This window comes from Pinus tabuliformis, chromosome 1_2 (assembly GCF_031772625.1).
Source record: "Pinus tabuliformis cultivar Carrire ecotype Pingquan chromosome 1_2, CPIR1, whole genome shotgun sequence".
NCBI classification, from domain to species: Eukaryota; Viridiplantae; Streptophyta; class Pinopsida; order Pinales; family Pinaceae; genus Pinus; species Pinus tabuliformis.
The window spans coordinates 733,008,314-733,080,402 of record NC_142298.1 but is presented as its reverse complement, the minus strand read 5'-3'; the positions used below and the strand labels follow the sequence as shown (position 1 = coordinate 733,080,402).

Below are 72,089 nucleotides of genomic sequence, written 5' to 3'. Positions count from 1 at the left end.
AATATAATAAGTGGGTTGTACTAATAACAATAAGGGGTTACACTAGTAGTATAGGGGCCTAACACGGCACCTACGTACTGGTAACCAAATCAGCTAGTACAAGAGCTAGGGGGTTGTAGCTCCCTTCCAGGAGAAGCTGGAGAATGAGAAAAGGTTGTAGCCTTCCGCAGGTAGAAGCCTGCATACTGGTATAAGACTGCACCAATACAAAAATTGTAAAAAGAAGTTTTTTATTATTAAAAAGAAGATAGAGACGATTGCAGCAGGTGGTTTCACCCACATTGGGTTTCCACCTTATATCTTGTGTTCATGTGTGTGATTGTTTGTTATGTTTTTACTACACCTGGTTATTGTTTATATGGTTCTAATGCACTGATTAAATATCAACATATGATGAATTAACTAAATCATAAGTTTGCACGATATACGCTAGTTGCCTTAAACACATTTGTGTATACACGCGAGTTCCATTAACTGAAGTAGCGTATATGAATCTGATTATGGAAATGAAAAATTGTTGACTTAATAATATTGATTCACCCCACCACCCCCCCCCCCCCCCCCCCACCCTCTCAGTATTATTTCCAACAGCTAGCAATGGATATTGTGTGTGATTTCTAGGTGGTTCCACAGCCATGGCTTGGGCAACCTGACTAAGGCCCAAGTCTTTTAGAGTAAAATATTGACACACACAGGTGGAGCATTAAGATCCATGGGTCCTCTAGCTATAGCAGAGCATCACACATATCCATGGGCACCTCTAACACCAACATCGTTCCAACACTTCACCCTACATTGATGAATTTTATGGGATGATGTTCTTGTACCCAACATACCCCCAGTCGGCTTAACACTTCATGAGGTATTTGCAACTAGTCCATGACCCATAGGAGGATAGTTTCACACCTTGAGATATTGGATGACTAGCACCACCTTGAGATATTCGATGACTAGCACCACCTTGAGAGACCCCGGCGTTGGAGCATAGACAGGCATTTTGACCACGTGGAGACCCATGAGACCACTTTTGTGCCCCAATGTCAAAACTGGGTTCCACAGAGGGAGATTGACAAAGACATAGAGGCCAACTCCTAGGAGATGATTTTAGAGGGCCTCTACACACATCATGTCACCCTAACCCCTCAATGCTTACCGTGAGCAAGCCTATGCACGGATGACATCAATTTTGTCTCTCCTATGACTCACACATGTGGGCTAGTTTGTGTTTTATTCATTGGTTACTAGGTCAACTTGTGAGCTAACTTGTTGTTAGCACATTATTTTATTGTTTTAGGGGCTAGTAGGCTAAAATAGGAACTCGAACTCCTCATATAAGTAGAGAAGGAATCATTTGAACTCATCATCATCACACTTGGGATTTTCAGCCTCTTAGCAGAATGGGGCCTTGTTTCTGGGGAATTTAGGATCTATGAATGCATTTTGACATTTGGAGAAAATCGTTTATCTTTGGAGCTATTTTCTTTGGATCAATGGATGGGATGTTTTGCATGTTAACTTGTAGATGTACCTATTATTGAATATTTTTCACTATTGTGCCCAATTTATTGAAAGTATGTTGAAGGATATATAGATGATTTATTGCATGTATTAATCATACATAACATGTGAATGAATGTCCTAATGGTAAACTTTAATAGCTCTCCCATAAAACTCCATGACCCATTGCATAGGTAATTGTTAGGGTTTTTTTGCTATGGCATCAATAATTTGGCTTCCTTTGAAAATTTTTAGTCAATAAATCTAACCATAAACTCCATTCTCCCAAGGATATAAGCATTGGCCTTCCTTGTTGATGATCAAATCCATATTTTTTTTCTCTTTTTTCTTGCCCTAATTCAACCCCTTTAAGGACAAGCTTGCTATCCAGGGCTTGGTGTGAATCCCTAGGCAAGGAGTATTTGTGGGTTGGAGAACCTAAACATCAAGAGGAGGGAATTTTACACAAAATCGCTTCTTTTGGTGGGCATCCACTTCAATCTTGTCGATAAATTTATTTTTCCTAGTTATTTTCCCTAAAGTAAAACTCGAGTCTAGTTTACCTTCAACTTAGGGGCTTATTGAGGGTTTCATGTGCCTTGTCCTAATTGAAAATCATTGTTGGAAACCTTTTCTCCATGCCTTGACCTTTGGCCACCCCAAAACTCAACTTACCAATGAATCCCCGAGTCTTGTACCTAATTTACAAGTCTCTACAAAGAAATTGAATTGCCTTTTATTAGAGCCCTGAGCCTAAATTGTGCCCTTCTTGTAGAAAGTGTCATTGTGTCACCTATTACCCTAACTTTAAAATATCCTTTAGCTAACCTTCTCACATATCGAGACTCCTACAATCAATGAAAATCCATAAAGAGCGGGGGTTTTGGCTGTGGTGACAGTGGGTCATCACCCCATTATTGTCTTTTGGTCTAATATTAGCCTTGTAGGGTACTCTTCTCCAAGGCCTGCTAGATTTTGCGGCAACATCACTCATAAGGAACATGTCATCTTTGTCAATTTGGAACATGATAGAGATTTCCAAAAACAATCATTTATCACTTATTTATTGTAGTCATTTTTCGAAGGAAACAAATAAAGATATCAATATATCAATCAACCTGATGTCTTGCCAATAATTGCTTTCTTATTTCAATTCCTTTTCATATATGCACATGTAAATAACCAAAATGATGTTACAACTATGTCTAATATGTAATCAAATCTGAGAGCCAATACGTTTGTATTTCCTATGGGGACCTCGCCTACTTAATATTTTTCATTATATTAGATTTTTAAATAGTTGAAAATAATGGAGAAATTATGTAATATTGGAGAAAGTTTGTTTCACAGTTGTGCGTGTCCTAGATTAGGATTAGTTTCTATTTTCTAGGAGATAGTTTTGATCTCCCTGAATTGATGTAAACCTATATATTTTGATTCCATGATTAATGAATGTGTGTGGTACTGCCTAAGAAGTCTCTAGGTGCAGCTTGCTCACCTATGATATGCTAGTTTCAGTGATTCAATCTTGTCTTCCATTTTTAACATGGTATGAGAGCCAGTGAGCCTTGGTGGCTGATTTAAGTACCTTAGTGGCAGAGTTGAGCCTTGGTGGTTGGATTGAGTTCCTTGGTGGCAAATTGAAATCCTGGTGGCCGATTCATTTGATAGCCTTGGTGGTTGGTTCATTCGAGAGCCTCGGTGGTTGGTCAATTCGTGAGACTGGATAGCCTTGGTGGCTAGACAATTAAGAAGCCTTGGTGGCTGAAGTGTGAGTGCCTTGGTGGCTGGAGAGAGGCATTATGTGAGAGCCTTTGTGGCAAAGGTGAAACTGCAAATATATATATATATATATATATTGTGTAAAGTTGGAACAACGTGGCATTGACCCCTAATCTACACGCCAGTAAATAGAAAACAACGCGGCATTTACTCTCGTTCTCGCATTGATGCCCCTTTACTTAGAGCAATTACGTCCAGCGCGGGAAAAAAGCGCGGACCCAATCCCCTTTTTATGCACTGGTGCATTTTTTGAGTTTTTTCATGGCACGAGGCCAGAAGAAAGTTGTGCTCTTAAGATCACATGGTCGTCCTGTAATTTGTCCACTGTTGCTTTGACTGTGATGGCCACCTACCCTGGTGCCTCCATGCAGGAGGCTGAGATCGCGAGTTCTGCTAGGGGAAAGAACCAGATCCCTTGGCATCACACCGAGATCCCTTGGCTACACCTCGAGTTCGCTGGTAGATCTGTCAGTCTCAAATCAAGAGCCGAGAGATCGTCGGTGTGATCATTTTTTGATGTTTTGGATCACAGCCCTCTAAGATCGTTGTGTTGATGCCGGATGCGCTCAAGATTGTTTGGAGGATTCTGATTCTTTCTGTGATCCTATATGTGTGAGGTCTTTTTTAAGGCAGAGGAAGTGTGTGGTGTGTAGATTGGATCAGTCCACAGTGTTGCGTGGTGTGCAGCAGTCGACCTGCAGTGTTTGATCATCATTCAAACAGCGTCACCCAGCAAAGGCAGCAATGTTGTGCCTGAATCTGACGGGCTTGTGTATTTTCTAAGGATTCTGGAGCTTGCGTGCATGTTGCAGCGGTGTTGGATCAGTGATAAGCGTGCATTCTGCGAGTCGAGTTATTCTGCAGTAGAGTGCAGTGGTTTTTTTTACAATCCCTTCTTTGGTTGAGATCTGATGCTTTGAGGCCGAGTCGCTCCAATAAGCCAGAGATCGCCCCTTTGGGTACGTTTTTTTTTTATTTTATTTTATGAGGTTGAGATCGACGATGTTGGTGTAGTTTTGTTGTTGACCAAATCGATTGCTGGAGATTGAGGATCTTGAGGTAGATCCATAAATCGATCCTGCACAATGAATAATCACATGGCATAAGCATATCTGAATGAGAGCAATAATCTCGATGGGTCAAATTACACAAATTGGAAGTTCAAATTGCAAACACTACTCGAGGGTTCGAGTGCGTGGGAAATTACAAATGGGGACTAAGCAAAGCTTACTACAGCCGGAGGAGGAATAGCTGCAGCTATTCAAGATTGGGAGAAGAGGGAAAACAAAGTGAAGGTGTTGTTGAAAATGTCAGTGAAAGACAGCATCATCCCTCACATCAAAGAGTGCAAAACTGCCAATGATATTTGGGTGACTCTCAAGGATCTGTATGAGATAAAGAATACAAATCGCTTGTTGTTTCTGAAGAGTAAGATTCTCTCCATCATAATGGAGGAGAATGAATCAGTTGTTGCATTCATCTCTCGGATCAAAGAGCTGAGAGACAAGGTTGGCGACATAGGGGAGAAAGTGTCCAACACTGATCTCGTCTCGATTACCTTAAATGGTATGGCTGATGATTATCAGATGTTTATTACATGGCTAATAGCGAGGGAGAAAGATCCCACCTTTGAAGAGATGACAAGGATATTGATGCAGGAAGAAGAGAGGTGGATGAATCTGAAGCCTCAGAATGCAGATCTCGCATTGATGGCGAAGAAAAAGCCTTTCTTCAAAGGGAAACCAGGAGCAGGACAGAAAGGCGGTGGTACACCCCAGAAAAATCCATTCCAAGGTATGCCATCACTTAGAAATGATTCAGGAAACAAGTGTTTTTACTGTGTTAAAACTAGTCATATTGTTAGAAATGGTTATAAAAAGAAGACTGATGAAGCCAGACACATACATAAGAAGCATACAGGGCACTTTGCTGACGAAAATAAGAATCATGACCTCAAATTGTTTGTGTCTGATTCTTCTCTCTTTGCTAAGACTGAAGAAGTCGAAACTTGGTTTGTGGATTCTGGAGCATCCACTCAAATGATAGCTAATAAGCACTAGTTTGAAAGTTTTAAAGAGACCAATAGTGATGCTAACCTCTACCTTGGTGATGACAAAGCATACCAAATTAAAGGGTGTGGAGATATTCTTGTGATATTGCCTGATGGTAATATCAGGCGCATCCATAATGTCATGTATGTATTGGGCATTAAAAAGAATTTGATCTCTGTCTCCATGATTGCATATCATAACTTGAAGGTAGAATTTTTCAAAACCTATTGTGTCATAAAGGATTTGTTGGATCATCAGAAGTCGGTTGCATTTGGAATACGAGTTGGAGGCCTGTATAAGTTGAATGTTACAAGCGTGCCACATCAAGCTTTAACTTCAACAACGATGACAACAGAGAATCTTTGGCATCAAATATTTGGACACATCAATCTTCATGACCTATTGCTGCTACAGAAACAAGGTATGGTTAATGGACTTCCTGTTTTAAGAAATGCACATGTTGATTGTGAAGGATGTGCACTTGGAAAAATGCATAGGGATGAATTTCCCTCAAATTTAAATAGGAGAAAGAGAGATATACTCGAACTTGTGCACACTGATATATGTGGACCGATGCAGACAAGGTCCTTAGGAGGAGCTTACTATTTTTTGTTATTTGTTGATGATTGCACAAGATATACCTGGGTATATTTTCTCAAAAAGAAAAGTCATACTTTTGAATATTTTAAAGAATTTAGAAGTATGGTTGAAAAGAAAACAGGGAAGGTCATCAAAATTCTTCGCTCAGATCAAGGGGGAGAATACAAGCTTGGAAACTTCATCAAATATTGTAGGGATCATGGAATAATTCAACAGTTTACAATACCCCACACTCCACAACATAACGGGGTTGCAAAGAGAAAGAACAAAACTCTAGTGGAGTGTGCACACAGCATGTTGAAAGGTAAGAACCTATCTAATGGCTTTTGGGCAGAAGCTATTAATATTGCAGTCTATTTAAAGAATAGAATTCCAACTAAGAGTCTTGATCTCAAGACTCCATTCGAGGCTTTATATGGTTTTAATTCTAGAGTCAGTCATTTAAGAGTATTTGGTTCGAAAGATTTTGCACATATTCCTAAGGAGGATAGGAAGAAATTGGATGCTAAGGCCATAAAATGCATATTTGTAGGGTATTGTTTTGAGTTCAAAGCATATAAATTGTTTAATCCATCTACTCACAAGGTATTTGCGAGTAGAGATGTTATCTTCCATGAACAGGTTGATGAAGGGAACAGAGACAAAAGCTATGAGGAGTGGCACATGCCTTTACTGATTGATGATAGCAATGATGAAGCCAAAGACATCCATGTGCAGTAGCAGCAACAAAAAGAAGAATCTAGTGATGCGGGTACAGTCAGCAATCCAAGTCCATTCAGGGGTGAGCAAGATAGATTTGAGGCAAGTCTGCTACCAAGGAGATTAGGTAGGCAGACTCACTTACCAGCAAGGTATAAAGACTATGCTCTTATGACTAGTATTTTAAATGTTGTTGAGCCCATGAATTATAATGAAGAAAATCAGTATGATGAATGGAGGTCAGCTATGAAAGAAGAATATGATTCAATAATTAAAAACAAAACCTGGGAATTCGGTGAACTGCCAGAAGGGAAACAACCCATAGGTTGTAAATGGTTATGTAAACCCAAGTTCAAAGCAGAAAGTAGTGCAAACAAATATAAAGCTAGGTTGGTGGCTAAAGGGTACTCACAAAAATAAGGGATTGATTATGAGGAGACCTTTGCTCCTGTAGCTAAGTTAAATACTATTAGAATGTTAATAGCTTTAGCTACAAAGCATCATTGGAGTTTACACCAGCTAGATGTGAAATATGCTTTTCTAAATGGAGAATTGAAGGAAGAGGTATATTTAACACAACCTGAAGGGTTTATTAAATAGGGGCATGAACATTTGGTCTGTAAATTAAAGAAGGCATTGTATGGATTGAACAGGCACCCAGATCTTAGTATGAAAAAATAGACTCTTTCTTCTTGCAGCATGGTTATAAGAGAAGTAAAAATGACCCAAATTACCGTATTTGAACAATGTAAACTTTGAAACGGGAACTATAAACTCAAAACAGGAACTCTGGCCAAAAAATCTCGAAAAAACATCAAAAACAGTGTTAAAAACGAAAAGTGTTGATGCTGAAATAACACCTTTTTTTTTCTTGGGTAAATTTTCAACATGTTTTAAAAATGGCGGTGAAAATCAATTTTTTGCGCAAAAATTGTCCAAAAAACACCCTCAAAACGAAAAGTGTAACGCTGGAAAAATAAATAAATAAAAATTCAAAAGTAAAATTTCAACATTTCGAAATAATAACGTAAAATATTTTATCATGACCCCGAAAAACATTAAAATTTAAAAAAAAAAAAAATGAAAACATAAAATAAGATTAAAAAAAAAAAATTAAAACAATAAAAAAACGCAAATCAAAAAAAAAGATTAAAAAAAAATAACAAAACATAAAAATAAAATAAAAAATAATAATAATAATAAATATTTAAAAAAAAAAATCAATCATAAAAATGTAAAAACTAAAAAACAAAATTAATGATAAGAATTAAAAAACTAAAAAAAAATAAACATTATAAACAAATAAATAAAAAAATATTTAAAATCTATATATATATATATATATATATTAACTTGTAAACCATAAAACAAAAACCAAAAAGAAAAAGGAGGAAAAGAAAAGAAAGAAAGAAAGAAAGGGAAAAAATAAATAAATAAAATTAAAATAAACTAAAAATTAAGTAGGTAAAAAAAAAATTAAAAACAAATTAGATTTAAAAAAAAAAACAAAAAACAAAACACTACTAAAATTAAGATTAAAATGTTGATTATTAAAAAAAATAATAAAATAAAATAAAATCTCATTATAAAAAAAAAAAAAAATATATATATATATATATATATATATAAGTAAAAATAGAGGAAAAAAAAAATGTTAGCAAAAACTAGAAGAAGAAGAAAAAAAAAACTAAAACTAGTTTTAAAATAATAATAATTAATAAAAAAATTTAAAAACCAGTAAAATTAATATTAAAAATAAACTCAAATTATAAATATATATATATATATATGAAAATTATTTAAAAAAATATTAAAAATACAAAAAAAAAAAATTAAAATTTAAAATTTTTTTAAAACAATTTTTTTTTTATTAAAAAAAATTATTATTATTAACCTTTTTCTTAAAACAATTTTTTTCTTAAAAAAAAAAAAAATGGACATGGCCCGCCTACTCCCCCGCCGCCCGTGGTGGCGCGGCCGTGGGCGGAGGGGCCTGCACGTAGGCCCTCTGCCCACAGCGAAGCCACCAGGAGCAGCCCGAGGGAATCACCCGCCCGCACCCCGGCCACCGGTGGGCGGAGGGGCATGTGGGCAAGCCCTCCGCCCACGGCCGCACCACCACGGAATCTCCCCCCGGCCACCCATGGTGGCGCAGCTGTGAGCAGAGGGGCTTGCGTAGAGGCCCTCCGCCCACGGTTGCGCCACCACGAGCGGCGGGGGAGCAGGCAGGCCATGCCGATTAAAAAAAAAATTAAAAATTTTTAAATTTTTTTTAAATAATTTTTTAAAATTTTTAAATTTTAAATTAAAAAATTTAATTCTTTAAAAAAAGATTAAAAAAATTTTAATGATTTAAAAAAATAAAAAAAAATGAATAATGATAATAATAATAATAATAATAATTTTAAAATAATATAATAATAATAATTTTTTTAATAAAAAAAATTGTTAAAATAAAAAAATAAAATAAAATAAAAATTAATTATTTTTTTTTTTATATTTTCATATTTCTTTCGTTTTTTAAATAATTTTCATATTTTCTTGATTTTTTTTTTTAATTTGAGTTTATTTTTGTTTTTCTAAATATTAATTTTACTAGTTTTTTAATATTTTTTCGCTATTTTATTTTAACTAGTTTTTTTTTTTTTTCCCTAGTTTTTGCTAATGTTTTTTTTTAATTTCTCTATATTTACTTAATTATATATATATATATATTTTTTATTTGTTTTTTTCCCAAATTCTTTTATGGTTTATGAGATAAAAAAATTTCAACATTTTTTATTTTTTATTTTTGACTTTTTTTATATGTTTTTTAGAGACAATTATTTCATGTGGATTGAAAATTTAATTAATGATGTATAAATATTTAGAATATCGAAAATGCAAAATATCGACCTTCTTCTTTAAATATGCAAAACAATGAAAACCCCACTACAAAAAAAAATATATATATGAAGAAGGAGACCACTTCCAAAATTATTAAATTTACAAAATAATTATTTACATTTCATACATTATAAATTAAAAGTGAAAAAAAAAAAAAAAAAAACAAAACAAAACAAAACAAAAAAACAAAACAAAACAAAACAAAACAAAAAACAAAAAACAAAAAAACACACACATCAAAATCACTACCATTCTAAAACGCAATGTACATAAAAAAAATCTATAGTGCCAAAAACTATGCTCTTAAAAAAACATGTGTGTTCTGCATCACCCATTTTCAAAATCGGGTCACTTTTTTACTATCTCTACAAAACGGGTAACAGTGTCAGTTCTCGTTTCAAAGTTTACGTTGTTTTTTATTCAAAGGGGCAGATTGTGTTGATTTCTTTATATGTTGATGATCTAATTCTTACTGGAAATGTTGATGAATTGATTAAAGAAATCAAAGTGCAAATGTCACAGGTTTTTGAAATGAAGGACCTCGGAGAATTACATTATTGTTTGGGTCTTGAAGTGTGGAGGGATTCCATCCGTACTTTTCTCACTCATGGAAAGTATGTCAGAGGATTATTGAAGAAATTCAGAATGGATCAATGTAAAGCTGCCTCAGTTCCTATACAGCAGAATGTTAAACTTTGGAATGATGATGGTTCTAAAGAGGTGGATGCTACATTGTACAGACAGCTAGTTGGAAGTATGCTTTATTTGACTACAATTAGACCTGACTTAACACTTTCGGTCAGCCTGTTGAGTCAGTTTATGTCAAAACCTCTTGAGAATCATTGGGTGGCAACAAAAGGTGTTTTAACGTATCTTCAAGAAACCATCAATTTTAGCATTAAATAGACTAATTCTTTTGATGTTAAACTAACAGGTTATTCAGATTTAGACTGGGCTGGAAATCTGAATGATAGAAGATCCATAACAGGTTATGCTTTCAATATTGGGTCTGGGGTCATTTCTTGGAGCAGTAAGAAGTAGAGTATTGTATCTTTATCTTTAGCATAAGCAGAGTATCACGTTGTATGTGCAACTACTTGTGAAGCAATTTGGTTGAGGAGACTTCTTCATGATGTTGGAGAGGAACAAAAAAATGCTACAGTGATTAAATGCGACAACCAAAGTTCAATAAAGCTGGCAAATAACCCTATGTTTCATAAAAACACAAAACATATTGATACTCAATTTCACTTTGTTAGAGAAAAGGTTCAGTCTAAAGAAATTTTTATTGAATAATGTAACACCTATGATAATGCAACAAATATCTTCACCAAGCCCCTTGGGAAGATTAAATTTGAATTGTTTAGGGAGATATTAGGTGTGCAAGTGAACCCTTTCTCCATTAAGGGGGAGAGTTGAAAATAATGGGGAAATTATGTAATATTGGAGAAACTATATTTCACAGTTGTGTGTGTGTCCTAGATTAGGATTAGTTTCTATTTTCTAGGAGATAGTTTTGATCTCCCTGAATTGATGTAAACCTATATATTTTGATTCCATGATTAATGAATGTGTGCAGTACTGCCCAAGCAGTCTCCATGTGTAGCTTGCTCACCTATGCGCTGTTAGTTTCGGTGTTTCAATCTTGTCTTCCATTTTTAACACCTAGTACCCTAACTTTAGAGTATCCTTTAGGTAACCTTCTCACATATTGAGACTCCTACCATCAATGAAAATCCATAAAGAGAAGGGTTTTTGGCTGTGGTGACAGTGGATCATCACCCCATTGTTGTCTTTTCGTCTAATATTAGCCTAGTAGGGTACTCTTCTCCAAGGCTTGCTAGATTTTGCAGGAACACCACTCATAAGGAACATGTCACCTATGTCAATTTGGAACATGATAGAGATTTTCCAAAACAATCATTTATCACGTATTTATTGTAGTCATTTTTCGAAGGAAACAAACAAAGAGATCAATATATCAATCAACATGGTTTCTTACCAATAATTACTTTCTTATTTCAATTATTTTTCATATATGCACATGTAAATAACCAAAATGATGTTACAACTATGTCTAATATGTAATCAAATCTTGTTGAAGGAAATGTAACTAGGTTCGGTCTTCATAAATGTACTTTTGATATTTGTACTTATTCAAAAAATAAATATTATTTTTATAATATATGTCAATGAGTTTCTTGCTCATTGAAATAGGTCTAGCACATGTTAAGTGCTATAGGTGAATCAAATGGTCAAAATAAAATTTTAGAGACCTTAAGGACATGTTACACTATGTATACATTTGTATAAGAGTCAAAGGATATCTCTCCAAGCAAATTCAAAGTCCTCTCCATGCAACGACATCATCAAAGAAGCAATTCTGATGCAAAAGAAGTAAAGTCGGCCTACTATCCTCAAGTCAGCCTAAAGGAGGGACAGTCCTCTACATATAGAGGTTGTCCACTCCTCCAATGTAAAGTACTCATACCTCTTAAATCAGCGAGCAAGAGAAGCCGAGAAAAGGTGAAAAAGAAGTCGAGAAAAGGAGCCTCTAGTGCAGTGAAGAAGGAAGAGATAAAACCGAGTAATAAAGGGTTGTTCTAAGTGTGAATTACAGTCACACGTGCGAGAAAAGGAAGGGTAATCTGTGATCATTACAGCAGCCACATCACAGTTACACATCTCTCTTGTTTGGGGCTAGAAACTTAGGCCTATAAGGCCTCCTACCCAAGCGAAGAAGAGACTCTAATAAGCGAAGGAGAAAGGAGTCAAAACCTAAGGAAAACCTCCCACACATGCGAAAAACTAGGGTTGCAATGTTGTCACATCAAGTCTGCAATCTCACATCAAGAGAAGGATCTCAGTTGGTTAAGAGAAGGAAGGCATCATCTTATGTGAAAGAGTTCACCAAAGATCAAGGAGAAATATCTCTTCTAGAACTAAGCATAATAAGGTATATCACCAATTTCCGAAGGAAGTAGGAGGACGAAGTGCCGGAGAACTGATCCAAATGGATCCGAGAATGCTCTCTAAGTCTTCTTAAACTCTTAAAAAAATGTGCCAAATATCAAAATCTTTTAAAAAGATCAAAGTTATCGCAAGAGAAATACCCTTAGCAAGGCAGAGAAACACTATCAGGAGGCCCAAAACCCGTGAAAACAGAGAAAATGGAGCTATCGAAGGTGGAGCAGTGAAATACACAGTAGTTGTCGGATCTGGCCGATCAACGATCCGGTTTGAGAGGCCACCACTGAAGGCTGGACTAGGAGATGTAGCCCAGGAGTATTGGGTGAACTCCTTATTAAATCTTGTTGTGTCATGTGTTGCCAATTATTTTTTATGTTTACTACTTCATTGTCTGTGCATTTCGCAATCTTATCAATCCATTGCATAAAATAACATAGACTAATCCATGCACATAAGTCTGTAATACCTTATTATTGTCTTAGATATCATTATCAGATCAAGAACAAAGTGTCAGAAGTAGGACAAAGTGCCGGAAAACAAAGTGCAGGAAGAAGGAAGGAATTGACTTGTGCTTGGAGGATTTTCTTGTCAAGGTTCTAGGGTTTGGCATTGATCAAAAGGAACCTTCAATAAGAGAAACTTACTAAATGATTTTCCTCTCAAGAGAAGAGAGGTTTTGGCCATAGTAGAGAGCCAACATCTTGTGTTTTTGTTTTATGTTTTGATAGCAATTTGATGAAGCACACGCACATGCATTAATAAGGAAAGAAGAAGATTAAGCTAAAAAAGACAAATTGTAAAAAGACTTCACAAATTGTTATCTTGTCATGAAGAATCACTCTACACCTAACTGCCCTAGATTCTTCAACATGGTATCAGAGCTAAGGTTACACATCAAGGAAAGGACATCTCAAGAACACTCAACAAGGAAGGACATCTACAAGAGTGAAGCATCAAGCCAAGAAGTCTCAATCACTTCAAGGACAAGAAGGTCTACAATCCATCATTCATCAAGGAAGTCTACAAAGCTACAAGAAGAGCCTTATATAAAGGCACCTATAAAGAAGAGCAAGTCAAAGAGGTACCTACATCAAGACACAAATCATCAAACAAGTCTCATCATCAAGCAAGCCCACTTGGAGAAGACATCTTAAGGAACATCAAAGCAAACCATCACTACTTCAAGGAGAAAAGAAGTCAACTACATTTCAAAATCTATTAAGTAAGTATATATCCCCTTCTGAACATACATCAATGTCTTTTTTGCAAGGAAAGCAACAAATTGGTAGGTACCAATAACTTTCTTGCATGGAAGAAGAGGATTGATTTACTTCTCAAGGAAAATGAACTTCTAAAACATGTCAAAGGGAATATCACTATCCCTGCTAAGGAATAAACTCAAGACTTAGCCAAGTATAATAAGGATGTGAAAAGAGCTCAAAGGATTCTAATAGAATCCCATCAAAGACTCTCTCATTCCTTATGTCTCCAAATTTGAGACATCAAAAGAAATTTATGATAAGCTAGTAGAGCTATTCTCGGTATCCACAGCGAGAGAAGTGATATCTCTAAGGAATGAATTGTACAAGATGAAGATATCAAAGGAATGAATAGCTCCCTACTTCATGAAGATCTCTGAGATGAGAGATCAACTTCAAGAGCTTGGGGAAGTCATGTCTCACAGAGAAATGACAATTGTAATACTCAATGCTCTACCGGAGGATTGGGGCAACTTCACATCTAGCATATATGCTAAGAAGGAAACAACCACACTCAGTGAAATGTGGTCTCTATGCAAGACAGAAGAAACCAGACTTAAAGCAAAGGAAGATGTGGGATCAAAGGAGCAAGCATTTGCTACCATGGCCAAGAGAAACGATAAATTCGGAAAATTTGGTCCACGAAAAACAAACAACAAAGACATGTCCAAAATCGAATGCTATGGATGTCAAGAATATGGACACTACAAAAGGAATTGTCCTAAGCTTAAGAAGGACTACAACAACAAAAGAAAGAGGGAAGAAGCTTGCATGACTCAAGAGATGAAAGAAGAAGAAAAACAACAAAAGAAGAAAGATCCTCTGGATCTCCACTATGACTAAGTCAAACTCTTTACTTCAAGTCTTCTTTCAAGGTTTTGAGTAGGATAGGAGCATGTAGAAATTGCATGGCTAGAAACATCTTCTAGAATCTAGAAGCATGAAGTACATAGAGTTCTAGATACTCATGAAGAATTAGCATTTATAATGAGAACAAAATGCATGGTTAGAAATATCTTCTAGAATATAGGAGCATGGTAGATATAGCTCAAGTTATTCATGTAGAAGGAGCATACCTAGTATAGGACCTCATCCACGATGAAAGAAAATTGATCATAATTAAGAATCTTAGAAGACCTCCATCATCAAAAGAAAAAAAGCATTTGCAAGGCAAGGGTCTTTAAGCTCTTATGATGGAATCTTCAAAAGAAGGTTCATGAACCAAAACAGATGTCTCATCGGGAATTGACAACCAAATGAAGCTATGATAATCAAAGGAGAATCAAGATGAGGTATGTATGCATCAAAGTTTAGTCATGTTATCACGTGTATATTATTGAGTCATGGGAATAGTTCTATAACATGATCAAGTATGAAAGAACCTCTTTCACCAAGGACATGCTCAAGGCATGTACTACAATGCGATGAAAGTCAACAAAAGAATATGCTCACATAAGGAGTATAAGATTGCGGACTAAGAAGCAAGAAGGAACGCTGACTAGTCCAGGAAGCAAGCAATGAAGAAGTGCTCTCAAGAAGCATAAGGTGGTTGACCAATTTATCCAAAGAGAAGAAAATGAAGAAAGAGATCAAGCATGTGAAGAAAACCATGATCATCGACAATCACTATCTGACAAAAATACTTTGGAGATATCTCCCGAAAGAAGGAAGGACAAATCTGACTAAGGATGGAAGGACCCTTGACACCTATGAAGGCCTTGGAGATATGAAAGATGCAGATAATTGATTCTACTCTACAAAGATGTCTTGATGAAGAAGCCATCCAGCAAAAGAAAAAACAATGTTGAAGCAATATCGGGATAAAGTCATGATGGGCTACTAGCTCGAAGCATGTAAACAAGAAAGTACGATGAAGCATCCATGAGAAGTGTATTCTGAAGCATGGACAGATGACAAAGGAGTATCCAAATGACAAGAAAACCTGATGTATGACAAGAAATCCACTTTCCATGAAGGAAGCAATGACATGACAAACCAAGATGGAAAGTGATCGATGGATGGTACCCTGCCTAGAAGAAATTCAAACAAAGACTTCATGACATCAAAGAAAGGAAGGAGATCAAGCAGTTGAAGGACCCATGAAGAAGAAGTTGTTGATGAATGAAAGAGTCCCTAGTTAAGAGGGAGCTCTGACAAGTCCCTGATCAAGAGGGAGTTTTGGATCACCCCTGATTACAAAGGAGTGACAATTGTGTTTTTCCATTTCATGGGTCATGCACTAGACCAGGACTAATAGCCGTAAGTCTAGATGAAGGCCATGAATGGAAATGTAGACACAAGATAGACACAACATTCTTGTCTTCACTTAGGAAGAAAGAATGGGAGGATTGGGTAATCATCTGGCATCCGATACTCTTTGAGGATGTGTAGGGCATCTAAGACAAGAGTAGGCAAGAGGACCGATATTCTTTGAGGGCTGGGAACCCAAGACAAGAATAGTCCTAGAAGGTCATACTCAGTGAACACCCAGGTGGGTATGTACCTTGAGAGACAATGACTAAGGTGTCTATAAGTCATTGGTCTCGCCAAAATTGTGCTCTGATCTATTGAGAGATAGAGCTATCAGTCAAGGCCTTGTTGTGGAAACAATGTTGGTTATTATGATGCTATAACAGATGGATTGCAAATCCGGTTTGTCTTATGTGAAATCTTCAAGATTGAAACATAGCCAAACACCTTGTAATGTTGTATGAATACCTCCCTAGTTAAGAGGGAGTGTTGAAGGAAATGTATCTAGGTTCAGTCTTCATAGGTATACTTTTCATATTTGTACTTATTCAAGAAAAAGAAATATTATTTTTATAATATATGTAAATGAGTTTCTTGCTCATTGAAATAGGTCTGGCACATGTTAAGTGCTATAGGTGAATTAAATGGTCAAAAGAAAATGTTAAAGACCTTAAGGACATGTTACACCATGTATACATTTGTATAAGAGTCAAAGGATATCTCTCCAAGCAAAGTCAAAGTCGTCTCCATGCAATGACATCATCAAAGAAGCAATTCTGATGCAAAAGAAGTCGGCCTACTATCCTCAAGTCGGCCTAAAGGAGGGACAGTCCTCTATATATAGAGGATGTCCAGTCCTCCAACGTAAAGTATTCATACCTCTGAAATCAACGAGCAAGAGAAGCCGAGAAAAGGTGAAAAATAAGTCAAGAAAAGGAGCCTCTAGTGCAGCGAAGAAGGAAGAGATAAAATCGAGTAATAAAGGGATGTTCTAAGTGTGAATTATAGTCACACGTGCGAGAAAAGAAGGGTAATTTGCAGTGATTACAGCAGCCACATCACAGTTACATATCTCTCTTGTTTGGGCTAAAAACTTAGGCCTATAAGGCCTCCTACCCAAGCAAAGAAGAGACTCTCATAAGCAAAGGACAAAGGAGTCAAAACCTAAGGCAAACCTCCCACATGCGAAAAACAAGGGTTGCAGTGTTGTCACATCAAGTCTGCAATCTCACATCAAGAAGGAGCTCAATTGGTTAAGAGAAGCAAGGCATCATCTTATGTGAAAGAGTTCACCAAAGATCAAGGATCTCTTCTAGAACTAAGCATAAGAAGGTCTATCACCAATTGTCGAAGGAAGTAGAAGGACGAAGTGTCAAGGAACGAAGTGCCGGAAGTAGGACAAAGTGTCGGAAAACAAAGTGCAGGAAGAAGGAAGGAATTGACTTGTGCTTGGAGGATATTCTTGTCAAGGGTCTAGGGTTTGGCATTGATCAAAAGGAAGCTTCAATAAGAGAAACTTACTTAAGGGTTTTCCTCTCAAGAGAAGAGAGGTTTTGGCCCTCGCAAAGAGCCAACATCTTGTGTTCTTGTTTTATGTTTTGATAGCAATTTGATGAAGCACACACACATGCATTAATAAGCAAAGAAGAAGATTAAGCTAACAAAGACAAATTGTAAAAAGACTTCACAAATTGTTATCTTGTCACGAAGAATCACTCTACACCTAATTGCCCTAGATTCTTCAACAAAACTGAGAACCAATACATTTGTATTTCCTATGGGGACCCCGCCTACTTAATATTTTTCAATATATTATATTTTTATAGGAGAGTCAAATTGCAATAGCTTGCATGGGTTTCTTAGTAGGGATGAGTCATTCATGAGTCAACAGTGCCTCAAGGTATCCCACCCCATACATATAAGTTAATAATTTGGGGATCAAACTAAGCTCACCAAATATCAAGTTCAACATCAACATAGTGAATACATTGAGCTACATATGTGCTTCATCTAAAAGCTCATCTATGATCATGTTATTGAAGTGTGTTTTCCCCCTACAATCGATCAAGTTGCAGACATTTTCAGACTCTCTTACAAAAGTGAAGTTTTATAAACCTTGATCTATGTTAGGAGTTCAAAAAGTTGTCATTAACAAGGGATAAGCTCTAATGCCTCTTTCCTTCTCCTATTTAATCACATTTGTAAAACCTTCAACCCTATCCCAAGTTGTTCTTAAGGGGGGGTGTTATGATATTTAGACACTTAGGAATTAGTTAAGCTCAACTTGGTCTAATGTGTCTATTAAGTAAAATATGTTTCTTAGTGTGTTTCTTTACAATGCATTAGTTGCATTGTAATCCAACAGTCATTATATGTTCTAGACATAGAGTGATCCAACAATTTGTTGGAAATGTAACTAGTTTCAGTCTTCATAATTATTGTTGTACTCATGTCAATATGTATCTTATGTAACAAACAAAAGAAGAAAAGAAAAAGTTATTATTTTAAAACATGGGTTTCATGCTCTTTATTGATGGTCTTCTAGGTAAAAGCATGTTCATGCTTCTAGGGTTTGTTAGGTGATAGGATTTATTGTCACGAGTCAGGAAAGTCAACAACATGTTTATAAGACCCTTCCGGGCAAAATATATATTGTAAAAGAATTTATTTTGAGTCTAGAAAGTATTGGAAACCTCCAAAGTACAAGTCGGCCCTGGCAGCTTCAAGTCGGCGTAAAGGAGGGAATATGACCCCTTGGAAAGGCTATATAGAGGAGTAGATTCAACCTCATTTGGCATTATCTCACTCATAAGCTCGATCTCAAAAGAAGTTTAATTTGTAGCTAGGAAGTAAGAAGAAAAAAAGAGCAAAGGTCTAGAAAGAGAAAAGAAGGACGAAGACTTGTTTTTGGGCTCTATCTCTCTCACACATGCAAAAAACTAGGGTTTTTGCAGCTTCCAAGATGGTTGAGATTGCAAGTCCAAATTGCAGGAGGACAAGTTGCAATGTCAAGTTGCTGGAAGAAGGAATATTTTGTCTTGACCTCATTGACCTTGGGAGTTGTCTTGCTCTAAGAAGGATCTCTTGAGGAAGTTGAATTAGGGTTTCTACAATAACTATAGGGCCAAAGTTGCAGGTCAAAGTTGCAAGGCAAATTTGTAAGGTTGAAGTCGTGGTTGAAGTTGCAGTTAGAAGTTGGTCGATGCAAGATTGAGTTGTGATAATGGAAGGGTTGACTTGGTACTTGGAGGAGGACTTGGTCTAAGGGTTTAGGTCTTTGTTGTCTCATTTGAAGCAGATTCTATAAGAAGACGAGTTTTCTGGGTTTTCTCCTTTGAGGTGTTTTGCCCTAGCTTGGAGCCTAATATCTGTGTCCACTATCTTTATTGTTTTGCTCTTGATATTTGTTTGATGAAAAAGATATAATAAAGAAGCACAACAACAACAACAAAAATCACAAGCAAGTTTTAAGGTTAAGGAAAATTGGAATTAATAATTGCCACATTGCATTTCCAACACAATTCACATTCTCCTCGATACTAATGACAGTTGGTCTATGGCTTGAAACTCGATTAGTCCATCAGCTTTTTAAAGAGCGTGGAGGGTCATGGTTGATTATCGATTGTGAGAACTCTTTTGAACGAAATTTCTTTTCATTAATAAAATTGCCTCAATTGGCCATGTTGATCGAGGCCATGGACTATTTCCCTCGTAGAGGGTTCTAACCATGTAAAATATTGCTGTTATGATCTTTGATGAGTGTTTGAGTGGTTACTATAGGTGTTTGTCCAATCTGAAACACCCTATTTTCCCAAACAATCCCCAAAATTTGAATTTTGATCTCCTCATAGTAAGTGCCCCGACGTTCTATGTAACCATAGGCCAACCATAGTAGATATCGTTTGGCATTGTCTAAGAGAAAAACTTTGAAGCCTTTGCCAATACAATCAAGAAAATGCAAAATGTCAACCACAAGCAAATTCTCTAACAACATGGCCAAAAGGACAATAAGCATGCAATAAGTCCAATCCCACGCACTCTAGAGTGGCAATATGGTTGCAGTTGGAAAAAGGCCCTATCGTAAGAGTGTACCAACAACTACTATTGTACTCACCAATAGATTCATTAATAGATACTATGGATAATTCCACCAAGTCACAACCATAACCAAGACAAATTAATGCTGAAAACTTGGGTGAAAAAATATTAATTCTAGTTTTGCACCTTCCAAATGTATCACCCTTGTCATTGAGGCCCATTCATAACCCTACCATAGATACTTTAATTACTGTATTAAGTGGATGATAAGGTGCTATTTTTATTCTAAGCAGCTTTAATCATGAATCATGAACTTATAGCTCAGTTTACAATAAAAAATGTGTTGCTAATGTCTCATACAATTTCATCCAAAACAGTTAACTAGGAAGAAAAAATGTTTAGACAGTACTTACCTATTTCCTTTAATTGGGGTAGGCAGGGGATTCATCACCACCAATAACCCTCCCTAAACCATGCCATCAACCAAGTCAAGGCAATACAGCAAATAACCAAAATTCTAACAGCACCTTCTGGAAAACTACCAAAATCTGGAAGCTTGAAAGACTCCACACCCTTGAGCCATTGGTTGCCAAGAATAGGGTTTGCACCAATCCTTTGTAAACAACTTTAAAACATAACTAACATTGAAAACAATGATATCTACGCCAATAGCCCCATTGTTATGGTTGACTCCCTTTATGCACGAGCTACAAACAAGATCCTGTCACAAGTTCGAACCCCATAGACAACTATGAAAACTGTGAGATAAATTGTAAGTTCTAATAGGGGTCATGGTTTCCCTCCTCACATTTCCCTAAACAAATTGTGACCAACTGCCAACTTCTGTGTCCATAATGTCTCTTAAACAATAACTACATAGTGATCACTGGTTGGAATAAACCAGATAGAACTGCCACGTTCTTCCCTTGGAAGATGAAGCACCCTCCCATGGAAGCGAGATCAAAGAACCATCCAAATCTGTTTTTCAGTTGGAAGCCATCCATCAACTTGAGCACAAAATCCTTATACAAAATGAAATCCATTTTGATCAAACCTAAAACTCTTCCAGATTATATGTTTTCTACAGAGATATTTCAAATAGAGAACTGAGCTCAACCAATAACAAACAACAATTTTCATTTTTGGTTATACAATTTAATCCAATGACGAGAACACAAGTCAAATGGTGGTAAAATGATAAAGTAGCAAGCTTGCTTTTATGATCATGGCTTAGATCAATTATGATCAAAGAAAAACTACTCAGAACCACAATTTCAATATCCTTTACTGGTATGTGCAAAACATAAATTCAACATGCAAGATATCCGTTTATGCTCCAGCCATCCCTATCTCTCAGGCCTGCGACCTGTTGGGCGCTTGATTACTAGGTCAAGCATCCAGGTGTCCGTTCAGATTATTTTCATGCACACTCTCTCCATGAACCCTAACGCTCAGCTCTAGCTCCCTCGGTGCCCGCACTCTCCATGAATCCTAATGCTCAGCTCTGTCTCCCTCGATGCCAACAATTTCATAGAGCAAATGGTCCATAGAAGGGTCTACTGCCAGTTGAGGACCACTTGTCATGAGGCCTGGTTTAGAATCTTGTTGACACTTCTTGCCTACCAATCTGGATATCAAGAATTGAATCTGTGGCTAATACGGGGCCACCTGCCAATCACTCTGCTTGCCCAGAATCTTATGTTCCACCACTATCACGCAAATTGGGTGTTAAACTGTAATTGTCAAATAACTTCACATTAAAGGGGACACAGTCCATAGAAGAAAGGTTTGTTTCTGTAATTTGAGGATCAAAATCAGGTAGGTAGGTTGATTTCTAGTAATCTAAAATTGCAATTTATTTGTCAATTTTTACCTCTTGGTGTAATTACATTATGTAGTGCCATGGGAAAATGAGAAAATATTAGGTACCAGATTCAAAGGAAGTTAACTTGGTTTCAATAAGACCTTCATACTCCAAAATATAAAAAAGTAGATCTAGCAAGGATGGGTCTTGCAACATGCAACAGACGATTCCAATAACTTGTTTGACTATGTGCTGAAAAGGTCACCTTGTTTACTTTGGAGTTGAGAAACTAATGGACAATCTGTGCTGAAGATATTTATGTCCAGCATGTACATTTGTATCTTAAATATGGCTGAGATATCTTGGTAAAATCCCAAGGATTGCACCTCTGCAACCTATCCAATTTACTGCATGCCTGATTCTGTGTTTCTCAAAAATCCACATCTTGATACTTGTGTCCAATTCAGTTACTATCACTTCTCACTACTCACCAATCCCATTGACTTTGAAAGTTATTAATTTGTTAACCTCATTTTGCCACCTTTTCTCATCTTTCTATCAGCTAAGCATGCACATGACTCGAGTAGAATACTTATTATGACTTTAGAATATGAAATTCAGAAGATGTGTGCTAGGAACCATTTGTCCTAGTCCTTACAGCAACCAAAAGCCTATTCTTTGGCTTATGATGCTCTCAAAGCATGAAATCGGAGAGTAAATATTCTATTGCCTATTATTTGAATTGAGTAATGGTTAACTAACCTTCCTGCAACTTGCATTTCCTCATATCTTTCAAGATTCAAAGCTCTGCTCAATCAATGTATAAGGAATGTATATCCAAGAAGTTTTGCTGCAAGGGTATTCACAAATAGAATTTTACATGGGCATTGCAGAACATCATGAGATGTCATCACCATGGAGGTTCATACAATTTAGTGCTGTTGGAATTGCCCTAAAAGATGTTACTTGTGCATTTAACATGTATGATTTAAAATATTATATAAATCATATTGTTAGTACATTGATTAGTAATCAACTGTTTATAATGTTGATTACTAATCAATGTACTAACAATTCATCAACATTGTTTCGCATGTCAACAACACCATAAATATGGAAATCAAAGTTGTCAGAAAGGAAGACAAAGAGATACAGAATCAACAGCACAAACATGACACTGGAAAGAAAGGCATGTTTGAAAGCATAAAGGAGGCAAGAAGAAAACAAAAGATTGCAAGCTCAAAGGCTTACAAAGATCAAGGGGCATTAGAAAAATGCTAGCAGGAAAATACAGTTACATAACAAGAAACAAAGGTAACAATATAGGCATATAAATATTGACTCGAGAGTATGGTTGCTTGTGACATAATATGCATGCTATTTTCAAACCAATGAAAATAAAGGATAGAAATAAAAATAGACATTAAGTCATGCTGAATATCCCACAGGTTGTTATATGTGTACATTTCAGCTTAACTGAAATATGCCATCATTGTTGAATAGATTTCAAATCCTGGAGTCTATAAAAATGGATTTGGGTGCTTCGCAACCATTCTAAGTCAATTTATGTATGGTTTTCATATCAACTGCTTCTGCCAGAGTGCCATTTTCAGCCTTATTCCACCAATCAAACAAGAAGTTGTCGACAGCCAGACGGAACCAAGGTGAAAGCTTAATTCCATCTTCACCAGCATCTGCTTTCCTTATGAGCTCCTTCAACTGCTCTTTGCTTACGTACTTAACATCGGCAACCTCTTCTGGATTGGGATGCACGGCAACATCCCGAACAATGAAAACAAGGTAATCCACTGCAATAAAACACACAGATCAAAAAGAGCTATTTTATTTGACATTTTAAAACTGCTCTGAAACACATACAGTCATGGTAAAAACACGCAATATATAGAAATGCTATTTACTCTGCAGAACCCAACACTTATCCAAAAATTGGAAATCTGAAATCATCACGTACATTCATGCTCCCCCCACTTTCCATCAGAAGGAGCCTTGTAAAGTATGCGACCAAGTGGCACAAACTGATCGACTGGAACATCTTCTGCAGCAATGCCTAGTTCATCATACAGCTTCCTTTGGGCTGCATTTCTGACCCCTAGACACCAATGACAAATATAAATTGCTTCAGTTGGGCACTGTAGATGGTAAATAATGGAATCATAACAAAAATATTGATGCCCAGCAACTAGAAATGAAAACAAGGATTAAAAAATACCTAAACTGTTCTCCTCAATGAGCTCAGACTCCCTGTAGAGAGGATGGCTGCAGCAGGTATTTGTCCATACCAAAGGGAATGTCACCTTTGTTGCAGAACGTTGCTGGAAATAAATGGCCAGTGGTCTACCAGTAAGTAAGGTGGACGTTTCAAGTAGAATATCAAATGAAACATGCTTGCAGCACTACTTTATTTGAATCAATATGAGACTCAGTTTCATTTCTAACTAGGGAAAAACTCTGCACAACATGAATATTTCCTCTCAAACTTTGAAGTGTAAAAACCCTTGCTTTACATAGAAAGATGAAACTGCAAGTCCTCTGTAGGTTCCAATTCACCATAGAATATGGATCATAACTGTTGCCTTACGCCTAGTTACGTCTTTCCCACTTGAAAGAATGAGCTTTTTTTCAATGCTTGAGTGAACTTTTATTTACACTATCTAAAAGAGTCTAAACTTAGACATCTAGATTATAAACCTGGATCTAAATATTAAGAAGCCTATCCCAAATTTAATTGAGGAAAGTTCAGTTAAGTGACTAGTGGGTGGCAAACCAGTAATCATAATATTTTTCCAGTAAAGTCAGATGACTTTTAGAACAACACGGCACCATAGGTGGATGTTCCAATTTCAAGGAATTCAGATATAACAACTACATATATCCAAAGACACTTTCCAGCAAAAATAAGCAGTTGGCCCGTCAAAGATAGGAACTATAACTGATAATTAATTGTGCAACAACAATTATCCCTTCAAACTGAACTGTAGATATAGCATTGAGAGAGCCATAACAACTGAATGGATCAAATTACAACTGGCTCAGGCACTATTCCCTTCCATGTTATGTGCATTTGTTTGATAGAAATAACATAATGTAAATTCATGTTATCTCTCCAAAATGCCCTTTTTGAAAATTTACTGAATCTCCTCCCTCTTTCTACAAACTCCCTGTGGTAAAATCCCTTCGGTAGAGTTTAACATTCTGTTGGAGACCATTTGCACAATCATGTGCAAACACAAACTGTTCAAGCTGTGCATGATTACAATAAAATATGAGAAGTTCAAAATTAAAATACCAAAACTTGGACAGATACATAGTAATGAAGAGAGATCAACCAAATTCAAGATCAAATTAACATAGTTTCAATTTGAGTCTAAAAAGTTTGTAAAGTTGCACACCCATTTGAAACATTATGAACAGTCCCATTTATTTTTTTGCAAATGTCCCAAATATATCTCTAGTCATAGCGATCAACTTTCTCATACATTGGAGAACGAGGATTATAGTCATCAATGGCTAGTTCAAACTTTTGACACTTTCAGATTCGTAGAATGGCCGACTCATTTACTACAATCCCTTAAAACTGTTACGTAGGATATACAAAACTGGTCTGACCTTTAAGCTATACATTTAATCATGACATTTTTGGAATTATAGGATTTATAATCCTTGCCACTTGATCCACCTTAAATCTTTAGCTTTTGAGGCCTCTATTCTTGCCTATTAATAGCACTTTCTTAAACATTTTGATCATATTCTGCAAAGCTTAACTTCATAGTTTTGTTATTACTGCCTTTCTTTAGACTTTTCTTGGTTGTCAAGTTCTAAAATCTAAACTATATAATTTACATCAATAAGAAACAATCATAATCCTGTTTTCATGTACTCCGTTGTCTATTCTTTCTTCGCAATGGATACATTCTGTCCAAAACAGTGTTATTCATAATATGTGCCTCTTCTAGAGGCATATTAGTTAGTCGAATATTTGGGTCTTCTCTACTAGACGTAGATTGTCAAAAGCATATTTTAAATTGTTTGCAACTCATCATGCTTTTTCCACTCCATTATGAATGTTATGGCACATCCAACTTTGACACATTCTCTATATCATCTCTCAAAGCTCCAAAACATATTTCAATCATTTTCTGTCTAAAATCCTTTCTTGGATCTCCAGGGTTTGGTATTTATTTATGTATTTTTATGTCACTCTGTTTATTGCAAACTAATGTATGGATTGAAACGATCTTCATCTGATTTGTTTTCATATTAATTCAAAAACTCTATGGTAGATGTTTGTAGAATGAATTTGATATGAGTAGGCATCTAAACACTCTATGTGTTCCAAGAATCCAATCATATGCTACAGCCTATCTCTTTTACTATAATGAAACACAAGGAGCATGTTTTTAATCTGCCTAAGAACTCGATGTAAAAAACACTCGCGCCTTTTAAATATGATTCCCAGGTCCACCTCTCCTTCTCCTTCAACCTTTGTTATACGGACTTGCAAATATTATTTTGAATGCCTCACGTCCTAGATAGTTTATCACCACATTCCACAGATAAATTCAAATTTTCTGAGATATCAGTTAGAAAATTGGATGTGTTTCACATATTTGTGATTTAAAACTAAAATTTCATAATGATCTTACAAAGAGAAGACATCTAGTAATGTGAAACTTTAATGGACACTTTAGTACTAGAGCTAGAATTGCTTGCACTAGCGTGTTTCAAGTATTAAGTTTCTGTGAATTCATTTTTTATTTCAGTATTAACTCTGAAGCTAACATCCAATTATCAGAAATAAACAAACTACATGGTTTTCTAGGCCTGCTGCCTTCTTCTACAGACTCCAGAGTATGCTCTGTCTCACTGAGAATCAACAGAAGACATCTAGTAGTGTGAAACTTTAATGAACGCGCATAATATCAATTTGTTGAGAAAATTCCCTAATGTACGCGCATAATATCTTTCAATTTGTTGAGAAAATTCCCTAATGTACGCGCATAATATCATTCATTTCCATTCCAGGAGATTTATACTCTATAGTCCAAATATGAGTTAGAAATTTAGCCCCATGATCCACAATTGCCCAAGAATCAAGAATAGATAATCAATGTTTGTATTAAGACAATTATATCACAGTCTAAGATAACAAGCCCACCAAAATGTAGAATTTTGAGTTTAAATTAAAAATAGATTAGAATTTTGTTACTTTTAAAAGCGATATCATTGGAAAGGAACATATGATACAATAACCCTTCCCAATTTAACAAGAGCAAAAAGATAATAATAAAATATTGTCTTGAGGATATTTTGTTTACATACCTGAAGAAGCAATTCATATTTTGTATTGAATAGAAACACACTGAAAGCTCTATGCAATAGATTCTCTGACTCTATTTTCTCCATCAAGTGACCTAAAGCAACATCAATCCATGAGCTATTAAACATTTTATTTAACACAGTATCTAACATACCAAAAATTACAAAGAATTTAAGCATAAAAATGAGAAAATTGTTGGTCCAACATAAATACTCTAAGAATACAAGAAGTCAACCACATATAAAATCCGAAAGAACTGTGTTCACATTTACAAATGACTAAAAGGTAATTAATGGGATTACTAAATTAGTAAATACTCTATTATGATACATCAACACAATACACAAGGAAACTTCAAAACAAACTATAAAACAAGAAGATGGAGGCAAAACACAGTATAATTGTGAGGTAGAAGTGATGTAATCTACTACTCCACTTGCCTCATCTATCATTCTCAAGTCCCCTGTGGCATAATATAAGGATGTTATGTGGTGAAGAATCTGTAGTTGCAGGAATGTAATTACAAATTCTTTGACCAGTGTCCCATTGTAGAGTGATTAATTATGAACCAATTAGTGCATGCCCAAAGCCAACCTACTTTTAGTGAACAAGGCAGTGATCATATTTGTTCACCATCCCTAAGGTTGACCATTGGGTGAATTTACCCACCAAGGGTGGGTAATCCATGGGAGAATTTTTTTCTCCTCATTTGTCAACCAGCCAGCTAGCAACCCTATGATGGCCCACACATAGATTTACATCAGATCTCTCCACATATTCTCTAGTCAGTGCTCTTTCCCATCTCGCATGCTTCTTGAAGGAAGGTGGGTCATCTATCAGAAGGTACACTAATCATACAATCATGTGCTTTCATTTAATGTTTTGTAGCATACTAGTATGGATCGCAAGCTAAGTTGGATGATTGATCGCTTTTGATTGTACCCTTGTTTCTATGCTTCACCTAGGAGGTTATCCTTTGCCCCTAGTCCAATGTGACATTGAGACCCTTCCTTTAGGAGAAGCACTAATTGGAGGCACTGATTGAAGTAGCATGCCCGAGGTAATCCATACTTGACTCCTTCCATGTTTCCCTTATTATCCACATCCATTATTTGGGTTGATTGTCATTTGTCATTGGGACTGGCACCCTATGTATGCATCTTTGAGTTAAGGCCCGGAAATTTGCCCTAAGAGGTTGATGCAACTAAAAGAAAGATAAAACATATGAAGACACAAATAAAGAAAATGAAAAGTGTAGAAGATGGCTAGGACATAGTAAGCACGTGGGCAACAGCCTAGCATGAGCTCTAAACCCCCCTTTAGCCATCACCCAATTCCTCGGTATCTCATGCTCTATCTGAGAGGAACTCTTGAATATCCCAACTCCAATGAGCGAGAAACTACTATATCTTTAAGGGATACTAGAAAAGAATAAAGCAAGCTAGGCCTCCTTAGCTATGCAATAAAGAAAGATGATTCAATAAAGTAAAAGGCACACCAAAGGGGTGGAAAAAGCGGGCCGAGGAAATGGGTAACTCATGCCTCCACAATTGCTCCCTCTTCTCATCATAATTCTTAGAGATGTTGGACCTCCTTAAATTGGTACCATGGTTGTGGCCATCCTCCTTGAAGTCTTGCCCCATTCCATCACTACCTTTCTCACATGCACCTATGGATTGATGACTCTACCTATCAAATATCTTTCCCCTTGGGGGCTGGAAGCACCTAATAGGGTTAAAGGCATAATCATCCCTAACACAAATCCTTAATAGTGTGGTAACTTGCTTACAAATCCCGAGTTAGAAATACATTGGAAGGCAAGGTTTTTGTGAACTATTTATGTGCCCCTAACATTGAATATGGTCCAAAAGAAACTTTAATGGTTTTTGTGCCTAAAGATGTTGATCTCACTTGATCTTGAGGGTATGTTTCAAGTGGATCATTAGACATGTAGCACAGATCCGTTAAGGAATGGCTTGACTCCTCTCCAACATCATTCAAAGGACATCTTACCCAGTCTTACGAGGAGATATGACTTTGCAACCACAACGTTTCCCCCCTGAGATGAAGGTTGGGCCATAAGGAGCCTCCACATGTTTGTATGCCCCTTGCTACACCTCCATATGTTGAAACGTTGGGCCAAGAAGCCAAGGTGTTGGCTTGTTTGATGATATGTACAGATGGACCCAAGATGCCCCCAACCTAGCCTTGACCCCATTTGATGGACATTGATTTGTTCTAGAGCCCAGATGATTATGGAGATCATTGAGATGATTTGGGAGGGCTAGCACACCACATGTACCTATTATGTAACCTATGGATGTACATATATGAATAGCCTGTTCGAAATCTTATCCAACCATCTATTGGGAAACCAAATGCAATGTAGTTTAACACTTGATTCTTCTTCTTGATAATTACCTATGAATATTAGATGTCTTCTTATTACTTCTTATGTCTTCTTCAACAAGTAATTATACAATTGTTCAAAACATGAAGATCACAATGAGACAAGAGACACTAGAGATTAGGCTAGAGACCAGGGCAAAACCCACAAGGGGAAAACCCAACAATCTTTTCCTTATAGAATTAGATCAAAACGAGAGATACCCAAGACCAAGACCAAACTGCCACCAATATACCAAGTCAAACCCTCCAAGTCTCCTCCAAAAGGTCAAAGTCAACACTGGTCAAACTCAAAAATTTTGTCCTATAGTGGAGGCCAAAATTCAGCCTACAATTACCTCAGAAAATTCGGCCCTTTTCCACAGAAAAATTGTCCACACATGCAAGCTGCAATAGGGTAAAAATTTTGGTCAACAAGGAATATTCAACTTCCTTCTTTCTCCTTTGACTTGGCCTTCTTCCTTCTTTGTTAGGTGCAGAAGATACTATATAATATGATGAATGAATGAGCTTTCCAAGAGGTCGAACTGTCTCTTATATATAGTTGTCTAGGAGGGTTGAATAGGTGCCACTTGGAGGGCTAGGCCAACTTGTCCAAGGAGGGTCGACTTGATCATCTTGTGGGCTTATGACTCAAAATAAAAATAAAAATTATTTTTCTTATAAATGTCCAAATGGGACATGACTAAAATATTTTTTTCTTTTGACTCAAAATAAATTATTTTTAACTCTTTCTTACTCTAAGCATGAAGAACATGCTTTGACAAAAATATAATAAGTATAGCAAATATACCGATGATAAATTTACATTATGAAGACCAAAACTAGTTACAATCTTCAACATCATCTGCCTCTAAGTAGTAAAAACATGTGACCATGTGCCAAGTCTAAGAGGCACTCCATGAAGAACCATCAATGCCACATCAATGAACCAACTAACTAATCCATCCCATAATATACTCATGAATAGCCAAAGGTAGCCATTCTAATCAAATTTTGAAGAAATCCAATCTAGGTGTTAATAAACAATATATTTTTATGCATTGATCATTCATGAAACTGAAGGGTTGTGTGCCAACACATTCAACTACAAAATTGCAGTTGTCCTTGTGTTGTTTAGTCATTGTATTACTTTTTGTTCAAAGATTTTAATGTAATACATCACTCATCCTTGATAAGGAAATGTATGCTATTGTACAAGTTGTTTAACTATGACAGCATTATGTTCTAGCCTCTAGGTAAGGAAATTATCATACAATGATCATTAACCTTTGCAATTTTTGCATACTCATAGTAAGTTGGAGAATAGTCAACCTGTGTAGTGAATAACTTTTTCTCAATAGTTCCATTTGGTTACTAAGCATAAGAAGGTATGTGAGGATAAATTTGCACATCACTTCATCCAACCTCTAACTTTAGCACTCCATGTTGTTCCCAACACTCAAAAACACGACTCTATTATGGTCAACAAGTTGAAGATTATCACTTAGTCAATAACTTATTATTTTGATTTGTTATGCTTTGTGTACCTCGAGGAGTACTTTGACAATGACTTTTTTGGAAAGCTCACTATTATGAATCACTAGGGCATTTTGGTGTTACCAAGATTTGTTGCTTCGCAGATGCAATTATATTAGCCACTTATGCACCATGATGTGAAGCATAGATCTAATCACTTGTGTAGTGTAACATTACTAAGCCAACTACTGGATGTCATGATTTCTTAGAGTAAGACCACCAATGCCTCTAATGTTGCCCAACTTTTCTTTTTGAATGTCTAGTCAAAGTTCAGCTCACTATGCTCTATAGTATATGATCATGATCCTAGGTCTATCAATCAAATTTGGAAATTTCATTGGTATTTACTAGACATTCAACTTAACAAGTCTACATCCCTTCACCCTTTGCATAATGGACAAACTAAAGTGACCAATTGTATCCTTGTTTGTCCCCTACATATAACATGTCTATAAAAAGTTATCCACGAACTTACTAATCATAGACCTTCAAGCTTGCCTTGTTTTCAACCTCTTCCCCCTTTTGTTCACTTGCAATGACTACAATGACTCCTTAAGAAATCCATGAACAAGAAAAAGTAAACTAGTTTATTCAATAAATGTAATCAATAGGTTCATGACATATTTGCTCAATATAAATAAGTAGATATGCAACATACACATTTCCCATTGCCAATTCAATGTGGAAGATAAGGTTTGGTTACATTTACAAAAGGATTGGTTCAAAGATGCTCATCAAAACCTTAAGCCCCCTTTGATATGAATTATACACCATCATCCAATCAGTGGGTTATAATGTTCTCGTTGTAGGCATACATCCATATATCGGTGCACACCTTGTGTTCAATGTTGAGTTGCTTAAGCCTTACATGAATCCTTTATTCAATCCCCCTACAATGTCATCGCTGATAAATTTGGATCCTCTGAGTTTTGCACCTTCACCAATCCAAGCTATCATGATTTGACAATTTAAGCACACTTCTCAATCTAACATTCATTTCTATTGGATTCATAAGACTAGACACTATTTGCATTAATGGAAGACTCAAAATGATATGCTCTAGAAAAAATGTGAAATGGATTTCTCAATTGTAACAAAAAGCACTAGATATTAATTGCTTTTCAGAGGGACACAATGGATTTGACCCTCATATCAACACCAACAAGGAAGTCTATATTTCAACTTTAATGTCAACTTCCTGTTTGACCTCCAACATTCGACATTAACTTGATCCTCAACAACCAACTCGACATTAGCATTCAACATTGACCTCAACAATTGACTTCTTGTTGATTTTGTAGCTCGGGCGGGTACTTCTAGCCTTGTGTCTTGACTAGAAGGACCTTACTTTTGCTTCTTTAGAAGCTTGCATGCGACAGGTGGAGTTTGCATGTTGATTGCATGCAACACGCAGAGTGTGCAAGTGAGTTGCACGCATGTAAAATGCAAAATGTGCGAGTGAGTTGCATGCATGCAGATTAGTTGCATGTGACATGCATGAGATATGCATGTAATGCAGGCTAAAGTTACGACTGGTACTTGAATTAAAGTAAATAAAGCTAAAGATAAGAAAGTTAACTAAAATTAAGTAACTTATCTTCAATTAACTTGACGAGCTAATTTTGATTGTTGATCTTAGCTTAGAAAAGTTATAAATTGAGCCTAAGGGTTAAGGCAAATACACAATATCAGCACAAGGTTGAGGACAACATCTCAGTGAGTGTGTGCTGGGTCTGAGAGAATTTAGAGGGGTTGGCCGTCGGAGATCCATATCTACAAGAGAGAGCAATTCTACTAGATTAGACCCAAAATATTGTAATCTGTATTTTTCTCAGTTGGGCCATTATCCTGGGACAGGAGCCTAAGTTCTAAGTTTCAATAATGATGAACTAATTTGTTGGGGAGAAATTTGTTTGTGATTCATGTGATTCAGATTGTTAATTGCCTCCGCTAAATATTTTCGTTAGGAATCTAGTTGTATGTTTGTTCAGTAATTTATTACTTGGAATTAAATGTCGAGTGTTGAGTTTGTGGAGAATAACATGGTATCAGAGCTAACACTTTGAATCGATCTCAAAATCACAAGTGTCAGGTTCATACCTGATCACCAAATCCAAGTCCAGTTGTGACCTACGAACACAAAAACAAAAACAAAAAAATTAAGGGGCTGAAGTAAATCGGCGAGAGCAAATTTTTAATCAGGTCGATTTTTTTTGGCACAATATACATACATACATATATATATATATATATATATATATAGAGAGAGAGAGAGAGAGAGAGGGGGGGGCAGCAAAGTCATGGCTGATTGGCGTGGAGGCCCACCAGCCGTCAAAGCAGTTGGCAACCACTAGGACTAGTCGGTTGGCTAAACAAATTTGTGCAACGCAAAGGCACAAGTGTGTCAAAGGATGCATACAAGAGGCCGATAGGGTCGAGAAATGGCCAGAACATGGGCCACGAGCAAGGCCCAACAAGTCGACCACAAGCATGGTTAATAAAACAGAATTGTTAGTTAGCAAATCAATCATCGATAGCTACAACACATGGGAGATTGTGTAAAGGACAAACCCAAAGCATCAGTCATTGACAAAGGAAAAGGTTGTGCATGGACATAGAGAGTGGGTTGCGAAATGCACCCGCAAAGCCTACGTTGACAAGATTATCAACACATATTGGAGTTCGAGTCAGCCAACAAAGAGTGGCACCAGGCCGACAAGAACGGCACACGGGCGACAGCCATAGAAAGCCTTGATAAACAGTAGTTGAGCCTGCACGAAGGCTACAAACAAGCCAAACATTGTCGTAAACAACAACACCCAAACTCACAACAATAGGCCGCAGAGAAGAACAGGTTGGGGTGTCAGGTTAGATCTGTCGAGACAAGCAGAGGCACAAGGCACAATTCGCAGCTAGATCAACAGGCGGCATGGTTGGGTGGAAAAGAACAGGGACAGGGTTGTCAGGCCGAGAGTGTCAGCAACAGCTACAACCATCGCGACCACCACAACAGTCAGATCAAGGTTGTCAACAAGCCAGACACATAGCAGTTAGAAACACGTGCAAACCAACAGGTCATGTGGAGTTGACAAGTTGATGTGTGGGTTCAACAGCGAACAGTCTGCGTGCACGCAGGATAGGTAGTTGGGGTTCAGCACATGGAGGTGTGTCGTGAGGGATGATGATAGCGCATCTCGGGACATAGAAACGCAAGAAACTTCTTCATCAAGAGAATTTGTTTTTGGCAGGGTTTGATCAGCTAGACGAGATGGTGACCAATCTTAGATTTGAAGATCGCCTAGATGGTTTGTCCAACTACAGTATCTGGAAGGAGAGGATTGCATTGTGTTAGAGGAGAATGAGATTTGGGAGATGTAGCACAAACTCAGATCCCTCCTACCAATGCAACCCTTCTAGCCACCCATAATAATAAGGACATGAAAGCTAGGAGGATTATCCTGGACGAAGTGAAGGACCATATTATCCCTCATTTATCCAAAAAGAAAACAACCAGAGAAATGTGGAAGGCGTTGACCAAGTTATACCAAAGCGACAACGAGAACCAGAAAATGATGTTGAGAGAGAAACTCAATAGCACTAAGATGTCCAGGAACACAACCGTTTCTTCTCACTTTACCAGAATATCTCAAGTACAAGATGAGCTTATTGCACTAGGAGACAAAATCACTGACTCAAAACTGGTAAGGACAACTCTGAATGGGTTCACATAGCAATGGAGTGCCTTCATTAAAGGAGTCATGGCATGGGAGAAGCTCCCAACCTAGGATAGGTTGTGGGATGACTTCACCCAGAAGGAGACTCATGAGGAGGCTCTTTGTGGCAACCAAGTGAAAGGTGAAAGGAATGAGGAGAGCGTTGCTCTTTCAAGTCATGTAAGAAAATGCAAGGGAGCTACCAAGATAAACAAAGGAGAGGGAGGATCCTCTCAAGATGGGTAGAAGACAGACATGAGCAAAGTCAAGTGCTTTGCATGTCACAAGACAGGACATTATGCAAGCTAGTGTCCAAACAAGAAGAAAGATAAAGGAAAAGCACATGTTGAGGGGGATTTTCATTAGTGGTTGCTTGTTTTTATGGCACAGTGTTAGAAGTGCCTGATTTGTGGACAGCAATGCATGGTTCACAGATAGTTCAGCCCCTCACCATATGAAAGGAATGAGGGATGTGTGCCTTAATCTTTCAGAGACGGATTCAGAAATGCAGGTGAGAGTTGGTATGAGTACCATACTTGCTGTGAAAGGGGTTGGAACAGAGCTATTCCAGCTAGAATCAGGAGGATCTTTGTAGGTGGCAGAGGTGTTATATGTCCCAGCGCTGAAGACGAACTTGCTCTTAGTCTCAGCTCTGGAGGATGCAGGGTATGATGTTTAGTTCCAGAAGGGACAAGTATTCATGCATTCAGAGGGAGCTACCCAGACACAACAGTCAAGCATGGTGTCAGAAAGGTAAGTTTTACAGTTTGCAGGGCCAAACTGTAAGCAGATCGAAGGGGATCGAGAATTGATGTTAGTGACAGAGATTGAGCAAAAAGCTCTGAAAACTGAGTTGATACCAGAAAGGTAATGTAATCCTTAAAACACTTGTGAATGAGAGATCTATAAAGAGACCTCAACTCTAAAAGTGCATGCAGAAAGCCAAGAAATTAAATATAGGATGATCTATGAGCTCAATATCCAATTCTCAAACAATTTTGTATTATATGTTATTGTGTAATGCAAACTGAATCAAAAGGTGTGGTAAATTTTTCTTTCTATCATGTTCCTTGTCTTATGTATCTGTATACCCTAATAACTAATAATTTTAGCATTGTGTTTAATGCTAGCCTAAAGATGCATTCTACATTGAATGAATACAAGTTGTGTACTCTCCTAATCAAGTTTGCAACGAATAATGCCAGTATAGTGATGGGCATTTATTTATTTTTCCTTTATATTTTCTTTCAAGCATGCTAGTGTAACTACATATATGGTTGGTTGAACACTAATAAGGTTTACTAGAGTTAAAATCCATGCTCTTATCCATCACTTTTAAATATATCAAGATTATATTTATGAAGTTAATGAAACTATTCTATCTCTTTTATTCACGAAACAATTAAAGTTTTACACCATTATTATTGGCAATCTTGCTAAACTCCTGGTGTTCATTTTCCCTCTCTCTAAGCATCAAATAAAATATTATTAAAGTATATAAGCGCCATAATGCAATCACTACTGTTAGCATATTTTACTGATCGTGTTTTGGTATGACAAAGAACAATCAAAATCCAAATTGAAAGAATTACCTATATTATCTTATATTTCAAGCTTAGAAAGGCTTTTTGGACACAAATGAGAAGCATGCAGCGAAGATGAATTCAATCCTTAACATCCATCCTATGTAAGACTTCGACAAGATAAGGCAGGTATGGTCTGCTCAGGAGAAACCTTCTTCTAGTGTTAGTATAGATAAGCCAAGCTGGCATCATGGAGATGAGAAATAAATTAGTAATAAAATGGACCTAAATCACTCTCCTGCCATGATCTAAAATCTGCTATCATATTTTGAAATGGTCACTAGTTGAAGTTCAAAAAAGTGACAAGAAAAGATTGTGCACACTGCAAACTATGGTTTGTGAATAAATCAGAGGGTTTAAATAAATCAAAGTAACATTTCCAAGGCTTCACCATTACACAAAACTTAAAAGCGCATGTCAAAGACTTCAAATCAAATGCAACAAATTAAAAAATGCACACAGACTTCATTTGTCTACAAAATAAATAAAAACCCATGTGTATATTCTTCCAATAACAAAACTATCTGAGAGACTAAGAGAGTGAAATGACTCACAATTGTATTTTGAGTCATGCCCAATGACATGATCCTCTTCATCCACCAAAATGCACCTGCATAGGGTTATATTGTCATTATTTTAGAAACTTAGTGTTATGTCAAGTCCCAAAAATAGAGGATAGTACTTCAACGAATTTTCAAGAACTACTTTTTGCTCAAGACAACAAGACCTTCAAAAGTGGGGAAATTATCCTATTTGTTTAAGATATTGATAGGAGTACAGAAAAGAAAATCAAAATAGTAACAAGGTTAAGTCTTCCACAGATGACACATAGGAACTAATGAAGCATGTTGCTTACAAAAAACATTCAAATCTGTGGCATAAAAGAATATATTCAAGCAACAAGTAACCAAAACTATACCAAGCCAGTACAATCTCATGAGAAACAAAAGACTGAAATCCAATAAAAGTCCCCACTAAGAGGGGTTGGGTAGGTACAGATGACAAATTGTAGCTACTGAACCTAATATTTCCAGCACTTGTACTTTTAATGCACCATAACAGTATAAATGAACTTTAACTAGAACAAAAAACACTATAAAATAGTCATTGTTGATCACTGTTTTTAATTATATGTGGTTGTAACCATTAAATTAAAAGTCTCAACAACAAGGTGGAAGTGCATATGATGGAGACTATTGCAATCTGAGGAAACAAACACTGCATCAAATTTCTGCAGGGTGGATGTGAATGTAATAAAACAGTAAACCCACTTTGACTGAAAGGCCTTTAAACCTTTGCAGTAGGCATTATCTAGTAAACTATAATGGCAGCATATGTTTCTCCTGTCTTCACAACACAGAAATCATGTATCAGATGTTAAAACATTAAGGGCTTACCCTCTCTTCAAAACATGTAGAGGCAGACTGGCAAGCTCTTACCATTCGCCCCACCCCCTACCCCTTTTGAGTGGCTTTGTTGGATTCTTTTAGGGAAGGAGGCTGAAAGAGTGCCCAAGTCAGTCACTGGGACTGCCATGAGTGGAATCTTAAACAAGTATACCATTAGGATCAATAAACCCTAAGCAATCAATGAAAACCTCCCAAGATATGGTGAGAATGAGGGCACCTATCAAGCATGGAATTGTGTTTGAGTGATAAGCATGGAGGATAATGATCCAAAATGGGTTTACATATGTATCATATGAATTTATTGATGCTCTAGATTGGGGAGAATAGAATTTGGGACATCTTAGAGATGGTTTTGATTTCTTCAACTTTTAGGACAAACTTTCAAAACATTCTTGGGATCTTAAATAGACATTTTTTGGTCTTTGCTACAGCTAAAAGTTGTGGGTCTGTGCAATAGGCAGAAATTGCTCTTCTCATTGAAATCTTTCCACCAAGTCATGGTGCACCTAAATCTGACTTTATATGCAGAAGTTATGTCCTTCAAAAGATAGTCGTCATATTTCTTCCATAGGTACAATTTGCGTCCATGTTAGCCCAATCTTATTCAAATATAAGGAGTTAGTAACTGTGGGAATCAACTAGAGACTTCTAGAAGTATCATGGATGTTCCAAGGGAGTTTCAAAACCCAAAGCTAAATTAATTCTAGCTATCCAAAACCTAGCAAAAAGAGGGAAAAGGGTTCAACTCTTCGTTAGCTGCCCGTTGTTTGATAGTATGAGCAAGTTGTGGGAAGAGATATTAACAAAGCATAGAGACAGAAGCATATTGTAGAGAACTGTCAAAGAACATAATGTCTGGTAGCTTCACAAAAACACTGGACAGCTTTGTAATCTGTATTGTAATCTCCAAAATATAAAAAGACAGAAGCCGCAGTCCTTCACTGATGTTGGTTTTTCCATATGGGTTTATAGGTTAAATATGTGTGCTCCATTGTGTGGCTTTGCTGTTGTGGTCCATTTCTTATGTCCCGGTAGTTAAAAAATCTAAATGGTGTGTGTTTTTATTTATACTAAAGCATTAAAAATACTAAAAGATAGTCATGCAGTCAAGCAGCAGCCCATTGTGATTATTTTGAGTTTAGGTCTTTTGGGGGCATCATTCAAAGAATAATGACAGCCAGAAAATTGTTAGAAGACAGAAAGACCATAAACATGGGATATGGTCTGATGCAAGTGTGTACCTTGAAAGAAGATGCAAATTATTGGTTTAAAACACTTGGCAGAGGGGAAAATATCTTCATTTGCAGGGGTGATCAAAGCATTTTGTAAGTATTGGGATATTAGTTATGAAGGAGACAAACAAAATGAAGATTTAGTTGATGAATCCATGTCCTTAAATGAAATTTCCACGCCTTTTGATTTGATTAATTTTTGCTACGAAAAGAGGATGGAAATAGAAGATCTAATGTTTGAGTTTCATTGTAATCCCTCGAAGGAATTATTGGTTGAAGCAAAAAACTAAATGGAAGCTTTAAATGCCCTTTTTAACTCACTAAAAGGAGAAGAGCATAGTGCAAAATTGAAGGATGATGAGCTTGAGGACCCTATGTTGATGCCTGATGATGAAGAAAGAGGAAAAAAAATTATTGAAGACAACGTGATCCCTCTTGTTCCTGAAGAAGCATCTTCTGATGCTAGTACATACTTGCATGAGGAGGATATTTATTAATACCCACATCTTCCATCATTGAGAAAGGTTTGGTAAGCTATATTCCTTTTCAAATGTATGAATTTAATGATGGGACTCTTGATGATTTGAAGAGGACAGATATCATAGAGAAACCCTTGAAAGATGAAAAATTTTTAGGTGTTCTCATTCCATCATGTATGAAGAACATGGCAGCCACAATCATGATGACATCATCAATTTTTGCTTAGTTGAGAGGCATAGATTGTGGATGGATTGCTGGTTTTTCACCAAGAACCCATCTACAACACAGATAATGAGAGTTTGATGGTAGAAACCATGGACATGCACCTTCCATTTCCAACCAGCTCGGAGGGTAACTTCAGGAGGTATGAGAAGAGCTATGCAAAATTTGTTTCTCTTCATTTGGGACAGCCAATGGATGTTGAGGTAGATGGAGCATTTTCCTTTGTTAGTAGGCAACCTCCTTTTGGTTTTAGCAAGGACTAAGTAGGCAAATTGGTTGCTTCATGAGGAGGAATGTCATCACAAAATAATGGTTCATGAAGAAAATTTCCAGTCATTTACATATTCAACTTATACCTTTATTATGCATTAAAAATCAGCAGATGTGTGCATCTTCAGGGCTCCCACATGCTTGGACCAGCAGCATGAATAATTTGTGGTATGTGGCAACATTTTTCAGCCATCCAAGAGGGTCAGCAAGCCCTAAGTTATGATCTGATTTCTTTTTTCAAAACAGATTTCCTTTGCAATATGGCGTGGATGTTCTATTGAAGCCTTGAAGGCAATGTAAGAGGACAACTAGTTTCGTGCAGACTTATGTTGGAGCTGCCTTCTAATCCTTTGTTTCTTGAGGCTATGACAGGTGATCTTTATGGCAGCAAGGGAGGAAGGTGATTGGAGCATGGAGATCATCCCCTGGAGAGGTCTTTTGCAGCACATCTTGATGGTTCACGGTTTGGCATTGAGTTGTCCCATTCACATTCTAGACATTGATTTTATATCAGCCCTATCCAACATTGAATAGAGCATGCATGTAGCAGCACACACCAACCTTGGTGTAATCAGGATCCCTTCTTCTGTCATCAGCAGTTCACTTTCATTTCTAACCATACAGTGATGGACGCTCTAGAATATGCTCAAGTGATGTTTTATGTTTCCTTGTTTTGGTACAGAAGGAAACATAAAGGAGGATTTCAAGCAATTCATACAAAGCTTGCATGGCTACATTAGATATTTTACTACACCTAGAATTGTATCTTCCTATTATTAGAGTAGAGTAGGAAGAATAAGCTCGATGTTGCAAGCATTAGGTTTCATTTATGATATGTTACTTTTGGCATCTTGGCTCGTGCCTTGTCTGTAGAGTCTAGACCCTATTGAGAATGAGTAGATAGCTATGAACTCTCTCAAGTATTTTGTAATAAATCTGAACTAGGGGTGATGGAGATGAGACCATTTATATTCATCACATCACCTATTTCTATTCATTCTATTTTTATATGCAAGTACATCATGACCAACCTTGGAGATTCTTGAGTTCCATTGCACCCCACAATGGATTGCAATCCCGATATGGAGTTAGTTGTGACCACTTGAAAATGGATGGCTTATTTTAAATTTTTGGAGGTGTTTTTTTTTTCAACGGTGTAATGCCCAAAGATGTGTACCCTTGGAGAATGAACATCATTTATGGATTGGAATCGCATGTTGGAGATCAATTGTAATTTTCATGTTTGGATGATTATTACATATTGCGAGGCAATGGCTACGTATTTAGAGGAGGCATCCACATTAGAGGATGGCTGTGAGGATCTTTATGCTATATTTAATTAAAAAAAATGTTCGAGAAGGCTTCTAGGAGTTTCTAATGAAAAACTATGGATGAAAAGATGGAATCCAAGATTATCTATAAAATATTTTACGAAGGGTTCTCGCACATTTTAATAATATTTTTAGGAGGTTCTCTAACATAAATTATTAGAAGAAAATATGGAGGAATCTCTAGGGATTTCTATATTTTATTGGAAGTTTTTAGAGGAGCACTCTTCCCTAGAAGATTCTAGGGTTTTCTTTACACTATTTTATTGGGACTTCTCATATCATCTAAATATATTTTATTTTGAGATGGTTAGAACAGAAAGGCTATAAAGGAGAAGCACCTCATTTGCAAGGCAAAAGTTCAAGAGGAGAAAATACCCCTATGAGCCCAAGTATATTATCATTTTGCGGATTAAAGGGAAGAAAGGCATTTCGGTGAGGTTATGTTATCATATCTTCTTCTTTTATAGTAGATCATGTTGATACTTGGAGCTATCATATTAAATTTACTAGCATATCTCTTTTTTCAAAACTGTTTACACATATTGTGAGTTGTTTTTTTATTTGGAGAAGACGCATTTGGTCCTCTTTGATCTCTTGATGCAACTAGATTTGTTAATGAAGAGAAGGCTGTTTGTTGTTCTCTTTTGCATTATTGTTTACATGATATACTAGTTAATGTTTGGAAGTGGAATGGTATCTTTACGAGCTTTTCATTCATCCTTATGTATTGATGAGATTGCTTTGATTGGGAGGGTTTCTATACTACATGGCTTTGTTGATTTCTCAATTACATTTCAAAGCTTCTTCATCAAATTATGCTCTTGACTCCATTTTCCCAAAATACAATGCATTAGGTCTTGCTTGGCTTCTCCCTTTATATTTATACTATAAAAAAACACTTCCATTCTACAAATCTGGTTTTTATAAGGAAAGCCGGCCTAAAGTGAGGAGGGCAATCATCGAAATGAAAATGGGTGATCTTCTCAAGTTGCCCTAGGAGTTGTACGTGATGATTGGACTTATCCTTTGAAGTACAGGTTTTGGAGGTACACGATCTAATTAAATCCTATCTTTCTATCTATCCCACAAGCCCCAACTTGACTCTCCTCTGTTTTCAACAAATCTTTCTTCTTCTTCAAACCTTCTACCCACAAAACATGTGAAACGAATGTAAACTTGAATACCAATATGATGAAGAATCTCAAGCTTTGCTCCCAATTACTCAACACAATTTTTTTTTAAATCATTGAAAGGCCTATGATTAAACCACATTTTTACAAAAAGAATAAGAAGATAGGGAAAGATCAAAGAATAAACCAAAATGGTAGATCAGGGAAAAAGTCATACAAATTTTTCCAAAGAACAATGATTTTGATTTTATAAAACACATCAAATCTTATGGGAAGACAAAACTGAGAATTCAGACAGAGAGTTCGTTCTCTCTTTCTCTCCAACCACCAGCTCTTTCAAATCCTCCCTTTTTTTGATCAATTTCAATTATTCTAATGCAACAAGCTCACCCTTCCCTAATCTAGGAGAGTTTGCAATAACGGTAGCTAACTTCTAACATTCACATCAAATTCCCTTGACCACGGAGCCATGAGTGAGGGGTATAGACATCCACGCCTTGCACCTAAACCCAACCACTATTGCAAGTATAGGCACACAACATGCACAAGCATGAATGTCATTGGAAAGATATGAAACCTTGTGCGAGCAACCACAAAACCCTACGTTCACCAACCTGACAGTTGACTAGGTCCACTTGCTGGGTAGATGAAACACGTATAACCCTGTTAGTGCCATCTTGTTACTTCATGTCAACTGTTAACCAAATATTAAGTCAGCCGACTCAACTTAGTCAGCTAATGAACCGCGTTCAACACTTTCAAAAACTATGTGGAAGATAATAAGATAATGAGATAATGAGAATTCGGAAGGAATTGAGAGATAGATCCCCGTTGCCTTAAAAAAAAAGGAGAAAGAAAGAAATATTTTACCTCCATTCTGGTAACTGCACCATGAGAGTCGGGTACACAGTAACCACCGATAAGGGGATGTGTTACATAGAAACTTGGAGGAGGAAAATAATAGAAGGGTGAAGAGACAGAGCTGGGGTGAAGAGAGAGAGAGAACTCTCTGGCTGAATCCTTAGTTTGTCTTATTGTACTGCTTGAAAAATAAAAATACAGTGTGCTCAATAATTGGGAGCAGAGCTTGGCACTCAGCATCAAGTCCCCACAAAGCAACCCAATGGAATTGTAGAAGGAAATTAGCAAGAAATCAAATGTGTAATTAACAAGATACAAGTATAATGGAGTAAAATTTATAGTACTTACTCATCTTCGAACATGAGCCGCCTCTGAACAGCATCCATGGTCGTATCCTCCACTGTCGCGCCCATCTTAGAAGCGGATCCAATCAAATTTCTAACAAATGGGTTCCGGGAGAAGCAAGTTCTGCTCCCGGTGATTGCGGGATAAGCAGATTTGGGCTTCCGGGGATAGCACCGGAGCAGCTTTTACTGAATGAACGAGAGACTACAGTGGTTGAGCAAGCCACAAAGAGCGACACCCTCCTGGATACTATGGCAGAAGATGCCCATGTATTAGCCAATAGAAGAGTGGTAGGCATAGCTATCCTGATCTATTTTATAGACTTGGTCCTCAGGCAAGATCGTGTTAAGCCCTTCTCTGTTCATGTGACCATTCTGGGTGTTTCTGCCATTTAAAAAGAAAATATATTTATGTATATAACGGAATAAAGTGAGGCAGTCCACAAGGAAAGGAATTATCGAGCAATCCAATTGGGATTTAAATATGGAAGCTTTCCCATTGTTTGCACTTTCAATAGATTCCTCGCATTTGTTTTATTTTTTCCGCTTCGTAGACGCATCAACTCTTTTTCTGTTGCTGGTATCTTTTTCAAGGTCAAAGAAATTTGGTTACATACAGTCAGATCACGTGTTTTTGACCTTCAACTTCAAAGGAGGGAGACGAATTTTCCTCGGGGAGCAAACCACTCTTGACTTAATATACTCTCAAAGGTCGTGTAGGTGATGAATTTTCAGTATGAAGACGCCATTTTTGAACTTAGATACTCTCAGGTTCATTGGGTGATGGTATACTCTCAAAGGTCGTGTAGATGATGAATTTTCAGTATGAAGACGCCTTTTTTGAACTTAGATACTCTCAGGTTCATTGGGGATGGTTTGAGTCAATGAATAATTATGAATTTAAGTTTATGGTAAGAATTTTGTTATCCATTATAAATTTAAATTTTAAGACTTTTGTGATTTATAATGTAGATAAATGTCTTTTATATTAATTATATTATTATCGAACTAACTAATATAAATTAATTATTTATTATTTTATAAACTTTAATCACATTGATCATAAAATAAATGTAATTGTTTATTTTATGTTATTTTTAAATATGAATTTCATTATCACTACATTTATTATCACATTAATCAAAAAAAATTGTTTATTAATTTATAAACTTTAATCACATTAATCATAAAAAGGATGTGATTGTTTATTATTTTTTATTGTCTTTTTTAAAAAATGTCAATTTTGTTTGCAATTCACAATTTATTCCACATTTTTATCACTTAGCCTTATATTAAAGATGTAGTATAATATATGTTGAAATTATATATTATTTTCATGCTTAAATAATAATAAAAGAGTATTTTCTTAAATGATTGGTATAATAAGATATATTTTTTTTTACTTAGCTTAAAATTTGATGGGACATTTTTGGCCCATTGTAATAAGGTTGAAGGAGTAAGATATTCCACCCTTGTGGAGTATAAGCTCTTGCTAAATAATAAATTCTTATTGATGCAAAAATTGATGGGACATCTTTGGCCCATCGTAATAAAGTTGAAGGAGTAAGATATTCCACCCTAGTGGAGTATAAGCTCTTGCTAAGTAATAAAATTTTATTGATTTAATGATGTATGGTTTAAAATGTTATTTAAATCAATTTGATTTATAAGTGGTTAAAAAGTAAACTAAGAGATTAAAATTTTAAAATTATTTGTTTAGATAATTGTTGGGATGTGATGTGGTGTTATTGAATTCAAAATATTTAATCTTAATCCGGTTTAGTTTAATTTAGGTTTTTATGAATCAAGTAAGTAATTATTGTAGATATCTCTTGCTAAGTAATAAAATTGTATTGATGTAATGATGAGTATGGTTTAAAATGTTATTTAAATCAATTTGATTTATAAGTGGTTAAAAAGAAAACTAAGAGATTAAAATTTTAAAATTATTTGTTTAGAAGATTATTGGGATGTGATGTGGTGTTATTGAATTCAAAATATTTAATCTTAATCTGGTTTAGTTTAATTTAGGTTTTTAGGAATCAAGTAATTATTGTAGATATTACCCCAGATGTGGGTGGATAAACAGGATTCAATGCTGATGGGACAGGGGTGGCACGAGGTGGGACGACACCTGCCTACCCAGTACAGAATGAATACACGGTTAATGAATGGAGGCTCTCGGTATTTGGAAAGTGCAGTGTTCATTTGTTTCATGTCAAGCGGCTCTGGATCTCCCATCCTATCCGACGCTCTGGTTAAGGCCTTCGCACGCTCCGGCTCGTCTCAGACATCGGCTCCATTCATGGCTATAGTTATGGCGGATGCTTCTCGAGGTGTGAAGGAGGCTGATACTTTAAGGCTCAGCTATGAGCTTGCTGTGGAGACGCCTCCGTCGACTCATCCGCATTACTTTCCCGTTTCTGGTCTCAGCTATGGTTTCTGTCTATATAATGCTGGCTCTGGCATCTCTGTTGCCTCTTGTAGTTTGAAAGGGGAGGCTGCTCTGAAGCTCCGCTCTGGTCTTTCTGCGGAGCCGCCTCCGTTAATCCCTTGGTTTTTCTCTTGGGCCTTTGGCCTTCGCATTGTCGCTCTTCTGCTTTGCTCTGGTCCTGTCATTGCTGCTGCCCCGCCTCGCTTTTCTCCTGTTGCTTCTGTCTCCCCGATGCCTCGCCGTCGCCATAGAATGCGGTCCCGCAGGGGCCATCCTCGGCGCGTGCCTTCCAGCCCTTCCTCAGATTCGCCTTCCCTTTCCAGCGATTTCTCAGTCGGCCACTACCCTCGCACCCGAAGTGGGAGAGGGCGTCTTCTTGCTGCCAGCCACCATCCTGTGCCTTCTCCCTCGACTGGCTCCGCGCTCTTCACCTTCAACAGCTCTCTGAATCGCCCCAGGATTACCGCTCATATTTCGGTGGTCTTCCATGAGGAAGCCCAGGAGGGGGAGTCTAGCTCTCATCAGGAGGGCCCTGGCTCTGTCACTGTTCCGACTTTGAATCTCCAGATGGGGATTGGCAGTGCGTCTTTACAGGTTCCAGATGCTCAAGCTCGCAGCGCTCAGGCGGTGGAGATGGCGCCGGCTGATCCTGGTCCTTCCAATTCTGAAGCTGCTCTTGCAGGGGATTTGCCTAATACAGGTTGGTGCCGTATTGTTGAAGAGCCTCCAGATGATTAGTCTGCTCACTGTTGCCTTGCTATTGTGCCATGCGGCCCATACTATTGGGCAAGTTTTTGTTCAGATTGCTATGTGGAATTTTAGTACATTTTTGTAAACTCTGCAATATCAAGAAGATCATAACTTGTTCCCCTGCGTGGGTTCCGATAACTGGTTCAAGACTGAGCTCCCTGATATGGGGCAGTCTCCTTCTATGCTTATCTTGACAACTCTGCCTCTCTTCAGGGCAGTGTTCTTGACTTCGGTCTCGTTGTAATTTTACTCCCTTTATGTTAATAGATTAATCTTATTTAGAAAAAAAAAAAAAAAAATATATATATATATATATATATTGTAGATATTAATATGATAATGTTGACAGTTAATGGCTAATGAGACCAAATTTGGTCTATTAAACCTTAAGAAAGATAAGGAAATTATGTGGGTTTCTCTTTTAGAATTTTATTAAGAGAAGCATGTCTAAATCACCATAATTTTGATGAGCGAAAAAGTTATGAATGTTAATATTATAACAAATATTTTGAAATTGTCATTTAATGTGGGTGTATGAAAAACAATATATGAGAAAGTGTTTTTCATCTTCAACCCTCTCAGTGCCAAAAAGATGGCAAATTCTTTTAACCCATTTTTAGTAATTGTTCAATGTCATGTTTCACTATGGAGCTCATGAGATTTTGTCTTTATTTTAGCAATGTTAATTTTATTGTTTATGCTAGGGATGTTTTTGGTCTTCTAGATTAAGGTTAATCAACTCCTTACTATATCTTAGTTTCCTCTTATCCTCTTAACTCTTTATTGCATTATAATTTCTCTTTGAATTTAGATGCCATAATATGCTTAATATTATCATTATTCTACATTGTGACTTCTTCCTTTATATTCCAACGATTTAGCCAAGACTTGGCATCTTTATGCAAACCTCACTTGAGCCATAGGTGGTTTTGACTAGAGTTTTAATTAATTGTAGGAAGTCGTGTATCTTCTATGTTGTTTGCCTTGGTCTTGCACATTAGGTTCCTAGTCATAATCATGCTCTCATTGGGGGGGAGACTCACTTCTATGAGGAGAATAGGATAGGATGTATTACTTTTAATTCTAATATTAAAAGTTAATAAAACATTTCTAGATTTATTTTATCCTTCTCCACAATTATCTAGAGATGGTACAACCACAAACTTCACAACCAGGAAAAATAACATAAGTGAAGAAACTCTTAAAGAAGTGTTTCTTCTTATCCCATTACCAAAGTTTTATTGACCTATTATTGTTTTCAAATCCATAATAAGTTTTCCATGCTCCATTTACCCTTTTTTCTTAATGTTATAGTCCCAACTAAGCTTATGATGAAGATCAATTTTGAGGTATTTGTATGAAGTTCCTTCCTCCAAGCTATTGTTGATATACACAAAATTAGTGTAAATGATCTTTTTGGATTTAATTATCACGACCTTTTCTTTGTTAATGTTAATAGTCATACCTAGGGGTAGCAAGAGTTGTGGGAGGTTATTTTTTACCCCGGTGAATAAATTGAATCACCTTTTCTTGGGGATTAGGATCTCTCTCTAATAATCAAGTTTAGGCATATGCTTTCTTTCGTGGATTATTGTTAGCTCAAGAATGAAACATTTTGAGTGTATCAATCATTGGAGATTCCATAATCATTATTCAAATTTTGGTCACGGAGATTTTCCCAAAAGTCATGCACTTAAAATCCATTCTAAAGAAACTCTGAAGGATATTAAAGAAGTTTAAGACATATGAGGTGCATCATATTTTGAGACAACGTAATCATATTGCTAACTCTCCGGATCAACATATGCAACATTTAATTTTGTTTTCATTAATAAAATTACGATTTTTCTCTGGCAAAAAAAAATTGCTAACTCTTTCGGTAATGTATGATCTTCATTAGCCCTACAAGTAATCAAGATTAATGATAAGGAGTTGTTTTCTCCCATCCCATAATCTTATGCTAATCAAGTTTAACTCCAAAATTTGTTTAATATGTTGGTGCCAAGTGGCATCAAGGAGGAATTCAAGAAATGCAGGGAATGATATAAAGAGAAATGAAGTAAATCGGTTTGTGTGACACCATTATTTGTCATTGTACTCCAATAGGACTCATAAGTATGGGATCTATTAGCTTGAGGTTTGTTTTCAGTCCCCTCAATTAGTTATGATGAGGACATTTGTAGCAAAGTTCGCCAATAATGAAAACACTAAGGTTAGCAGGTCCTTTCTCGAGTTGGTTTTGGTACTCTATAACAAATTTCAAAATAGTTTTGCTCTCTAGTACACATTATTTGTGGGTTTCATTTAAGCAAGCAATGGTGTTTTGGTGAAATTCAGTGTGTGGAAGTGAAAGACGATATGAAGAAGGGGTGTCGATTCAATTATGTAGGTATCATTCAGGTCATGTTGGCACTCCATAAATCTTGGAAGGCAACCCGATGGTTTTCAATCTATGCTCCCAAAATTGGAATTTGGAAAGTTTGTTGGCTTGGTAAACAATGTCCTTTTAGCCATGGCCGTTGGAAAACTTTATGCCTTATTCCTTTATTCAATTTGGTAGTTAGTATTTTGTGGATAACTCTGTAATGTTAAAGGCCAGTCTGGGTGAACATGGAATTTTGTGGGGTTTATTATCATTGTAGTAGGCAGTTATTCATTGTGACTTAGTCAAGGTTTCTAGGAAAGTCTAGGTATAAGAAGTGTCATGTTTCGTTTTCTGAAAGTGCATTAATTCTATGTGGGAACTATTATTGAGGTATGCCTAATTTCTTTACCATATATATCAGGTTGAGGAGTTTTATGTTGGGGTGGACGCTGACTATTTGGAATAAATTACTTTGTGTAATTTTCCCCCTATTCTGTGAGAGGTGGTATATAGTATTTCATGGAGAAGGGAAGGTTCAATTTTTTCCTTGAATCGCATTATCCTTTTTTGCAAATTTTGGTTTGGGCCTCCCTTGATGTAGATATCAACAATTTGCAGAGGGTGGAATCCTCTTTATGACAATCAGTAGCCTACAAGATTCTTTGTGTTCTTTAGAGGTATTGTATACAAAATTGGCAAGTGCAGGGGCTCCTTGCCCTGGCTTGGAAACCCTAAAACCATCTAGTTTTTGTGTGGATTCTTCCTTTAGTTTCTAGTTTGGAAACTCAGTCAATTCCTCTTAGTTTAGAAACTTGGGATAGTTGGTGTCAGTGGACAAAAGTAGTAATGTCATGTCATTCTAGTGAGGAGTACAAACAATTTATATAGGGGATCTCTCAACTCCATGACGAAATCCTCTCCTTGCAAATGAGATATAATAATATGGTATCAAGTATGACCACAACCATGGAGATGTTAGTTGATCATCAAATTATGATCAAAGAACAAATGATAAATTATCAATCATTTGTCAACAAATTGAAGAATTGCAAATTTCCCTTAGCAAGCGCCCTTTGAAACCTTCCTCCTCTAGCAACACCATTTGCAATATTAAACAAGGAATGCCTGATTTAAATGTGCCATTCCCCACTATATGGGAGATCAAGGCAAGAGATGTAATCCCATCACCTGTTAATTAATATTTTTTCTAAATTTTGTCAAAATTTGCAAGTCAAATTATTTATTAAAACTCCATTCTCAAGATAGGTATCGTTGACTTGCTTGTCAATGTATTCAATCACTAGGAATAAGAGTTATTTCTTAAACCATAAGTTGCACATAAAGGAACCATATGAGCCAACGTGGAGTTGACTTGCATGCCAAGGCTCTCAAAAGCGGCAACGAATCATCCTAGAGGGAATGGGTGATCAGGGAGCACACACCTGAACAGATCTATCAGTATTATCATAGACCATACATGGATCAGGAAGTGTAGAGGGTTGATAGGCCCTAATTTATCTATCTTATGTTATTAATTTTTATCTACAGAATAGTAATCACCATGGGTAAAATTTTGAATATGTAAATATTATTGTATATGATCAGATACTATCAGCACACCCTACTCTGGTTTTTTTGTATAGGTTTTTACAGTACATCAGTTTTGTAGATGACCACGGTCATTCTTCTGCATATGCCTATGGCATTTACAGAGGAAGGCATGTAAACTTATGTTCTTTAGTTTCTGCGGCTCCTCGCATTAGTGAGTAAACTAATTACTTCTGCGGCTCGTCGCATTTTCTGCGGCTCCTCGCATTAGTTCTGGGGCTCTCCTCGCATGTAAACTTATGTTCTTTAGTTTCTGCGGCTCCTCGCATTTTCTGCGGCTCCTCGCATTAGTGAGTAAACTAATTACTTCTGCGGCTCATCGCATTTTCTGTGGCTCCTCGCATTAGTTCTGGGGCTCTTCGGATTAGTCCTCGAATTAGTTCTCGAGCTCTTCGGATTAGTTCTGCGGCTCCTCGCGATTATCTGCGGCTTGGAGTGAGGAACATGCTCTGCTGCTACTCGCAGCTCCTCGCGGCTAGATTATTTCTCTGTTCGTCAGGTTCTGCAGCTCCTCTTAGTTCTGCGGCTCCTCGAGATCTGCGGCTTGGAGTGAGGAACAAAGCGTTGCTGCTACTCACGATTAACTGCGCCTTGAGCTTTTTCTAGTGCCTCGCGATTAACTGCGCCTTGAGCTTTTTCTAGTGTCGGAGACAAAAGGCAGGTCGCTTGAGGAGATCTCCGACGAAAACGAAGATAGTGATCAGGATCTGGTTAGTCACCGGCATCTGAAAATTTTTGTTTGCACATTTTGGGTTCTAGATCTAATCTTTTGTGGCTAGATCTAGATCTAGGCCGCTAGGTTTCAGATCTAATTTTTTGCGGCTAGATCTAGATCTAATCTTATCTTCTGCCTTATTTCTCTGAGGCTGGGTTCTACGGGCAAGTAAAATATGGCTTCCAGCTTCGCGAAAATAGCTGCTGGCTCATCAGCTTCTGGAGGGCAAGCTCCTGCCCATATCGTCAGTGAAGCCCCCGCTCCCACTGTTCAGGTGGTACAGGCCTCACTCGATGAGGCTTTGAAGTTTTCCGAAAGTGCCCTAATCTGTCGGTTCAATGGTTTTTGGCCGCGGCTGACTGCTCTCCACAATTGGATCTCGGAGGTATGGAAGCCTGTTATTTCTGATGAAATTAATATCTACCCCTGTGCTAGGGGTTTCTTTATAGTAGATTTTGAAAATCCTGAAAGCAGACAATGTATTCTAGATTCCGGCCCTTGGTTTTGGGAAAAATCAGGCCTATTCATGAAGCCATGGAACCCATCATTTGATCCCTCTACAACAGTCATAACTTCAGCACCAGTTTGGGTGAGATTGCCAAGCCTACCCTTGCACCTCTTGAATCTCTCCTCGCTAAAATCCATTGGAAATGCAATTGGGAAATTTTACTGCAGGTGTCTAGAAACAGAGGAATACGCCAGAACCACCTATGCACGCATCTGTGTGGAAATGGACTTCAGCGCTGGATTCCCAGCTGAAATAAACCTAACAAGTAAAGACTATGTGTGGAACCAGAAACTCGATTATGAAAGTGTCCTCTTTAGATGTCGATCTTGCTTTGAAACAGGCCATCTAGCGAAAAATTGCCCAAAAGCCTCCCAGAAAAATTCTGCTAGAAAAAACCACCACAGATCTACATGGTGGGAAGGAGCACAAAAAGAGCACTACACTGTCATCAAAGAAGAATACTCTAGAGAAAACTCTGAATCACAAGAAATCGGGCACGAAAGAAACAACTCTCAAGACACGCAGGGAGAAAGCCCCGTCCAACAAATCAACAGTTATGAGGATTTGAATACCGCACAAAATAAATCTCCATTTAACAACAAAGCAGATCTCCTAGACCAAACTTCTTCTCCAACAATCTTCAAAAGGACGAACACAATAGATCGCGAAGCTAAGACACCAATGTCTCAAGAACCAGAAGAGATGAAGGAGATGCAAGATAAAGGAAGTTGGAAGACCGTAGAGAAAAAAAAGAAAGCTACAACACCAATCTCGCCAAGAAAGACGAGGAGCCAGATAATTAAAAACTAAGAAAATTATAGGTCCGATAGACCAATTTGATCTCAGTGGACGTTAACCATCATCATCACAACATGTAATTTTCCTGTTAACGAAAATTACGATACTTTTCCCCTGGGAAAAAAAATAATGAGGAACTTATCATGGAGGAAATGATTAGAATTGGAATAATCTCAAATTCCTAGGAAATTGCTGGGCGAGGAGCCACTTGCCATGAATCTATTTTTTTAAATTTATTAAAAGTATGGACCATTTTGTTAAATAAAATTTGCTTATATATAAATGAATATTATAAATAATAATGAAGAGTTTATTAGAATTAGAATAATCTCAAATCTCTAGGAAATTGATGGGCAGGAGCCACTTGCCACAAATCTAATTTTTTAAATTTATTTAAAGTCAATGCAACTTAACAAACTTCGTAACATTCAGACTAAGTATATGCTAAGTAAATGGTGAGCATATTCCCTTGAGAATAAATCTAAGCCATCAATTAAAAAATAAAAATAAAAAGAATCAAGAGATCCTTGTCCACTTTAAATTGAAATAAGAAGCCTTTAACCAATATATTTATTATTTAATAGAAAAAATAAAAATATAATTTATTAATTTTTATATTTTAATTAAATTTAAAATATAAAAATATAATTTATTGATTTTTATATTTTTATTAATTTAAATTTAAAATAATTTTATTTGAAAAATATTTATTTTAATTATTCCATTTTTTTAATTTAATATTAATTTTTTAGATTGGTAAATTTATATTATATAACTTATAGGATTTGAATGCTCATTTTTTTTCCTAAGTGTTGAATTTCTTTACATATTCAAAAGAAATCAAAATCTCAACCAAATTAAAAATAAATAAAGTATTAAAAAAATGTTTAGATATACTCGAGTTGTTGAATCGGTGGTTAGTAGACTCGAGTAGTTGAATCGGGGTTCGCATCGGGATGAGAAAACTTTCCCGAAATGCAAGAGACGTGGAAAAACGTGCTAAATATACAACGTGGCAAAACTTTTCCTTTCACTTTTACGATTTGAAAATGACAGGTTAATTTTTTATTTTCAAAATGTCATTTTCAAATCGTTTTAAATGTATAGTAAGATAGAAATGTATTTAGCACCATCAAAAATTTGAGATATACAAAATTTTGAAATTTTAACAATTTTTATTTAGATTTTCAAAAATTTAACCAAATTTATAAAATTATCTTAAAATTTCCATTATTTTCTAAAAATGCAACAATAAACACCTATAACATAGTTGTAGGGTTGAAGTTTGGAAATGGATTTAGCACCATCAAAAAAACTGAAATATACAAAATTTTGAAATTTAACAATTTTTATTTAGATTTTCAAAAATTTAACCAAATTTTACAAAATTATTTTAAAATTTCCACTATTTTCGAAAAATGCAACAATAAATAGCTATAACATAGTTGCACGGTTGAAATTTGGAGCAAAGGATGCATTGAAAGCCGAGGAGATAAATTTTACTTGTCACGCTGGGTTTTGAATACTCCGAGACAAATTTCAAGGTAAGTGGGAGGTTGCAAAAATACTTAGAATTTGTTGAACCTAATGATTTTGGATTTTTAACATTATTTTTTTATTTTTTATTATCAATTTTAGAATATTCTCAAAATCTATCATTCATTCATTTAAGATTCCAAGAATATTTAAAATTTGATAAATAGAAAGATTTTAAATTTTTTGACCTTACAATTAGATTTTAGAATATTCTCAAAATCTATAATCTAAATAACCTTTCATATACTATTCTCAAAATCTATAATCTAAATAACCTTTCATATAATTAGATATCTAAAAGGTATGAAATAGCAGAGTTAACTTTAACATTTTTACGTTGAAGACAAGGCTTTTTTCTGGAACTCTTTGTAAACTCGTTGAGGTGTGGGATGTTTCAGGTGAACATTTCATTCATTTTCATCTAAGAGGTATGAGATAGCAAAGTTAACTGTTAACATTTTTATGTTAAAGACAAAACTTCTTCCATAATATTGTGTAAACTAATTGAGATGTGGGATGTTTCAAGTGAACATCTCACTCATTTTATGATTTTAAGTTTATGGGTAAGAATTTTGTTATCTATTATAAATTTAAATTTTGATTTAAGATTTTTGTGATCTATAAAGTAGATAGATGTTTTTCATATTAATTATATTATTAAGATTTAGTTAACATTTCAAACTAACTAATATAAATTAATTATTTATTATTTTATAAACTTTAATCACATTGATCATGAAATAAATGTGATTGTTTATTTTATTTTATGTTTAAATATGAATTTCGTTGTCACTACATTTATTGTCACATTAATCATAAAATAATAATTTAATTGTTTATTATTTTATAAACTTTAATCACATTAATCATAAAAAGAATGTGATTGTTTATTATTTTTTATTGTCTTTTTTAAAAGAAATGTGAATTTTGTTTGCAATGCACAATTTATTCCCCATTTTTATCACTTAGCCTTATATTAAAGATGTAGTATAATATATGTTGAAATTATATATTATTTTCATGATTAAATAATAATAAAAGAGTATTTTCTTAAATGATTAGTATAATAACATATTATTTTTTTAACTTAGCTTAAAATTTGATGGGACATTTTTGACTCATTGTAACAAGGTTGAAGGAGTAATAATAAGGTTGAAGGAGTAAGATATTCCACCCTTGTGGAGTATAAGCTCTTGCTAAATAATAAATTCTTATTGATGCAAAAATTGATGGGACATCTTTGGCCCATTATAATAAGGTTGAAGGAGTAAGATATTCCACCCTAGTGCAGTATAAGCTCTTGCTAAGTAATAAAATTTTATTGATGTAATGATGTATGGTATAAAATGTTATTTAAATCAATTTGATTTATAAGTGGTTAAAAAGTAAACTAAGAGATTAAAATTTTAAAATTATTTGTTTAGATAATTGTTGGGATGTGATGTGGTGTTATTGAATTCAGAATATTTAATCTTAATCTGGTTTAGTTTAATTTAGGTTTTTATGAATCAAGTAATTATTGTAGATATCTCTTGCTAAGTAATAAAATTGTATTGATGTAATGATGAGTATGGTTTAAAATGTTATTTAAATCAATTTGATTTATAAGTGGTTAAAAAGAAAACTAAGAGATTAAAATTTTAAAATTATTTGTTTAGATAATTGTTGGGATGTGATGTGGTGTTATTGAATTCAAAATATTTAATCTTAATCTGGTTTAGTTTAATTTAGGTTTTTAGGAATCAAGTAATTATTGTAGATATTAATATGATAATGTTGACAATTAATGGCTAATGAGACCAAATTGGGTATATTAAACCTTAAGAAAGACAAGGAAATTATGTGGGTTTCTCTTTTAGAATTTTATTAAGAGAAGCATGTCTAAATCACCATAATTTTGATGAGCGAAAAAGTTATGAATGTTAATATCATAACAAATATTTTGAAATTGTCATCTAATGTGGGTGTATGCAAAACAATATATGAGAAAGTGTTTTTCATCTTCAACCCTCTTAGTGCCAAAAAGATGGCAAATTCTTTTAACCCATTTTTAGGAATTGTTCAATGTCATGTTTCACTATGGAGCTCATGAGATTTTGTCTTTATTTTAGCAATGTTGATTTTATTCTTTATGCTAGGGATATTTTTGGTCTTCTAGATTAAGGTTAATCAACTCCTTACTATATCTTAGTTTTCTCTTATCCTCTTAACTCTTTATTGCATTATAATTTCTCTTTGAATTTAGATGCCATAATATGCTTAATATTATCATTATTCTACATTGTGACTTCTTCCTTTATATTCCAATGATTTGGCCAAGACTTGGCATCTTTATGCCAACCTCGCTTGAGCCATAGGTGGTTTTGACTAGAGTTTTAATTAATTGTAGGAAGCCTTGTATCTTCTATGTTGTTTGCCTTGGTCTTGCACATTAAGTTCCTAGTCATAATCATGCTCTCATTGGGGGGAAGACTCACTTCTATGAGGAGAATAGGATAGGATGTATTACCTTTAATTCTAAGACTAAAAGTTAATAACACATTTCTAGATTTATTTTATCCTTCTCCACAATTATCTAGAGATGGTACAACCACAAACTTCACAGGAAAAATAACATAAGTGAAGAAAGTCTTAAAGAGGTGTTTCTTCTTATCCCATTACCAAAGTTTTATTGACCTATTATTGTTTTCAGATCCATAATAAGTTTTCCACGCTCCATTTATCCTTTTTTCTCAATGTTATAGTCCCAACTAAGCTTATGATGACGATAAATTTTGAGGTATTTGTATGAAGTTCCTTCCTCCAAGCTATTGTTGTCATACACAAAATTATTGTAAATGATCTTTTTGGATTTAATTATCATGACCTTTTCTTTGTTAATGTTAATAGTCCTACCTAGGGTTGGCAAGAGTTGTGGGAGGTTATTTTTTTACCCCGATGAATAAATTGAATCACCTTTTCTTGGGGATTAGAATCTCTCTCTAATAATCAAGTTTAGGCATATGCTCTCTTTCGTGGACTATTGTTAGCTCAAGAATGAAACATTTTGAGCATATCAATCATTGGAGATTCCATAATCATTATTCAAATTTTGGTCACGGAAATTTTACCAAAAGTCATGCACTTAAAATCCATTCTAAAGAAACTTTGAAGGATATTAAAGAATTTTAAGACATATGAGGTGCATCATATTTTGAGACAACATAATCATACTGCTAACTCTCTGGATCAACATATGCAACATGTAATTTTGTTTTCATTAATAAAATTACGATTTTTCTCTGGTAAAAAAAATTGCTAACTCTCTGGGTAATGTATGATCTTCATTAGCCCTACAAGTAATTAAAATTAATTATAAGGAGTTGTTTTCTCCCATCCCATAATCTTATGCTAATCAAGTTTTACTCCAAAATTTGTTTAATATGTTGGTGCCAAGTGGCATCAAGGAGGAATTCAAGAAATGTTGGGAATGATATAAAGAGAAATGAAGTAAATTGTTTTGTGTGACACCATTATTTGTCATTGTAGTCCAATAGGTCTCATAAGTATGGGATCTATTAGCTTGAGGTTTGTTTTCAGTCCCCTCAATTAGTTATGATGAGGACATTTGTAGCAAAGTTCACCAATAATGAAAACACTAAGGTTAGCAAGTCCTTTCTCGAGTTGGTTTTGGTACTCTATAACAAATTTCAAAATAGTTTTGCTCTCTAGTACACATTATTTGTGGGTTTCATTTAAGCAAGCAATGGTGTTTTGGTGAAATTCAGTGTGTGGAAGTGAAAGACGATATGAAGAAGGGGTGTCGATTCAATTATGTAGGTATCATTCAGGTCATGTTGGCACTCCATAAATCTTGGAAAGCAACCTGATGGTTTTCAATCTATGCTCCCAAAATTGGAATTTGGAAAGTTTGTTGGCTTGGTAAACAACGTCCTTTTAGCCATGGCCTTTGGAAAACTTTATGCCTTATTCCTTTGTTCAATTTGGTAGTTAGTATTTTGTGGATAACTCTATAATGTTAAAGGCCAGTCTGGGTGAACATGGAATTTTGTGGGGTTTATTATTATTGTAGTAGGCAATTATTCATTGTGTCTTAGTCAAGGTTTCTAGAAAAGTCTAGGTATAAGAAGTGTCATGTTTCGTGTTCTGAAAGTGCATTAATTATATGTGGGAACAATTATCGAGGTATGCCTAATTTCTTTACCATATATATTGGATTAAGGAGTTTTATGTTGGGGTGGATGCTAAATATTTGGAAAAAATTACTTTGTGTAATTTTCCCCCTATTCTGTGAGAGGTGGTATATAGTATTTCATGGAGTAGGGAAGGTTCAATTTTTTCCTTGAATCGCATTATCCTTTTTTGCAAATTTTGGTTTGGGCCTCCCTTGATGTAAATATCAACAATTCGTAGAGGGCGGGGTCCTCTTTATGACAATCAGTGGCCTACAAGATTCTTTATGTTCTTTAGAGGTATTGTATACAAAATTGGCAAGTGCAGGGGCTCCTTGCCTTGGCTTGGAAACCCTAAGACCCTCTAATTTTTGTATGGATTCTTCCTTTGGAACTCAGTCAATTCCTCTTAGTTTAGAAACTTGGGATAGTTGGTGTCAGTGGACAAAAGTAGTAATGTCGTGTCATTCTAGTGAGGAGTACAAACAATTTATGTAGGGGATCTCTCAACTCCATGAAGAAATCCTCTCCTTGCAAATGAGATATAATAATATGGTATCAAGTATGACCAAAACCATGGAGATGTTAGTTGATCATCAAATTATTATCAAAGAACAAATGATAAATTATCAATCATTTGTCAACAAATTGAAGAGTTGCAAATTTCCCTTAGCAAGCACCCTTTGAAACCTTCCTCCTCTAGCAACACCATTTGAAATATTGAACAAGGACTGCCTGATTTAAATGTGCCATTCCCCACTATATGGGAGATCAAGCCAAGAGATGTAATCCCATCACTTGTTAATTAATATTTTTTCTAAATTTTGTCAAAATTTGCAAGTCAAATGTTTTATTAAAACTCCATTCTCAAGATAGGTATCGTTGACTTGCTTGTCAATGTATTCAATCACTAGGAATAAGAGTTATTTCTTAAACCATAAGTTGCACGCAAAGGAACCATATGAGCCAACGTGGAGTTGACTTGCATGCCAAGGCTCTCAAAAGCGGCAAAGAATCATCCTAGAGGGGAATGGCTGATTAGGGAGCACACACCTGAACAGATCTATCTAACTTGGTTTTTTTGTATAGGTTTTTAAAGTACATCAGTTTCTGAGATGACCACGGTCATTCTTCTGCATATGACATTTACAACATGTAATTTTCCTGTTAATGAAAATATTTTTCCCAAAAAAAAAATAAAAATAAAAAAATAAATAAATAAATAAAAAGAAAAAAGAGAAAGTATGGACCATTTTGCTAAATAAAATTTGCTTATATATAAATGAATGTTATAAATAATAATGAAGATTTTATTAGAATTGGAATAATCTCAAATCTCTAGGAAATTGATGAGCGGGGAGCCACTTGCCACAAATCTAATTTTTAAAATTTATTAAAAGTCAATGCAACTTAACAAACTTCGTGACATTCAGACTAAGTATATGCTAAGTAAATGGTGAGCATATTCCCTTGAGAATGAATCTAAGCCATCAATTAAAAAATAAAAATAAAAAAAGTCAATATATCCTCATCCTACTTTAAATTAAAATAAAAAATCTTTAACCAATATATTTATTAGTTAATATAAAAAATAAAAATATAATTTATATTTTAATTAATTTAAATTTAAAATATAAAAATTTAATTTATTGATTTTTATATTTTTATTAAATTAAATTTAAAATATAAAAATATAATTTATTGATTTTATATTTTTATTAATTTAAATTTAAAATAATTTTATTTGAAAAATATTTATTCTAATTATTCCATTTTTTTTATTTTTATTTTTAATTTAATATTAATTTTTTAGATTGATAAATTTATATTATATAACTTATAGGATTTGAATGCCCATTTATTTTTTCCCAAGTGTTGAATTTCTTTACATATTCAAAAGAAATCAAAATCTCAACCAAATTAAAAATAAATGAAGTATTAAAAAAATATTTAGATATACTCGAGTTGTTGAATCGGTGGTTAGTAGACTCGAGTAGTTGATCGGGGTTCGCATCGGGATGAGAAAACTCCCCCGAAATGCAAGAGACGTGGAAAAAGGTGCTAAATATGCAACGTCGCAAAACTTTTTCCTCCACTTTTACGATTTGAAAATGATAGGTTAATTTTTTATTTTCAAAAATGTCATTTTCAAATCGTTTTAAATGGATAGTAAAATAGAAATAGATATATAAAATTTTGAAATTTAACAATTTTTATTTAGATTTTTAAAAATTTAACCAAATTTTATAAAATTATCTTAAAATTTTCATTATTTTAAAAAAATGCAACAATAAACACCTATAACATAGTTGCACGGTTGAAGTTTGGAAATGGATTTAGCACCATCAAAAAATCTGAAATATACAAAATTTTGAAATTTAACAATTTTTATTTAGATTTTCAAAAATTTAACCAAATTTTTCAAAATTATCTTAAAATTTCCACTATTTTCCAAAAATGCAACAATAAACAGCTATAACATAGTTGCATGGTTGAAGTTTGGAGCTAAGGATGCATTGAAAGCAGAGGAGATAAATTTTACTTGTCATGAGGGTTTTGAATACTCCAAGACAAATTTCAAGGTAAGTGGGAGGTTGCAAAAATACTTAGAATTTGATGAACCTAGTGATTTTGGATTTTTAACATTATTTTTTTATTTTTATTATCAATTTTAAAATATTCTCAAAATCTAACATTCATTCATTTAAGATTCCAAGAATTTTTGAAATTTGATAAACAGAAAGATTTTAAATTTTTTAACTTTACAATTAGATTTTAGAATATTCTTAAAATCTATAATCTAAATAACTTTTCATATAATATTCTCAAAATCTACCATCTAAATAACCTTTCATATAATTAGATATCTAAAAGTTATGAAATAGCAGAGTTAACTGTTAACATTTTTATATTGAAGGCAAGACTTTTTCTGGAACACTCTGTAAACTCGTTGAGGTGTGGGATGCATGTGGGATGTTTCAGGTGAACATTTTATTCATTTTCATCTAAGAGGATTGAGATAACAAAGTTAACGGTTAACATTTTTATGTTAAGGACAAAACTTCTTCCAGAATATTGTGTAAACTTATTGAGGTGTGGGATGTTTCAAGTGAACAATTCACTCATTTTTGGAAACATAGGTGGAGCGCTCACCCAAACATCAGACACCTCATCCGGTTTACACAATTCCAAAACAAATCCTCAACATCATATATTAACTATAAAAATCTACAAACTAAAATATTGACATTTTTGTAGGCTTTAATTCCCTAACCATGGAATATCCTATGTCTGGGCACAAGAACCCACAGTACATTATAAAAGGACATTAGCCAGAAATCAATTCTGCAATTAACCAGGTATGACAAGAAAACAGTATAATGGATCTCAACATAACCAGATATGACAAGAAAACAGTATAATGGATTTCAGCATAAATTCAGAGCACAGGAACCCAATGGAATTGTAAAAGGACATCAGCAAGAAATGAAATATCATCAATTCTGCAATTAACCAGATATGAGAAGAAAACAGTATAATGGATTTCAACATAACCAGATATGACAAGAAAACAGTACAATGGACTTCAACATAAATTCAGAGCACAGGAACCCAATGGAATTGTAAAAGGGCATCAGCAGAAATGAAATCTCATCAATTCTGCAATTAACCAGATATGACAAGAAAACAGTATAATGGATTTCAACATAACCAGATATGACTAATGGATTTCAACATAAATTCAGAGCACAGGAGCCCAATGGAATTGTAAAAGGACATCAGCAGAAATGAAATCTCATCAATTCTGCAATTAACCAGATATGACAAGAAAACAGTATAATGGATTTCAACATAACCAGATATGACAAGAAAACAGTACAATGGATTTCAACATAAGTTCAGAGCACAGGAACCCAATGGAATTGTAAAAGGACATCAGCAGAAATGAAATCTCATCAATTCTGCAATTAACCAGATATGACAAGAAAACAGTATAATGGATTTCAACATAACCAGATATGACTAATGGATTTCAACATAAATTCAGAGCACAGGAGCCCAATGGAATTGTAAAAGGACATCAGCAGAAATGAAATCCATCAATACTGCAATTAACCAGATATGACAAGAAAACAGTATAATGGATTTCAACATAACCAGATATGACTAATGGATTTCAACATAAATTCAGAGCACAGGAACCCAATGGAATTGTAAAAGGACATCAGCAGAAATGAAATCTCATCAATTCTGCAATTAACCAGATATGACAAGAAAACAGTATAATGGATTTCAACATAACCAGATATGACTAATGGATTTCAACATAAATTCAGAGCACAGGAACCCAATGGAATTGTAAAAGGACATTAGCAAGAAATGAAATCTGAATTGAGAAGATAGCAGTATAATGGATTAAAGTTCATAGTACTTACTCATCTTCCAACATGAGTCGCCTTTGAACTTCATTCATGGTCGCATTCTCCACTGTGGCCTCCATCTTAGCAGCTGATCCAATCAAATTTCTAACAACTGGGTTCCCAGAGTGGCAAATTCTGCTCAGACTAATTGCAGGAGAAGCAGATTTGAGCTTCCAGGAGATAGCAGAGGAGCAGCTCTTAGTGACTGAGGGAGAGATTAAAGTGGTTGGGCAACCCACAAAGACTGGTACCGTCCTGGGAACCATGACAATAGATGGCAAAGTACTGGTCACAACAAAAGGCATAGCACTCTTCATCTCTTTTATCGATTTGGGACTTAAGACCAGATTGTGTTCAGCCTTCCCTTGATCATATGACCATTATATACCAGTATTTCTGCCATTAGAAAAGTAGAGAAAAACAGAAGCTCAAGATAAAAAAATGACAGTGTAGAATTTAGAATTTGCTGCGCATTCTTTAATCCAATACAAGTGCGAATTAAATATGGAAGAATGCGATCAAGTAGGAAGGCTACACATTCAATAGATTCCCTCCTTCGCCGTTTTTGTTGGCTTCTGGTTCTGAAGGATAATTCCGTTTTTGCCCAAACACGTTTATTATGTGACTGTAAGTGACATTTAGTGATCACTCTTTCGTATTAATTAGAAAAAAAAAATTAAAAAAATATATTTTCCTCAAAGTTTAATAGTGGGCCGCCACCACCAAGGCTCCGTTTCGAAACGCTTACAGTCAGCATTGTTAATCATATTATTATTCTGGACTGTAAAAATTGATTAACAACTAAAATTAAAATTTAATGCGATACTTTTTATTTATAAAAATGTATCTCTTTATATAATCTCACTTATTTATATAATTTTTTAATTAAAAAATAAAATTCTTTAACGTTATTTTTTCTAGATGCAGCACACCATTAAAATGTTTGAATAGTTAATAACATGTGCTTTTTTATAATAGGTATGGATTTAAAGGTAAATATTTTATTTTACAAATGAGTCTCATGAATCAATTCTTTTTTCTTAAATTGAGATTATTATTATTCGGAATATATATCTATTTTAACTTATAATAAGAAAGTACCGCTAGATATAAATTTCTCTTTAAAAAAATTAATCTTTAAATATTTATTATAAATACAAATTAATATAAAGTTATATTCACTTTTCTTTTATTTTTTCAAGTGGTATGTGTTGTGGCTTGAGAAAACCGGCCCAGGGGCATCTAAGCCATCAAAATCACCATCACACTCGGCCTGGGCCACATAGCTCGTCTCCTCCTCCTAGAATAGACACAACACTCCTCATCACCTTGTTAACAAGGCCCATCCTCATATATCAATTTTATATTGAAAAATTAAAAACATCATTCATTCTTTTAAATACTTTTGAATTTTTTAAAAATTTCTTATAAATATTATGTTCACACATAAACTCATGTCACTGTTACACAATAAACAAGAGTTATGTGATGGCAATGTGCAAAAGAGACAAGAGCAGTGACATTGCCACCACATGGCTCCACGTGGCTCTTGTTTATTTTTTGTCGGAGAAATTTAATTATATTCCCACTATTTTCCCACTTGGAAGGAGACACACGTGAATTTATATAGTCTTGTAGGTTGGTGGGGATGGTCTTATTGGTGACTTCCGCCTTCCACCTCTTCCAGGAACAGCCCCGGACAACCCTTTCTCCATCACGTCAGACAACTACTATGCTCTCTGGGGTTTTTTATGTTTTATCTATATTTTGGTGCCTCTGGCCCTACCGTTTATGGATAATGTCCTTAATTTCTGTTTTGTATTTTTGTCATCTGGTGCAAATTTTGGTCAACAAACCGGGTCAGGGTGGACCACCTGTTTTCTGAACCACCGAATGGGCTCCTTTTTTCCTATATGAATAGAACATTGAAAAAAAAAGATTATTATTATATCTGTAATAATTGTATTTTCAATTTTTCCAAGGATGGTGCTTAGTGGGCATTCCTTAGCCTTGATTTGATGTCAATTTACACAAAAATGGGTTGCAACTTCTACTATACTTGGCACTCTTGCATCACTTCATCAATCATGGCACAAAACCAACACAAGGTTAAACATTATTTCAATATTGTAGGCATCATAGGGAGGTATAAGAGGACTCAACATGAGAATTCTAGTAGATTACCAAAGTTTGAGGAAAAAATTGACATTATTTACCGCAAGTTGACCACTCTAACCGGGGGATCAACCACCATCTCCTTATCCTTGATTTTGTCCAATAGTTTTTTTGCTTGTAGTACTAGTAGCTTTTTTTGTTTTCTAGTTTTGATGTATGTCAAGGTTTGGCACAACTAGGTTGTTTTTATAAGTTTCTATTTACATGATACTCTATCTAGATGAAGCCTTAAAAACCCTAAAACTTTGAAACTAGGTTATCGATATATATGGCCATCATTCATATATATATCATATCTTTTTATACCTACCAAAGTTATATTGTAATCATTTTATAGTCAAAATGACTTGACTTTCAATTAGTTCTCACTATTTTAAAAAGATTTTACAAAGTTTATTAAAGTTTTGAAAAAAATAATTATTAAATTGAATATTTTGAAAATTAAAAATAATTTTTGAAATTTGAATTTTTCTATTCGTTCATATAGATGAAATGACTAATTTTATGGTGTTATAAATACAATTTGTCAGAAATAAAAATTATTTTATCAATAAAAAATCAAAAAAATCTATATGCCACTAAGTGTCATAATACACACATCAAATCTCAATATTTATAAAAATTAAAAACAAGAAGTTAAAAAAATCTATATGCCACCAATTGTCATAATAGTACACACATTAAATCTCAATATTTATGAAAAATAGTACACATATCAAATCTCAATATTTATGAAAAAGAGTACACACATCAAATCTCAATATTTATGAAAATTTCATTTTTGACTTATAATTAATGTGTAACTTTTAAAAATGATTTACAAAGTTTACTCAATTTTTTTTAAAAGTCGAAAATGTATTTATTTTTTGTTTTTTATATAAAAAAAAATTGTTGCTGTATTCACTTTGTTTTTGAATTGTAGACAAAAAAAATAATTTAAAAAATATAAATTTGAGAAAAATATGTAAAAATGACGTGTACAATCTCTACAACCCTTATTATACCAATCTATAATGACATAACATATGTACTATAATTATTATAGTGTTTCATCTATTCTTTAAAAAATATTTTTATTTTTGTACTTACTTTTTTATTTAATATTATTTTATAATATTTTTTTATATTACAATTATGGGACATTAAAGTTGAGTGTGGCTTGATTAATGTCACATAAATCATTTTTCTGTTTAAATTGTTATATATATATGGAGTTAGATTGCAACCAAACTTTTTATACATCTAAAGTGCTAAAGTGGGGCTCAAAGATTCTTGCAACGCGCATTAAAAAATCTTCAAGAGCATCATACAACATATTAATATATGTTAACATATGACTCATTATTATAGTCCCCAAATTTTTTATTTTGAACTCAAATATGGTTAATATTTTACTTAAAATAACACTCAATAACAACCAAAAGTATTAAATAAAAATATTAATATTAAACACTAATACATTGATAATATTATTATAATTAAATAGTTTGACCAGTGAAATCTAGCCATTTCTTAGTCAATTATAGCCTTTGTCTAGTGTAGTCTAATATAGTCGTTTTCCAGTGAAACCTAGCCGTTGGAAGATCTGTCATCCTATTTAACATGTAGCCATGATCTGATTTTTCAATTTGTCCTGACCATGAACCAAACTCGTTGGTTCAAAACAAGTCCACAAATTTTATTCTGATATGATTTTTCTGAAAATATTTCTATAATACTCTAATATAAAAATATAATTTATTGATTTTTATATTTTTATTAATTTAAATTTAAAATAATTTTATTTGAAAAATATTTATTCTAATTATTCGATTTTTTTTTCAATTTATTAAAAATATAATATTAATTTTTTAGATTGGTAAATTTATATATTAAAACTTACAGGATTTGAATGCCTAATTTTTTTCTCTGTGTTGAATTTCTTTATATATTCCAAAGAAATCAAAATCTCAACCAAATTAAAAATAAATAAAGTGTTAAAAAATTATTAGATATACTCGAGTTGTTGAATCGGTGGTTAGTAGACTCGAGTAGTTGAATCTGGGTTCGCATCGGGCCGAGAAAACTCCCCCGAAATGCCTAGAGACGTGGAAAAACGTGCTAAATATGCACGTGGCAAAATTTTTTCCTTTACGGTTTGAAAATGACAGGTTAACATTTTATTCTCATAGGCAATGTCATTTTCACATCGTTTTAAATGGATAGTAATATAGAAATAGATTTAGCACTATCAAAAAAAATGACACATATAAAATTTAGAAATTATCAATTTTTATTTAAATTTTCAAAAATTTAATTAAATTTTACAAAATTATTTTAAAATTTCCATTAGTTTCGAAACATGCAGCAAACAACACCTATAACATAATTGCACTGTTGAAATTTGCAGTGCAAGCCTAGGAGAGAAATTTTACTTGGCAGGCTGAGTTTGGAATCCTTAGAGACAAATTTCAAGGTAAGTGGGAGGTTTCAAAAATACTTGGAATTTCATGAACCTAGTGATTTTGGATTTTTAACCTTATTTTTTTACTTTTTTATTATCAATTTTAGAATATTTTCAAACTCTATCATCCATTCATCTAAGATTCCAAGAATATTTACAATTTGATAAACAGAAAGATCTTAAATTTTTTTATTTTACAGTTAGATTTTAGAATATTCTCAAAATCTATAATCTCAATAACTTTTCATCTAATTAGATATCTAAAAGGTATAAAATAGCAAAGTAACTGTTAGCATTTTTACTTTGAAGACAAGACTTTTTCTGGAACACTCTGTAAACTCGTTGAGGTGTGGGATGTTTCAGGTGAACATTTCACTCATTTTCATCTAAAAAGTATGAAATACCAAAATTAACTGTTTTTATATTAAGGACAAGACTTCTTCCAAAACATTGTCTAAACTTATTGAAGTGTGGGATGTTTCAAGTGAACATTTCACTCATTTTCGGAGACATAGGTAAAGTGTTCACCCAAACATCAAACATCTCATCCAGTTTACACAATTCCAAAAGAAATCCTCAACATCATCATATTAACTATAAAAATCTACAAACTAAAATATTAACATTTCTGTAAGCTTTAATTCCATAACCATTCAATATCCTGGGCACAAGAATCCACTGTACATTATAAAAGGACATTAGCCAGAAATCAATTCTGCAATTAACCAGATATGACAAGAAAACAGTATAATGGATTTCAACATAACCAGATATGACAAGAAAACAGTATAATGGATTTCAACATAGATTCAGAGCACAGGAGCCCAGTGGAATTGTAAAAGGACATCAGCAGAAATGAAATCTCATCAATTCTGCAATTAACCAGATATGACAAGAAAACAGCATAATGGATTTCAACATAACCAGATATGACAAGAAAACAGTATAATGGATTTCAACATAAATTCAGAGCACAGAGCACAGGAACCCAATGGAATTGTAAAAGGACATCAGCAGAAATGAAATCTCATCAATTCTGCAATTAACCAGATATGACAAGAAAACAGCATAATGGATTTCAACATAACCAGATATGACAAGAAAACAGTATAATGAATTTCAACATAAATTCAGAGCACTGGAGCCCAATGGAATTGTAAAAGGACATTAGCAAGAAATGAAATCTGAGTTGAGAAGATAGCAGTATAATGGATTAAAGTTCAGAGTACTTACTCATCTTCGAACATGAGTCGCCTTTGAACTTCATTCATGGTCGCATTCTCCACTGTGGCCTCCATCTTAGCAGCTGATCCAATCAAATTTCTAACAACTGGGTTCCCAGAGTGGCAAATTCTGCTCAGACTAATTGCAGGAGAAGCAGATTTGAGCTTCCAGGAGATAGCAGAGGAGCAGCTCTTAGTGATTGAGGGAGAGATTAAAGTGGTTGGGCAACCCACAAAGACTGGTACCGTCCTGGGAACCATGGCAATAGATGGCAAAGTACTGGTTACAGCAAAAGGCATAGCACTCTTCATCTCATTTGGGACTTAAGACCAGATTGTGTTAAGCCTTCCCTTGATCATATGACCATTATATACCAGTATTTCTGCCATTAGAAAAGTAGAGAAAAACAGAAGCTCAAGATAAAAAAAAATTGGCAGTGCAGAACTTAGAATTTGCTGCGCATTCTTTAATCCAATACAAGTGCGAATTAAAATATGGAAGCATCCGGTCAAATAGGAAGGCTACACGTTCAATAGATTCCCTCCTTTGTCGTTTTTGTTGGCTTCTGGGTCGGAAGGATAATTCCCTTTTTGCCCAAACACGTTTATTATGTCACTGTTAGTGACATTTAGTGATCACTTTTTGGTATTAATTAGAAAAAAATTAAAAATATATATTTTCCTAATTGTTTGACATTGGGTTTTGGGATTCCCAAGTTAGTGGGCCGCCACCACCAAGGCTCCGTTTCCAAACGCTTACAGTCAGCATTGTTAATCATATTATATTCATTTTTTTTTTATGTTGCTAGGTTTTCATATGCATTGGCAAAAAAAAATATCTTTTTATATAATCTCACTTATTTATATAATTTTTTAATTATAAAATAAAAAATCTTCAACACCATTCTTTCTAGATTTAGCACATCATTAAAATGTTTGAATGGTTAAGAACATGTGCTTCTTTATAATAAGTATGGATTTAAAGGTAAGTATCTTATTCTACAAATGAGTCTCATAGATCAAATTTTCTTTTCTTAAATTGAGATTATTATTATTATCAATAATATATATCCATTTTAACTTATAATAATAAAATATCGCTAGATATAATTCTCTCTTTAAAAAAAGTTAATCTTTAAATATTTATTATAAATTGATCTGAAATGAGATCTAAGACAATTAATAAGGTATTACAGACTTATGTGCATGGATTAGTCTATGTCATTATATGCAATGGATCGATAAGATTGCGAAATGCATAGACAATGAAGCAGTAACAAAACATAATAGATAACACTTGAAGCAACAAATTTAATAAGGAGTCCACCCAATACTCCTAGGCTACATCTCCTGGTCCAACCTTCAGTGGTGGCCTCTCTATTATGTCTTCAAACAGAGTTTTGTTTACAATAGTGAGCTCAATTTGAGCCTCACACACAAACAGATTACAATAACAAGAGCTTCACTTGAATCCCTCAAGCTTCCTCTGAGTACACAGACTCCCACACAGCTCTCAATCTGCCCTAAACTTTGTCTCGCATTTGCTCTTCAATACTGCCTACCTCTTTGCTCTCTGTCTGTGGCTTTTAAAGCCATTCTGGGCTGCCTGTTCGTTTCGCATCCTCGGCTCTCAGTCTCCCCAACCTCTGAACACTTAGAATCCCTCTGTCAGCGTTATTCAATCATTGTTTAACGTATGGAGGGGAGGTGGCCACCTATCCATAACGCCAGAGTACCCCGGGTCTCTGAAATTCTTAAAACAACCACGTCTTGTTAAAACACAAGGAAATGCATTTTGAAACAGAGAAATCCACCCAAAACATGACAAGTCGGACTTCAAAAGTCCTTAAATCCTCCCTATTCTCCATCGAGTCTGCCTGTTGTCGCTTTCGCAAATCGCAATGGCTTGTTTCCTTTGTATTTTGGAAATACACGAAAATCACGAAAATACATTGAAATGGCCCTGTTTGCGGATCTCAAATCCTATAAAATATTGTTGATAATCCTATCGGGTCCGGATCATCGGGTCGCTCTGATTGCGATATCACAATCGCTCATCGCAATGCCCCTGGGCCGTTGTAAGCACTCCTGCAATCCCCCGATAGCGATCTTGCGACGTAATATGGGTCGTCGATCTGCGCGCTTGATCGACGGTCCATATTAACTCCGCCAATCGTCATCGCCATATACATATGTTAAGCGCCGATATCGCTGTTCGCGATCGCAACTCTTATGTGGATCTCGCCGATCTCTGCCAAAGGTCACTGCCGATTGCGATTGTCAATCCAATTTGGACCGTTGATCGACCAAATCGGACGGCTACTGTGCATCACTTGTTTCGCTTGCAATTACTCTGTTTTTTTCACAATTTCACGGGTTTTGGACCTCCGATAGTGTTTCTCCGCCCTGCTAAGGGTGTCCCTCTTATGATAATTTTGATCTTTTAAGGGATTTTTAACCTTGGGCATGATTTTTAAAAGTTTCATGAAGACTTAGAAGGCATTCTTGGATCCATTTGGATTACGACTTCCCACTGAAAAAGGCTTTGGACCACCAAAAGTTGGTTTTCAAGCATTGCTTAAGTGAGGATACAGTTGCCTCACTTGTCCAATCTCTATCCATTTTGCACTGCTGGCTTTTGAACCTTTGAGTCCAATCCTTAGGTACTCAACATCTCCTCTGCACATTGTCCTCACCTTCCTGTCCAAAACTGTATCTTCCTGCAACTCATTGAGGTATTCAGGCAACAGATCATCAATGGAAGGCAGTTGACTTTGCTCTTCAGGATCTTCAATTAACGAAGGTTCAAACAGTCTTAAATTTTTTGCATTTACTATTGAATAGATGTACATGTATGCTGGCAAATCAAGGCGGAAAGCATTCTCACCAATTTTCTCAAGTACCTTAAAAGGCCCATACCTTATTTGTTTCAACTTCTTTCCTTCACCATGCATTCTGTCCTTGCTGATATACGGCCAGACTTGATCGCCAACTTGGAAGTTGTGCTCCACCCGGTGCTTATCATGCCTTGCCTTGTATTTGGCTTGGCTCTTTTCCAGCTGTTCTTGCACTGCCTGGTGAATCTCTTGGATCTATTCAATGAATCTGGTTGCTTTGCCCACATCACTGTGTCCAGCAACCGCTATGTCTTTTTCAAAGAGAAAATCCAAGGGAGACCTTGGTATAAAACCAAAACAGGTTTCAAAAGGAGATCTCTGTGTAGAAGAATGTTTAGCATAGTTGTAAACATGTTGCACATAACATAAAT

General features: G+C 35.2%; 1 protein-coding gene across 3 annotated transcripts; it reads right to left on the bottom strand.

Moving 5' to 3' along the window:
* Positions 1-23,151: 23,151 nt before the first annotated feature.
* Positions 23,152-69,272, bottom strand: LOC149207864 (isopentenyl-diphosphate Delta-isomerase I). Of its 3 annotated transcripts, none has more exons than XM_089395870.1 (6): positions 68,832-69,272; positions 36,949-37,004; positions 27,177-27,268; positions 24,067-24,169; positions 23,809-23,946; positions 23,152-23,644 (listed from the first exon to the last, which is right to left on the bottom strand). In XM_089395870.1, exons 1-6 carry the CDS (start codon positions 69,131-69,133, stop codon positions 23,391-23,393), a joined length of 945 nt encoding a protein of 314 aa, XP_089251996.1. In that variant the 5' UTR covers positions 69,134-69,272; the 3' UTR covers positions 23,152-23,390. The 3 variants fall into 3 exon arrangements, with proteins under 3 accessions (XP_089251996.1, XP_089251994.1, XP_089251997.1); XM_089395868.1 differs by lacking the exon at positions 68,832-69,272 and adding an exon at positions 62,996-63,420; XM_089395871.1 differs by lacking the exon at positions 68,832-69,272 and adding an exon at positions 43,678-44,125.
* Positions 69,273-72,089: the final 2,817 nt, after the last annotated feature.

What these genes read in the sequence shown, in the direction of transcription:
- LOC149207864 (XM_089395870.1), bottom strand. Translation starts at nt 69,133, where the DNA reads ATGAAGAGTGCTATGCCTTTTGCTGTAACCAGTACTTTGCCATCTATT. An exon ending in GCATGACTCAAAATACAATT is followed by an intron (nt 27,269 to 36,948) that starts GTGAGTCATTTC and finishes ATGTTGCTTTAG; the next exon opens with GTCACTTGATGGAGAAAATA. An exon ending in AAAGTGGGGGGAGCATGAAT is followed by an intron (nt 23,645 to 23,808) that starts GTACGTGATGAT and finishes GTTTTATTGCAG; the next exon opens with TGGATTACCTTGTTTTCATT.